The following is a 71,936-nucleotide window of genomic DNA, read 5'->3' on the forward strand; positions in this document are numbered from 1 at the left end:
ACCTATGTTTCTTACAAGCAAGGTACATGTGAATGTATTTTAAAATAGCATCTGAGGCTTCACGTGTGGCTGGGAGCCAACAGGGTCTGCACTACGTGCAGACGGCTGCCAGCACTTGCTAGGGCTCTGATAGCAGCTGCTCTGCTCTTGCTTCTGAGTGCTGCACGCATCATAGCAGTGAGCCCACTCCACTCCTCCTCAGCCTCTGCCTTCAGAGATGGCCCTTCCTAAGGGAACAGCAGAAGATGACTTCCTCTAATTTATCAAGAGCTCTTCCATCCCTTTGAAACAACTTCATACTCTCATTTACTTGCTTCTTGCACCCAGGAGAGGATATTGCTTGGAAAATCCAAACATTTTCAGATCATTAGATTATTTTTCTTCCTGCAACTGCAAAACACACCTCTTACAGATTTTACATACCCTCACATTCTTTTACAAAAGGTATGCTCACCACTATACTTATTTTTTCCTTTTATTGCCTATGGTCATTTTCAAATACCCTATGTTGCTGGCTTTGTGCACCTGCATCCAACTGAACCAAATACACTCTGATCAGATCGTCTACTAATCATCTGCTGCAGCAGTCTGATAAGTCCCAGGGAAATAACAGTTATCTCATTTTAATACTTATACTGAGTACACTTCGCCAAAATTGAACTCCTGCAAAACCACAGAACTTGTAAGAACCATGCTCATTCTTCCAAGGGCAAAGGATTGTCTTGGTTTGTTTAGCTTCTCACAACAAAAATGCCCTTTTTTGGGTGCAGTTTTTTTTTTTTTACGTTCTTCTGATATCTTTTCGTAGAACTGAATTTTCTAGAAGAGCAGTGCCCAACCTTGTCTGAGCAATGAAACATTAACTTCACAACTATCCATTACATACATAAAGACTGTAACAGAGCAGTTACTACTCTAGTGCTCCATAGTTGTCTATTCAAGGTTGCTCTCTCAAACCACATAAAATGACAACTGGAGCATATAATCCATAAGCTGTTGTATGGGTTTCAAAAGATCTATCTGGCAAATTATTCTCTTTCTAACCATTTGGCTTCTCCATTGGCCATCTCTGTTTTGCAGTGAAGCTTTGTCCCTGCCTGATTTTTCATGAAGATCATCAGGAGAAAGCATGAAATAAAAACATAGTTTGCCTCAAACCATTTGCAGTCTACTCCAGGATCTCTCAGACGTTCCATCCTTGTTTAACATAATATCTTTCAAGTTTCTGTTATATGGTTCCATGACTGAGTTTCACTGTTTGAGCTAACTGAAAAATACTTAACACATCTCATGCTTCTTACCCAGACACTGTCTGAAAATAAAGGTCTATTCTGATTGCCTTCCATTTTCTGGCATCCATTCCTTGCAGCAGAAAATTTCTGTTTAAATCTCTTCTAACTCTCTTAATTCCAGAAAGAAAGAAAGGAAGAAGAAAAGAAAGAAAGAAAGAAATATATATATATATATATATATGAAGAAGCTTTTAACTACAATTTTTTTTTTCCACGTGGGCTACTTTAAAATTTCATTTAACTCTAAACTCCAGTACTATTGTTGCCAGCAATCACTCAGAGTCTGCTTGCCTGACAGAGGTCTGCTCCTCAGTCTCTGATTAGAGGTGCGTATGCTGAGCTGCTGCACAAGAAAAGCAAGCTAATTGTTTCCGGTGGTTAGATCAGAGCTTCTTAACTTGCAAGAAAATTGGGGTCAAAAGGCATCAGGAAGAGTGACAGAGTACTTTGCCCATCCTCAAACTCTCACCACAAGTTTGAATCACTCAAGTCAAACACATTGAGCCCCAGTACTTCCAGCTTCATGCACGCATTGAAACTCAGCTTTTAATCTTTCTGCAAAGACTTACAAGTCAAAATGAGCAGTAAACTCCTCCTTCACCAATCTCCAAGTCTAGGATTTTAAAACCAGTTGTATAAGTATTTTTTTTTAATAAAAAAGGGAATAAATGGACCCTGTATATATATATATATTTTAAGAGTTGTCTGCAGCCAGGTACTCCCTCTTGCAAGGTTGCATGCTACATTACTCTCTGCAGTGCTAGTCTCAGGGATATGATCAGGCCACATGCCACCGTAATGCTGTAGTCCAGACCCTCAAGATCAGGGACCACTCTGCCTCCCTCCTCAAGCCTAGCTATGCAAAAAGACCAGCACATGAGTTCTTATCCTAACACACAGCTGAGGCAGGGGTGGGGACAGAAGAAACAGGATTACAAACTACATCATGAAGCTCACCTGCCTCAGCTTCAAAAAAAACCACATTGAATTCAAGCACTTGAAAACCATCCAGTCTCTTGAAAATCCACAGAATTCAGGACTCTGATAGTAAAGTATTTAATCTTTAAATGCCCTGAGATTTTCTTAGTATTTTCACAGCAGACTTGTTGGCCTGTGTATAGAAAGCATGGTGACAGCCCCCACATCCTTCTAGGTGCCAAAGTTCAGGAGGGTGGTGGAGGTCCTGTACAGCATCTGCAGCTAACTCCTCACGTGCAATCTGTTTTACTTTCAGGAGGTTTGAAGAACTTCTTGGAATAACAGAAGTTTGGCTGATGTCATATTTGCCTGCTTAACTCTCTTCTGTCCTCTGATATTAAAGGGAAAGAGTGTTTGGGGGGAGGAAAATGTGGAAGAGAGAGGAAGGAGATGAGTTAAGTGAAGTGAATGATGAAAGCAATATTTCATGGTATGGTGTATATAGGAGAGGTTTGGGTGAGTAGGCCAGCACGTACATTACAGCAACAAGTATTTTATCGCTAGCATGAGAACACGAGTCCAGTGAAGAATGAGTTGCCCAAAACACAAGAAAGGAAAGGGATCTGGACCTATGACATTTCTTGATAGAGCTCTGCTTTACATCATCAGCTTCGCATCAGGTTTGAATGTGAGAAAACCAGAGGATACTACCTGAAGAATACATGTTTTTATCTAATTGGATGACCTTTAGATGTGTTTTCTGCTGAAGCTGTAGCATGAGGATCCTGAGTGAAGATGATTCCCCACATATAAGGCTTTTCAAGATCCATAGATCTACACAGACTTTTCATTTTTCCATTACTGGCAGAATATTATTGCCTCATCTTTCTAAAGGCGGTGGAAGAAAGAGGAAGAGAGAAGAAATGAAAATCTCTCTCTTAAATGGGGTACCTGGAAGAACACATGCAGTCATTGTCCAAGGACACAACCTATCTGCCTTTACATCAGTTCGTTAAGCAGTTCAAATCTCCCCACTGTATCAACTGTTTAGTACTACAAGCAATTACTACACTGGACTTCTTATTATCTCTGAGCTCTATTTCTTTGAGCAACATAATTACTGACGGCTAAATTTTTTTTCCCATTTGCACATTCTCAAGTCAAGAGATAAATTTAACTTTTTAAAATCCCTTGTCATACTTGCTGACTCTGCTTTGTAATCTTTAATGGGATATGGCATATCAGGCTACAGAAGAAATTGCTTATACAGACAATCTCAAAATAAAAAAATCCCTAGCTTTCTGTAAGAAAGCTCCAGTTAGCAGTGCACAAAGAACAATGCAGTATATGCCTACAATAAGAAGCTCAAGAAAATGAGTAGTCAAGAAGAAAAAGGTAGTACAGATCTAAGCCATAGTCATTGTTGCTTAGGTGGCATCAACCTGTGCAGACCAGAATTGTATTATGGCTATTGGAAGAAGCTGCACTTCTGGATCACCTGAAGCAATCTCTCACACGGCAAATAAGGCTACATCCCCATATGGAGCTCCTTCTTATACTACTAAAGTGCCCTTAACTTGGATAAGTCACGTGCAGTTCTGCATGTTGCGCTTCAGTAGCACAAGCATCCCATGTTCACAACCAAGTTGTCCAGCAGAAGATGCCATTTGATAGTGCAGTGGTGTATGCAGTGAAACAGCACGTCCAAGGTGTAGAGCTCCCAATGGATGATCCAAGAAACTCCTTGTGTTGGAATCTTCTGCACATCAGCAATGATGGAAAACTTACATGTATTGGGGTAGCTGCCTTGTCAGAAACCTGCCATGGAAAATTGACCAAAAGAAACTAGAAAGGAGGGGAACCACAATAACAGACTTTCACTGTCACTTAAAGAAAGGAAGCAAAAATATTACCATATGCTACACAGTTCTTGAATTTCTACAGATGGTACTTACCTTCTGTTGTGTAGCTGAGGGAAAAATGGGTTTTACTCAGTTATTACATGGGTCCTACAGAATTTGCACACTTCCCTTGTAGTCCATGCCAGCATGCATACTCCTCTCAATTTACTATACTTCTTCTGTTTAGCTCCCTGCTGTACATTGTTTTACACTCACCACAGGGAGACAGCAGGATGTTGTGGGGGCACCTTCTGGAGATATACACAACCCTTCATTCTTTTCATGCAAACCATTTCCAAAGACTCTTACTTCAAGAGTTTTCCATGCATGGTGGAAACGTCTTTCTACCTTTCCATGGCTCTGAGTTTCCAAACGATCACATTTAAGACCATTTGGTGCCAGCAGCTAACTTCTAGCACTGCTCAGCAAACATGCTGAATTGATGCGGGATGAGTGGGTGGAATGTTTTCTACTGTTTTACTTTTTATGAGAAAATAGAACTAATCTAGTGATATTAACAGTTGTGCTGTCATGGGTATGGCCATAGTGATAAAGAATAAACGTTCAGTCTTGACAAGATCTTCATCAGCAACAGCAAGTCTGCTCATTAGATTTCATAGCATACACAGTTGAACTACATTCTGTGCATCTGTGGTACTGTCAACAGTTTAGCATTAGATATATATACATACATACATGCACTGTCTTTGACTTCAAGCTTTGATGGTTGTGGTTTGGTTTATAAACAAACAGAATCCTGAATCTTGACATTTTAGCTCTTTGCTAATGCATAATTGTCAATACTCTAACCGGGACCTAGTGTGCTAATGAAAGTTGCTCCACTGAGAACAACAATATCATCATCAGAGTTACTTCTTTGCAAGAGGCTATGTACAATCAATTTTACTGGTTGATTTTAGCTCGTTATTTTTCAGACTAAGATAGGCATTTGTTTTCATGCCAAATGCTTCTGTAAATCACCTGTATTATGATGTATTAAAGCATTTTAATTTGATAGCCAGTGGTAAAAGCAGCCAGATAACAAACGAGAAATTTCCATTCTTCTCCACAACGCACAAATTAGCAAGAAGATTGTGATACATCTCTCTCTTCTTCCCCCCCCCACCTTTTTTTTTTTTTTAAGTAATATTGGAATGACGAAGCCTACAAGAAAGATTTTGTGTTACTCCTGGTTGTTGTGCCTCCAGACATCTGTCAGCCCCCATATACAGCCAATACTCAGGGCTAGCTGTGGATGGAAGAAGAAACATGCCACTTTACAAATACTGTCAGCAAGAGCCTTAGAATTATATTCTAAAAGGACAAAAACATGAGAGGTATGAAATCTTCCTATTGTGTTATGTCACTGAAATATTTTCCTCACAAATGTTAAGACTACTATCTTAAGGGGCAGCAGAAAATATTCTCTTGCAGCAATGCATAAAGCATATTCTATCATCCCAGTGGCACATACAAATCTTAACTTGAACAGGCTCAGGGTAAAAAAAAAAAAAAAATAGCTCTCCATGACTTCGACTTTCTCCTGGGATGCAGCAGGCATACTCTTCATAATGACCTACTGTCATTAAGCCAGGTACCAACAAGTAGCATAGGTGCCAGTAAGGTTTATAGCAAAGTTACATTTCTTAAAGTTCCTGGGCAGGTTCATTGCTCTTCTTCTCTGATATAAAATAGAATCGAATCAGCTGTCATCTCTGTAGTCTGATCAAGACTAACTTACTTGTTTGTTTCACAAGATCATAAGATGATGAATCACAATAAGATATGAGGCCTATGTTTAGGGGCTGCAGATTAATTTCCAGTAATTTGGTCACTCCACTTCCTAGGACATCGATCAAAATACCCTAAACCAACGTCATGGATGTCCCTGCTGATTAGGATCTCCTTTGAACATACATGAGAACATCTTTTTTGGGCAAATCATACACTGCATTAGAACACTGTAAAGACAGTATTGGTTTAGCAGCAAAATAAAATTAAAAAAAAAAAATCACAGAATGGCTTGGATTGGAAGGAAGCCTAAAGCTCATCCAGTTCCAACTGCCATGCTGCAGGCAGGGCTGCCAGCCACCAGCTCAGGCTGCCCAGGGCCCCATCCAGCCTGGCCTTGAACATCTCCAGGGATGGGGCAAGCACAGCTTCTCTGAGCTGCCTGTTACTGTGCCTTACCACACCGCATAAAGGATTTCTTCTTAACATCTAACTCCAAACATTTAACCTAAATCTCCTCTCCTTTAGCTTAAAACCATTCCTCCTTGTCCTATCACCTTCAGACCACGTGGAAAAAAATAAAAAAAAATAAAAAAATCAGTCTACCTTCTGTTTACAAGCTCCCTTCAAGTACTGGAAGGCTACAAGGAGATCTCCCCAAAGCCTTCTCTTCTCCAGGTTGAAAAATGCAACATGATTCATGAAAGGACTTTTATCCTAGGATACTTAATTGTCAGTCCTATGGACAGCACCTGTTCAACTGTTTTCTCTTTTTTTTTTTTCTTTGCCAGCTGATATGGTAAGTGAACTTTTTCCACTGTTTTGTTGTTTAGCTAATTTTGGCATAAAACCACACACAGATTCTATCAAAAAGATTGCCTGAGAGCATCCTCATCCATCATAAATGGGTAAAGAGTTTTCCTTGTATTGACAGTGGCGTGCTGATACTGGATTATAAAGACTGATTTCAATATTTATAAAGTATTTAAAAAACACCAGTCAAAATTTAAAACTTATTTTTCAGAGATGTTCCCCCGGTCCCATTTCATAGCTGTTCTTACTGAGCTATTGAGAGTTAGCCAGGATTCCCTTAGCAGCCATATCTTCTAAGCTGTATTTACAGCTTGGTCGTGACACCGATGCTCATTATCATCATGGACATGAGCTTCGCACACTACTGTCCTGTCTCAGATGTAACAGAGTAACTCAGTTACAAGTAGAGAAGTCTCCATTCTCCATACAGTCCATCTAGCAGTAGAATTAGACATTCTAATCAATGAGAATTTCATTATCTTAAACAGAGATGCTTTATCGTATTTTTTTATTCAGTAATAAAAGAAAATCTCTGGGAGTGCTAAGTCATTCTCAACTCCATCAGAATTCATGGAAAATGTTATTTTTTTTTGCTGTAGTGCCTTGTTTCAGATTGAACCGAGAGCACTGACATGATAAACTGCTCCTATTGTGCTCATGTCACCAGCACTTAATTTTGTTGCACTGATTTATCTTGAGGAACTGTAACAATTACCTGAGCACAATGTTTCCCATGTTGGTACGGGCAGGTTTGAAAGTGGTGTGTTCTCTGCTGCACTGTTTCCTATTTTTCAGTTTATGCTTTCATCAATATCACTACTTGTAGGTAACTTTCTGGAAGCAAAGCTCTTCTTTAGCCCGTACAGCAGCCTGAACTCATTTTGAGCCTTTCTACCTTCACTGAGTTGTTCCTTAGCTGATGAGACTTGATTTATATGACTCTATTAGGCAAAGGGATCACCTTCAAGTAATTTATCTACCCAAACCAGAAGATGCAATGCCTTAAATTATTAAACATATGAACTTCTAATTCAATATCCTATTCTGATGGGTACTATACCCATTTACCTGCAAGTTCTCACAACATTCTATTGATGATATTGGCACTAGAACAAGTCAGGACTAAAGGAATAATATATTGGGTGATATTTTCCATTTTTGTCTTGTGCATTATATTTGGCTCTTCCCCCATGGGGTCGGTGTCTCAGGCTGGCAGTCTGTTTTGCAGCTTTGTTCCAGTCACACATTTCACACCAGATAAACACCTAAGTGATCTGAGCACGTGTCAGCAGAGAACTCAGTGCCACCTGCAGTCACTTAGTTTTAAGAAACGAATGCTTAACAGATACTGTGTGCATAGCAGGGAGGGAGTGACATCATTAGAACAGTACCATATGGTTTATCAGCAGGTCAGGCTTCATGCTCTGATCATCACATTCATAATTCCACAATGAAATTACAAAGTGGTCATACTAAATGAGGAGTTGATACTCCTCCAAATTTAAGATCTGAGAATGTATAGCCCATTCTGAATGCATAAAATAAGCATACAATTAAGATCACGTTCCTGATTAAAGTAGCTTAATAGTTAAAGTTTACAGAAAAGCAACCCCTTCACTCTATTTAAGTGGATCAGAATGACTGTCCTATATATCTTGTTACCAAATAATCTTCTATGGCTGATTCAGTACCAGAGTAAGAAGATTGTAACTTTCTGATTGTTGATGTTCTATTAATAGAAAAGAAATCTAGATTTAGCAACTTATACTTATGTGCAATTTGCTATAGTAATTGCAGTTTGCTATTCTTTGCAGTTTCCTTAAATTATTCTAAAGAACTACTTGATACTGGTCCTTTTTCCCCCAGTTGCGGCATGGCACAGCTGCAGCAGTCACTCTGGGAATCTCAACTCTTCCTTCCCTATAAATGCAAAGCTGTTCAATAAGATCACTAAGATTCTTAAAGATACTAACCTGCCACAGGACAAATGTCCTCAAGTGAGTATGTAACAGGTAAGAGATAGGAAGTTTTTTTTTTTTTTTTTTTTTTTTTTTTTTTTTAAGTAGGATGTCACTAACAACATCCCTCAGGAAATCTGTTCAGGGACATGCCCTGCTTAACATACTCTAGAAAAAGAATGTACCATTAAATGACAAACTTCACTGAGGATCCTAAAGGAATCAGATTAATAAGACAAAGATGACCATACATATTTGCTGAAATACTGAAGAGAATGATAAGGCACTGTAGGTCAAGTAACATCCATAGGGAAAAACAGCAACTTTACCCCCAAACCATTAGTTTTGCGATGGCAGTGAACACTTGGGAATAAGGCATTGTAACAGATCTGTGAAAGTATCAGCTCAGTGGTCAAAAAACATGTGGAATAGCATTCCAATTAGGAAAAGAAATAGACACCAATGTAGATCATTATGCAACCGTATACATTTATGGTGTGCACACATTCCAAGCATTGCATCATGTTCTGATGAAGGGTCTGGGGCACAGGCCTTATGGGGAGCAGCTGAGGAAGCTGGGATTGTTCCGTTTGGAGAAGAGGGGGCTCAGGGGAGACCTTATCACTTTCTACAATGACCTGAAAGGAGGTTGTGGCAAGGTGGGGGTCGGCCACTTCTCCCAGATAACAGCAACGGGACAATAGGGAATGGCCTCAAGATGAGCCAGGAGAGGTTCTGGCTGGATGTTATGGAAAACAACTTCTCGGAAAGAGTGGTGCTGCACTGGCACAGACTGCCCAGGGGGTGGTGGAGTCACCTTCCCTGGAGGTGTTCTAGAACCATGTGGATGTGGCACTGAGGACATGGTCAGTGGGCATGGTGGGGATGGGCTGATGGCTGGACTAGGTGATCTCAGAGGTCTTTTCCAATCTTAATGATTCTGTGATTCTATGTCTCCCTGACACCATTCCCCAGAACCACATTGCAGAACCAGGAAAGTTAAAGAGAAGCATCAGTCTACCCCAAAAATCACAGATAAAATGGTAAGAATGGATATGACTTGAATACAAGAGCAAAGAAACAAGTGAACTTTGTTTACTTTTAGCTGCCAGTCAAGTGAAGTGTAACTGAACTGTGGAGCCTCATGGCAGAGGATTTTATGAAGGCCAGAATTTCACCCAGAAGCAGAAAGTGTCTGAACTCATTCATGATAAAGTATCTATGCAGTATCATCATAGATAAAAGCATCATTCTAGCCAATGAAAACCCTGAGCAGGAATCAGGTAGGCCAGTCTATCTGGTTTGTCAGTTCAGATGTTCTGGTGGCACAATCCCACTTGGTACAGTACACTGAAACACTCAACCATCAAGCAATTCACATGCCAATCAATATGATTACAATATACTTCTTCACCTCCATCTGTGATATATTCCCTTTCTGAGACTTTCTTTTCGTTTGCTGCCTTGCAGGTGCTGCTTCCTGCCTTTCAGAGACAAGACAAACTACTTCACAAACTGGGGGCTTAAACAGGAAAGGAGATGATACTGCCTCAAACCCCGCTTCCGGCATTACCCTGACACTTCCCTCCACAAAATCATCAGGTGCAAGCACACCAAAAGCCACAAGTCATCTTGCTTGATCCTCAGTTACCAGTAGCATTCAAACATAAAAGTCAGAGCTTCTTCTACGAAGTCATGAAGCTTCTGTGAAGGCCATCTACCTCATTCCTACACTCAGTGCCTTTCAGCCCTTGGAAAACACCTGAGCAATGAAATTTTGAAGCTGACCTCTTCGACTCGTAATAGCAGGTCTCTCTCCTTCTCCAAGGAGAAGCAAGTTTACATACTCCATGCTATGCATATTCAGATTTCTTCATGCCCTTACTGCCAGTGGGCTGCCGAGCACTTGCAGAACGCGAGTCTTGTGTAGCTCAGGTAGGCACATCAGTCCTTCAGTTTGATGTGCATTATCAGCATAACTTTGTGCTGCTGACAATTCCTACTGTCACTCCAGGTGAGGGCAATATGAATATGTCCAGCTCCTTCCGAGTTCAGATTCTCCAGAGTTTCTTACAATTTAAGTCATCATATTCAATGGTGCATTTTAACAGCAAAAGCTAGAAATCTAATAATAAAACCAGTAACCACCATCCTGAAATAGGCATTTCAAGATCAGGCAGCGCATTTGAACATATCCACTTACACTGGTTTCAGACATGGCCAGAGGCTTTAACTTACTGATTACAAAACCCCAAACTCTCCAGTTACCCATAAAACAAGAATAATTTCATCAGGGACACAACAAACTTTTCCTTGATGCAGCCTCCTCTGCTAGTCCTTTCAATTCAAACTTAAACTTATTTCTAGACATTAGAGTCTTAGGTTACAAAACTGTCATTTGTGATTTTCTCTTTTAGGTAGATCCCTAGTTAGAGAGCTGCACTTAGACCGAGATGAAAACTGATTGTTTCGGTAGCTGAGCTGAAGAAGTGACTCTCACTTTCACCTTTGCCGCATTGTTGCATTGTTCACTACCAGGAAATGGAGGTGGCATTCAGAACAGCCACTCTGCTGGAAGACACTGCAGGGTAGGTTTCTGCATTCTGTCCACAGGTGTTCTACAGAATGTAGAAAACAATTTCAGAGCATCCTAGAGTAAATGAATACTCTAAAGTTGCTATCCCAATAGAGAGTAAAAAAGAAATACTAAACATTTTCAGAATAAAAGAGAATACACTACCATGGAAGTACAAACCTGAGAAGCCACTGTCTCAAACAAAAGTAGTTAAAATAGTGTTGTTGTTGTAAGAATACTATAATTTTAAAACACTTAATATAACAAAAATAACTGCATCTTATCTGCATTCTTGTGTGAGTCGGAACTGTGCTTGTTATACGCTGCTATCCCACACCACTGAGTGACACACAAGCAGCAGATCACTGCTCATAAGGACTGTCCGCTGGCAAAGAGGAGCCATAAAACTTTTCTAAAGAAGACATGAACACATTCCTCCACAGACAGGGAATTACGCCTGTTCCAGGCACACCGCTGCATTCCAAAGGAGGAACATATTGAACTATAATAAATGGCTGCAGGGTTATTTCAAACCAGCATAATGAATGAGCTCAGAGACTGAGAAATCCCCTCCCGGCCCTAGGAAGCAGAGGAGGAATAGGAAGCTGACATTCCCATTTGTGCAGTTAGTCCTCGGTGTGATCTTGTCATTGGGTTGAAGGCAGTGCTTGCAGGAGTGACATAGATGGAACTCGCAGGTGGAGGGGGAGTGAAGAGCACATGTGAATTTTGGAGCTGGTAGCTGCTCTGCCTGTATCACAGAATCCTTAAGATTAGAACAGACCTCTAAGATCATCTAAGTCCAACCATCCACCTACCACCAGCAATGCCCGCCGTAAATCTGTGCCTAGATATTTTGCTGTTTAGTGTGCAGTGGTTGAGTAAGTGCTTTCTGGTACACAAATCATACCTGGAACTGTGCCAGGAGCAGCACAGCGCTATGACAGGTTGGGCCACATCGCACTTAGGTTTACTGAGGATGTGTTTATCCACAGGTGAGCAGCTGTTCTGGGAAACAGAACCCAAATCCTCGGTAAAGCTGTAGGCAGCTCTGCTGACAGCATCTCTTTTTTTCTCTCTCATCTCTCCTTCCCTGCTAGGATACCCCCAGGCTTCCCTCCTTAGGGCTGGATGTTGCATCACTCTCCAGTGACAGTTCCTCAGCTCCACAGCTGTCCCCATTTGAGGAGCAGGTCTTCCCCTCTCAAGTAATATGCTGCCACTCTACATGTGTCCTGTCAGGTTGCTAAAATCAGTTTGGATCACAAAATTTTTGCAGGAGCCTGCAAAGCACAGAGCCAGGTTAGGCTTCACCTTTCCAGAAGAGGTACCCAAATGTTGCTCTTAGCTGTAGGCCAACATTTTCCCCCTTTCCCTATGCCTGGGCTCTAGCTTGAGTGGCACCATAGTTTTCACTGCTTTTACCACTCTGTTACTGCTTTTTGCAATATAAAATGATTGATTTTAAGAAAAATGCCAACACCTTAAATTTATTCTTCATGTCAAAACCTCAGCTTTAGTTTAGACAAGCTTCTAGTCTGCCATTTAAACATATTTTCCATTTATAGTCATAGAGCCATTAAGGTTGGAAAAGACCTCTAAGATCATCTATTCCAATCATCTACCAACCACAAATATTGCCTACTAACCATGTCCCTCAGTACCACATCCACACGGTTCTGGAACACCTCCAGGGACGCTGACTGCACCACCTCCCTGGGCAGCCTGTGCCAGTGTAGCACCACTCTTCTGGACAATAAATTCTTCTTAAAATCCAACCTGAACCTCCCCTGGTGCAACTTGAGGCCATTACCTCTCATCTTATTCTTAGAGAAGCAGAAACTGTTTACAAACTGAAATCAACAACTAAAAAAGAACAGAAACAGAGAATGAATTAAAGAAATATCTTTTCAGATTTGTAATATTTTAAATCCTCAATTTTATTTTAAAATATTCTTGTGAAGAAGTGTTCCTATATATTTACTCTTTGAGAACTAAATATGATTTTCCTCCACTCCCTTTTGACTTCTCATTTGGTGGGCTGAGGATTGGTGCAGCTTTCCTCCATGAGTTTTGATAAAGCTGGATGAGGAATTGTGTGGAGTTATTTTTCCTTCTTGGTATGTAGAACTGAGTGGTCCCAGAACAACACCATAGATAACTGAGTGGCACTTGCAGGTGAAAGTTTAGATTTTTAAAAGATCTTCTTAGTTTAAAATAAGCAGTGATGTTCAGTCCCATGCAGACCAGAATGCATGACATCTTCATACAATAGCACTGCCTGGAGTCTTGAGGTTTGGTACCCACTCCAGCATAACGTTGGATATGAATCCTTTCTTATTTTAAATTAAGCTTTTACACGGACCTTCGCCAGAGCATACAAGACCTCCCAGAAAAGCATCACGCAGCCTCATTATTTTCTTATTTTTGTTCCCACATCTCCTACCACCATGATTGCCTGTTTAGATTGGTCAAACTTCTAAAATTTGCTCAATTTAGGTAGGAATCAGGTCAACAAGAATTTGCATCAGATACCTGTTAGCATACCCATTAGCAAATACCTGCTGTAAATAATTTTTCTCTCATTTCAGAGCAACTATTTCTGGCTGAATATTTAGTGTTTAAAACATGCATAGTTTTAGACATTTGATTCTGGACAAAGATGTTTAACTATGTTTATGCTATTTTCTACAAGCTCTTTGGCAGTATTTAAATGAAGCCAGCACAGAAAGGACTCAGCACACTTTCCCATCTACCCAGCCTTCTGTGAAATACAGATACATTCAATGTGTCTTGAAAAGCTATTTTAATGAGGCTAATTTGCTCTTTACTCACTGCTAACAAGGACTCACCTTAAACTTTCCTTTTATGAAGATTTGGTAAAATGCTGATTTCTATCCTTCTCATGTGTATGTTAGATTCATCCATTCCCATGACATCAGCTTCTCTTCACAGCTTCTTTCCTGTTTCTGTTGTCCAAGCAGACTAATCATCCCTTCCTCACTCTTGCAACAAGGTCTTCACATTCATGTTCAGCTCAGGGATTCTCCTCTTCCATTTCATTCAAAGAGCTCAAAGACAAGGTCATAATCACTAATTCCTTCACTGAATGGCCATACACTATGGCTATTACACCAAAGACCATAGCCGTGGAGAAGGAAAATGAAATTTTGAGGTTCCAAGGCAAAGTATGGTCTGGAAGCTGCAATTTACTAGGAGGGAGGTGGCAGTCATGGTTAAGGCCATTCAGCATCTGATCAGATTCCAGGCAGTGTCATCCAAGCATGCCTCTAGTCACTCTCAGTTCTCAGGATGACTACATCAGCCTTTGTTTGCAAGTTTGTTCTCTCCTAATCTATATCATAGAATGTTTAGAGTTGGAAGGGACCTTTAAAGGTCATCTAGTCCAATTCCCCTGCAATGAACAGGGGCATCCGTAGCTAGATCAGGTTGCTCAGAGGTCCAGCTTAGCCATGAAAGTCTCCAGGGATGGGGCATCCACCACGTCTCTGAGCAACCTGTTCCAGTGCCTCACCACCCCCACTGGAAAGGACTTCTTCCTTATAACCAAGGAACCTTAGAACCTTCCTTAAATCCATGTAACACGAGCCATCAGATTTCATTTATGATGTTCAAGTAATTATAATCTAACACCAAGTTGTTCAGTTCCTTTCTTGAAAGTACACTTTTTGCATCTTAACATTTTCTTACCACTTAAACTGTTAGCATGACCCACTGTTCGAGAGTTTAATCCTTAAGAACTCGCCGCATAAATAAAATAAAGCGTTTACGCTGTCCTATCTGCCTAAGTATTGCTAAGCTATCTGCATTTTCGTCTGTTTTTGCATCTGTGGGCTGTCCCTGCATTTCCCAGTCTTTCATTTGCCCATAAACAGAAAAAAATAAATATGTCTTATGAAGAAAACATCAGGATAGTAATAGAGAATTACATAAAGGGATGGTATGAATACAGCCCATGAGCAGCTGTAGGAAATAGTGGGCAAGAAGCGGAAAATTTAAGATCAAGTCCCCAGGAAGAATAAGTTGACATATCTATATATTTTTTTTTACATCAAATTATATTGCAGAGGGAAAAAACACTACTGTAAACTAGGAAATATTCTATGCAATACAAAATCTGATTTATACCAATTCTAAACAAGTCCCTACTTTTCTAAGTGATGGACTTCTTAAAACATTATTTTACAATTTGCTTCTCATACCACAGACTAAACAGATTCCAAAGCAGTCTGTTTTACTGTCTGCAGCCTCTGCAATCTACCGTCCTTCTACAGCAATCAGAAATTCTCCTCTTGGCAGTATGCCATTATATGTTCTGCAGGTATGCAGTTCATATAATGTTCTGCAGCTGGCAGTTTCTTCCCTGGCTATCAGACTAATACAGAATAGACAATTTTTCCATTATCCTCAGAGCAGTCCTATCGCAAGGGCAAAGCACAGATGTAGAGCAGTTTCCAACCACTCCTAGGAACTCTCCAGCACCTAATTGAACCCCTGCAACACAGCCAACCCTATTTTGCTCCCCTGTCACAGAGATGATGAACTAGAACTAGCTAGCAACTAAAATATTTGATTTAACTTATTCCTACTAGCAAAGTCCAGATGCACACATAAATATGTTTTAACGATCCTGTGAATTACAGAAACAAATCTGCCCTGAAGTTCCCAGGATGTTCTCACTTTTAGAATATCTTCTGAGCAGACATTTATGATGTGGTCTGTGTAGAGTCTTAGCTGGAATGTAACACTTCTCCTTAGGTAGGTTCCTAAATACAAGCAACCCGAATTTCAGTAAAGCAGAATGCGTCCACGGCATGCCAGACCACCCAAAACCATCTCCTTCTTAGCACATGGCATTTGAAAAATTGAGTCAAGCGGGGACCAGCAGAGAAAATAGTTTGATCCCTCCAGCAAAGAGGCGCACCAGTATGATTCAGACAGGTTGGACAGAGATGAATGTTTGACTCATATCCTTAAAAATACTAGTGTACTGAAGAAAACAGAGGCTGCAGTTCACATGGCATCTTTCAATTTAAGCTAATATTTAACTGATCGGCAAGATGTAGAGGAACCCAGGGCTCATGTGCACCACCTAGCAGAGACAGCACAAGAGAAATTCTGAAGGCTTGACTTCTGTGGTTCACTTGTTTGTGGCAAGTCCTTACAAGTAAAAAGCCCTCCTGCACTTCAACCACAACTCCAGAATATTTCACTTAACGCAAGAGTCCTCCCTGCAGTTCTACTGAAAGTATATTTAATTCCTTATCATAACTGTGACATAATATTGCCTGAGAGCTAGATGAATTTAGACTTAGAAACAGCAAAGTTCCAGCTATGGTTCAAATATAATTTGTATAGCTGCTTAAGTAATTTAGGAACTGTTTGGAGTGTCTGTATGTAATATTACAGAAACATGGAACATCCCATTATCTCAAAACTTGGTAGTAATTTCAATCCCAAAGTGTCCTTTTCAGATAATCTTTAAAATCAAGAGGTGCCAGCCACACTTAATACCATGCATAACATTATTTTATATAATCTCTGGGTCTATTATACAACATTCCATACTCAATATACAACCTTCCCTGCTAACGGTTGCTTCATATACCAAGAAGGGAAGGGAGAACAACAAGAGGTTAACAGAATTATGTGCCAATGTGGAAAGAATAGGCTGATGGCTTTAAGGGCACTGAAGAACACACAAAGATAAGAGAAGTTTGACTGCAGAAGCTGAGAACTGGAAATAGAAGAGGATACGCCAATAATAGACTCGATGCAGATGATTTCAAGCGGCGGTTTAAGCACTGTCTGATAAGGGACTAATGGGAGAATAAGTGACTGGTGAGGGTTATTTGGATGGCAGCACACAGAAAGAGAGAGGATAGATGGGCCCTGATCATCATGCTTCAGTGAAATAGATGACTACTGTTAATCAGAATCTGTCGGGCACTGATGAATATATTACAGTCCGCTGTGGACACATGGCCTTCTTCCCTCTGTCCACCCAGAGGAGCAGCTGGAAAGTTTCCACTGTGACTGCTGCTCACAGGTTGTCTGCAGCTTTTTGCATCTACAAGATACAGCTCCATGGAAGGCTTGTCTGCTGAGAATCCAGCTTTGCATTCCCTAAGCACGAAGGTATCCGAAATCAATCCAAGTAACCCCCATCAAAAGGGTAGGACAAAAAGAACTGACAGTATATAAAACAAAGCTGATGAGCAAACAAGCACAAAGAAAATTAGCCCGATGCTGGCCCTTCATCCTCAGTTAAGGTAATGAGCCAGCAGTGGTTGTGCAAGAAGCACAGGCAGCCTTTTCTCCTACTGTGCAGTTTTCACTCTCATCTTAAACTCCTCGCAAATATTTTTGTTCAATGTTAATCTTTCTCCGTGACCCAATTTCCACCTCCCCCACAATTTAGGGTATTTTGGCAGATACCTGTAATTTTTTTGAATTAACGTAAATGTCAGAAAGGAAAGCTGCTCCTCCCATCGCTCTCAAAGAGCTGGAAATAAAACCCAATGTCTAAGGTTATAAAGCTCAATGTTTCACTTTGGAACACTGGTAAAACACGTTCACCCAGCAGCTCAACATTACAAATATTTCCAGAAGAATTACTGAATTCCCTGAAACCAATTCAAAAAACAGCACAAGCTATATCCCCAATGTCATTTTTTTCCAAATGCTTTTCCCATAGCAGCTTCAGCCTGCATGCTCATTAGCACCAGTCTCTTCATGCTTTATACTTTTTTCAGATAGATTTGTAGCTATAAAAGTCTTAGAGCTTTTAAAGGCAAGCTGAACTGTATCATGTTGACCCCAAACCCCAGGACTGGGAGAGGAAAGGAAACAGTTTAGTGGTCAGACGTGCAACTTTACACATAGTCTTAGGAATCTGATAGGGGAGAGTTGAACTCTCTCTCATTACCCCCATTTTCTTTTTTCAGTTTTTTCTCCCAGCTTTAGGAACTGTCTTTGTCCACTACTGCAAGCCACACATTGCTTTTCCCAGTTTGAAATGAGCCAACTTCTCTACTTATTTCCTTACAGGCAGCATAGTTTTCCCACTATGAGCACATTCTGGACTCCATAGCAGCTCTCTTCTGCTGCTTCAAAAACATTCCCGTGGCCTTTTTGATGTGAGAAATGAGAAAAGACAGCAATGGGGAAGAGAAAAAGCAAAAGGAAAACATTTCTCCATTGCGATGGGACAGAAGGGCACAGGCAAGAATTCCAGATCTGCAACTTATTGTGGGGTGCCTTCCCCTCCACTCCTCAGCGCAGCACAGCTCATGTGTAGACCTTGAGTTGAAACTCCCAGAGGAGCTGACCACTTGGAGATTCCCCAGGTCACTATAAAGAGGTGAATTATTACAGCAATGAGACAAATTCTTTATGTATGTCTTCTAAGAACAGAGGAGCTGGACTCAATGATCCTTGTGGGTCCTTTCCAACTCAGGATATTCTATGGTTTCATGAATTTTTTTTTTTTTTTTTTTTTGAAAAACATGTTCTGAAGTTCTCTTTCAGTAAGTTGAACTACAAAATTCTTAAAAACTCATCGAGTCTGCAATACTGAATGTGCATTTCTAGTCTCTAGATTAATTACGTTAATGATCTAGGCAAGCTAATCTCCTCTAACTCAGACAAATTAGTATTTTCATTTGGCTCATTAATCCCTACCTCTTCATTTTAAGAAGCCATGCTTCATAGGACCAATGAATGTGAAAAAAACAGCATGCCAGGAATATCTCAGGCTGGAAGAGCTGAGAACAGCAGAAGAATTGCCTGAAATTTATTTAGACATATACAGCAGCATTCTGTAGCCTCTGCACCTTCCACTTATTCCCTCCTCTTAAAAAAGCCCAGCATATCATAGAATCATTAAGGCTGAAAAAGACCTTTAAGATCATCTAGTCCCACCATTCACCTTCCACCAATATTACCCACTAAACCATGTCCCTAAGCACTGCATCTGCCCTTTCTTGAGCACCTCCAGGGACGGTGACTCCACCATCTCCCTGGGTAGGTGGTTCCAGTGCATCACCACTCCTTATGAGGAGAAATTTTTCCTAATATCCAACCTGAAATACCACAAAACAACATGATTTACCCTACTCCCACTGAGACTACAATTCCAAAATTAAGGAACTGCTATGCATGGAATGTTTTGCCATACATGCTACTGCCATCTAGACAAAGGAGGAAGGAATCAAAGCATCTGCAAATCTGGTATGATTCCACTTTGGACAGTGCAAAATTTACAGCCCAAATAAATTGCACGTGATAATTTTCAGTGCTTGTATATAATCACACACAAAGTCCCTAACAAAACAAGGAAAGATTCTGGTCATTGTACAAGGCTTTGGGATCCAACCTGGGGAACGTCTTCCTTCCCTCACAGTCCTTCCTAATTTGAAGTGATTTTTCTGATCTCTCCAGGTATTTGATCCCCAAGGCCCAAAATCCTCAGTGTAGGTGCCATTGCTCACAAATCAATTGATACCATCACAAATATGTTGCACTGATTCCTGTAGTACATTGATTCCTGTATGCATTGATTCCTGTAGTGCCTTGGAGCAGCAGACTGAAAAATGCCAATTTCAATTACTAAACAAACCAGGAGATTTATTTGTGATTATATGGCAAGAGGAAGATTACCACTAACTACATTGTGGGGAAAAAAGAAATCAAATGTCCTCACTTCAATAAAGATGCAGAAGTCTATATAGGTACTGGATAGATCCAGCTACATCTTTTTTTTTTTTTTTCCAAACTGAAGTACTTGCTTTTGTTTATGTATGTATTAATTAGCTCCACGGAGATATATAAATATGTACACACACAAACATGCCATTGTACCACAGCAAAATACCCCTCAATGCAATTCAGACCCATGAGAGAAGTATGACAGGGAGATTTTCAAGTGGATTCCCTTGGATTCTTCTGTGTTGCACAAATTTCATGAATTCCACCTGGATCCTGTCAAGGTCTTCCCTGGCTGCTGTGTCCAAACTTCTCACTGGTATTATTGAATTTAGTCTGACAAAACACTCGCAAGTGGAAACAATCTCTCATTGTAAATATAGAGGAGAGAGGAGCTGAAGAGAGAAGTGCAAGAAGGAGCCACAAAAATGATCAAAGGGATGGAACACCTGCCTACGAGGACAGACAGAGAGAGCTAGGGGTGTTCAGCCTGGAGAAGAGAAGGCTCCAAGGAGACCTGAGAGTGGCCTTTCGGTATCTAAGGGGAGTCTGTAAGAAAGAAGGGGAGACACTCTTTAGCAGGGTCTGTTGGTATATGACAAGGTAAAGTGATTTCAAACTAGAAGAGATTTAGACTGGATATAAGGAAAAAGGTAGTGAGGCACTGGAACAGGTTGTCCCAAGATGTGGTGGATGCCCTGCCCTTGAATCCATTCAAGGTCAGGCTGGACTCTGAGCAACCCAATCTAGCTGTAGGTGTCCCTGCCTCAGTTGTCAAGAACTTGATATTGCTGGTGGGATCTCATGTCATCCTAATATTTTTCTACTGCATGCATGTAACATATGATGACATGCGACACTGTTTTTCTAATACACAAAACCACATGACAATATGCAACATTTTGTTACACGCAACACTGTTTTATGACATGCAGTGATGTGTGCAACATGCAATGACACAATACTATTTTTGTGACAAATAAGAACATGCATGTAACACACAACAACACACAGCATTGTTTTTATGACCTTTTCTCTTCATCTTTCCAGGTCACTACTGCCAGTGAGTTAGCACTTAATGATGGTAAACTCCGTACAAACTTCTACCACAGAGCATCACAAAATTGTTTTATAGAATCACCAAGGTTGGAAAACGTCCAAGATCCTTTAGTCTAGTCATCCACCTACCAACTACTGGGGAAGAACAGGCAATAATTTGAATTGTATGAGGTTAATTGCTAGATAACAATATATGTCATCATTGCTATGGTTGTTATATGCCTTATCAATAGTATTACAGTAAGAATCACCCAGACTAAAGAAGAATGAGTTCTGATGGAACCAGAACTAACTTCAGAATACAGTAATCCAACACTGTATCATCCCTTTCACACTGAAGGACTGTTATATAACAAGATGGTGTCCAAAGCCATGGGCTAAATTAACTCCATGGACAATTTACTGGGATGGCCTCCCACTGGGAGGGGGAAGGGAAATGAGCAAAAGGCTTCCTGGTGTTCAGCTGCTTGCTGGGTTAAACCACAACAGCACAGTCGAAGAAACAAATACTATCAAATGCAGTCAGCTGAACTTACTCAGGGCTGGAATAAGGCAGAAAAAAACCTCATCATTCTAGTGGTTTATGCATTTAGCGCAGTACCACCAAGCCAGACCAGGAGTCCCAACACTGCACTCCCTGGCGCTACCAGGCTGAGGAAGCCCTTCCCATTGAGACCTCCAACCACAGGAAAAGGCAGTGCTTGCTAGAGTCCAGAAAGTGAAACATTTCTGCATTATGGGAACGTATGCCCACAGTAAAACCAATTTGAACCCCAGATAACAGAACTGCCTGTGCAGTAAGGCAGGAGGCAAGGGCAATGCTGTTATCCTTCATGTCCACTGTGACCCTCACGTTAGGATCTCCAGTCCCAGGGCAGGATGAGGAGTGGAACTGAATACTAATACTTTAAATGAAATGAAAAATAATTTAAAAATTCAACATTTTTCCTTGCCCTGCTGGCCTCCTCCCTTCCTCAGTAATGCAGCAAGATGTGCTCTGAAGGCCAGGTGCTTCCTGACAACCAGTGGCATGATTTACACTTCCATGGTGCATTTCAGACTAATGATGCAAAAGGACACTTCAAACTATCCTTTGCAGAGAAATTGTTATGCCTCATTTATGATAAAACACTGCATCACAGAAGTATCACACAGTAACTTCATGACAAGCAAAGATGAGTATCAGAGGTAGTTGCAAGGGACTTCTGGTGGGGTTTCTCACACAGGTTCTGGCTGGAACAAAAAACCCAGCATCTTCCCCATTCTTAGGAGGGATGGGGCAGAGGGCTCAATAGATACAGGTTTTTGTATCTCAGAAGACGATATGTCCTAGAGCCAAAATCATACCAAGAAACTGGAAAAACTGGAATTAGTAGTAAATCAAAAAGAAATGAGTGCCACTTATGGGGTCAGTCCTCACCGTGACCTACAATAGCCTATGTCTTCCCTCCAGCACTCTCTCATCAGGCTCATAATGACTTGGGATGAAATCCCAGCCAAGCTCAAGGCAACGTGTCTGGATGCAGAGGGCTAATCCTCTGCCGACACAAACTGACAAGATGCCACTGAAGTTGATGAAGCACCACCAATTTACAGCAGCTGAGGATATGTCACGTAAGGTAATCAGACTTTAAAAGAAATATGATGGCAAGAGTCCTAAACATTTTCAAAACACTGTGCTGTCAGAATAGATCTCAGAGTACAAAGCTCTACTTTGAGAAGTTGTCAGAGACCCAGATGGGTTGCTGATTTTATCCTGCCTGGAACATTGTGCACCCACCTTTCGCCCCTTCCCTATTTTTTTTTTTTTTTTTTTTTTGGTGTGTGTGTGTACCTAAAGACCCTGAAGGAAGTCTCTGATATTATGCCAGCCCCAAAGCTTGGCGTAGAATAGGACAAATACTTTGCTGAGCTTTTTCCTCTATAACTCCTGGTTGCTAGAAATCTCTCTTGAAACATTGCTTTATGATTATGTCTGTAAAGCGTGGAGTTTCAAAAGAGAAAAACAATTTATAAAAGGCAATTAATAAATATGCCAGCACTCCCCAAACTGTTCTCAACACTTCACTCAAAGCGTTGAGACAGAACAACAGCAAAAGTTCCTAAATAGCATGCAACAAAGCAAGACCCGTGGAAAGGTAAAATAACCTGCATTTCTTAGGATCTCTTATCCAAAGTACTTTTCAGACATAGGCATATCATACAGAGATCAGTCATCTAACTCTGAAATATAGCTGCTTTCACATCAGAAGTTATGTAACAGTGCATAATAAGTATAGCAGAGAGAGGAAAATGAAGAGTAACTGTTCTAGTTGAATTACCAAGCAAGTGCTAAGTCAGCAGAATACTAGTTTCTCTAGTTGAGATTTAGTGGAACATTCAGCATTGCATTCAAACTCATGTGGAAGATGTTACAGTATTGCTAATGATTTAGCCCTTGGGTTTATGGCTAAATGAAAATCCAGTACCTTTGGTAACAAAATACCTCTGCCACAGTGTGAGAGGGCTCAACTGCTACCTAGTGAGCCATCAGCATTCATTCTTGAATTGCCTGTACTTCCTCAAAAGCCTCCCAGCTGAGCATCAGTCAGTGACGCCTAGTAAAGCTGAATATTTCTTAAGAGCCACCGTGATCATAGACCAGGCATTAACCTCATTCTCTCACTTCTCTTAGGCCAGGAGCACTCAGTGCTGTTTCTGAGGTAGGTCAGTCAGGCCACAGGATGTTCTCACGCTTACACTAAGGACTGATGGACATTAAGCCCCTTATATGCCAGTGGGATTGCATGGAGAAAGGAGAGATTGTATTTCTGTCCACGAACCACACTAACCAGTTAAGACGCATAATCCCTCCCATCTTCTGGAGCGTCAAGATTCATGCAGAAGTAGCTGGCAGGCCTGCATTCAGGAGCTAGATCTAATCATCAATTATTTGTACAGATGCCTACTGCCACATCCTACACTCAAATTGCACATTAGAGGCAGGACCCTTGCTGCTAAGTGTACCTACATTGCCTGTAAGTGCCTAGTTCCCATCTGTTCGCATCATAACAAACTTCACACCTTTGAATGGACAGAAATTTCTGGTGATGGATTATAAAGGGAAGTCAGCTTTGCTCAAAAGCCTTAGTTCTGGTTGTTTGCTGTTTAAAGTCTTGAAGTACATGAAGTTGTGATTGGTTCATGCTTGGAAGATTTCCTCTGCAAATAAAGGCCAGGAACTGGCTGACTGCCCAGCTGAAGTGCCACAATACAAACACACATAGCTTGGGAAGCATACAGGAGGAGCTGGAAGCCACCATGCTACTAGAAAACCATTATGTAGTTGCAGTCACCAAAAGCTGGTGGGATGATTCCCATGACTGGAGTGTGGCTTTCAATGGGTACAAGCTGTTCAGAAGGAGCAGGCGAGGAAGGAAGGGAGGAGGCATTGCCCTCTACAACAAGAGAGACGGAGAGTGCAAAGAGCTTTCCCTGAATAATAGCCACGATCAAGTTGAAAGCCTACAGATGACAGTTAGAGACTGTGGCAACAAAGGGAGCCTTATGGCTGGTGTCTACTAGAGGCCACGTGATCAAGCAGAGCCTGTTGATGAAACCTTCCTCCATCTACAGGAGGCATCATGACTGTAGGCTCTCATCCTGCTTTGGGACTTCAACCACCCTGACATCTGCTGGAAAAGTAGCACAGCAAGCAGTAGACACAATCCAGGAGGCTCCTGGAATGTACTGAGGATAACTTCCTGAGCCAAGTAATAGACCCCCACCACAGAGATGCGATACTGGACCTGTTGCTCACCAACAAGTGAACTGATTCGTGACATCAGGATTGGAGCTGCCTGGGCTGTACTGATCATGCAGAGGTGGAGTTCATACTCCTGAGGAATGTCAGACAAAGAGTAAGATCAGGAAGCTAAATTTTAGGAAAGCCATCTCCCAGAACCTCCTGGTAAATTGTCCTCAAGGACAAGAGTGCAGAGCTGGCAGATCTTTAGGGAAGCTTTCACTGGGGTACAAGAGCTCTCCATCCCTAGGCAGAGGAAATCAGGAAAGGAAGGCAAGGGACTGGCATGGCTGAATCAGGACCAAACTGATGGTCAAACTGGAAAGCAAGATGAAAATGCACAGGCAGTGGAAGCAGGGACAGGTAACCTAGGAGGCATATAGGGATGCTACAAGGCTGTGTAGGAATGGGGCCAGGAAAGCCAAAGCCCAACTGGAACTGGACTTGGCAAGGGGTGCAAAGAGAAACATGAAAGGCTTTTACAGGTATGTGTAAACAAGAAAAGCAAAGTCCAAAAGGTGTACCTTCCCAGTGAGCAATATAGACAGGCTGGTAACAACTGACAAGGAGAAGGTTGAGGTACTCAACAACTTTTTTGCCTCTGTCTTCTGTGACAGCTGCTCGCCACACAGCCCTCAAACATTTGGTTTGGTAGGAGGGGACTGGAGAAGCAATGTCCCTCCCACTGTAAGCAAAGATCAGTTCATTGACCACCTGGGGAACCTGAACATCCATAAGCATATGGGTCCTGATAAGATGCATCCCAGAGTCCTGAGGGAATTGGGTGACATGGATTGCCAAGCCATTCTCAGTGATATTTGAAAGGAAAAATCACATCAATTTTTAAGAAGAGTAGAAAGAACAACACAGAGAACTACTGACCTGTCAGCCTCACCTCTGTGCAAGGCAAAAATAATGGAATAGATCCTCCTGGAAACTATGCTAAGGCACACGGCAGAGAGGGAGGTGACATGGGATAACCAGCATGGCTTCACCAAGGGGAGGTCCTGCCTGACCAACCAAATGGCCTTCTATGATGGCATAACTGTGTCAGTGGATAAGGAAAGAGCCACTGACGTCATCCATCTGGACTTCAGTGAGGCCTTTGACATGGTACTCTGCAACATCCTCCTCTACAAATTGAACAGGTACAGATTTGACATGTGGACTGTTTGATGGACAACAAACCAGCTGAGAGATCATACCCAGAGAACAATGGTCAATGGCTCAATGTCTGAATCTGATCAGAGGCAAGTAGTATCCCTAGGAGTCAGTACTGAGATCAATGCTCTTTAATATCTTCATCATTTACATCAACAGTGGGATTGAGTGCACCCTCAACAAGTGTGCAGATTACACCAAGATTTGTGTTGCTGTCAACACACCTGAGAGGTGGAATGCCATCCAGAGGCAGCTAGAGATGCTTGAGCAGTGGCCTAAGAGAACCTCATGAGGTTCAACAAAGCCAAGTGCAAGGTCTGGCACCTGGGTTGTGGCAACTCCCACTACCAGTACAAGCTGGGGGATGTAAGGATGGAGCACAGCCCTGCTGAAAAGGACGTGGGGGTACTGCTGGATGGCAGCTGGACATGAGCCAGCAGTGTGCCCTCACAGCCCAGCAAGCCAACTGCGTCCTGGGCTGCATCCAAAGCAGTGTGGTCAGCAGGGAGAGGGAGGTGATCCTGCCCTTCTGCTCTGTGCTAGTGAGACCTCACCTGAAGTACTGTGACCAGATGTGGAGTCCTCAGCACAGGAGGAGACATGGACTTGTAGGAGTGCATCCAGAGGAGGGCCACAAAAATAATCCAAAAGGACGGAACACCTCCCTGTGAAGTCAGGCTGAGGGAGCTGGGGCTGTTTAGCCTGGAGAAAGCTCTGGGGAGCCCTGAGAGCAGCCTTTCAGTATCTAAAGGGGAGCTGTAAGAAAGAAGGGGAGAGACTCTTAAGCAGAGTCTGTTGGTAAAGGACAAGGGGGAGATGGTGAAATGGTTTCAAACTAAAACAGGGGAGGCCTATACTAGATATAAGGAAGAATTTATTTATTACAATAAAGATAGTGAAGCACGGGAACATGTTGCCCAGAGAGGTGGTGGATGCCCCGTCCCTGGAGACATTCAAAGTCAGGCTGGAGGGTCTCTGAGCAGCATAGTCTAGTTACAAGTGTCCCTGTCCATTGCAGGGGAGTTGGATTAGACGCTCTTTAGAAGGTCCCTTCCAACTCAGTTTTATGATTCTGTGAACAGTCCTTCACAGCACTGGAACCAGAGCTTCTCTCACAGGTAACCCCATGCCTCTCTATACCTTCAGAAAGCTTAGAAGGTAGCAGGAGCAAAGACACCAATTTAAACCCTTCTCCACTCAACTTAGGTGCTCTGACTAGCTACTACCCACTGCTCCTTTTGGAAACAGCTTTCTTCAGGAAGAAGTACTGATATAGAAGAGGTCCAAGATAAGATGATGATCTCAGTTAGTCTCATACCAACTATCACTACAAAGCGTGGTAACAGACAGGATTCAGCACTCCCTGCTGTGTCCAGCTATGAAACATATGGCATTCTGGATCAGAAGGCAGCCTAGGCTCCAGAGGGAAGGTATTTGTGGCCTGGCGTGGTTCATAGGACTGCAAAGTGTGATCTGCCTTTTGTCCCTACTAGAAGATGGTCAAGCAGAACCATTTGTGTCCCGCTCCCAGAGAAAACTGCACAAAAATCTGTAATGGTGAGAAGAAAAAGGTGTACCATCATTCTTCCCCCTCATCATCCCCCCCCCCCCCCCCCCCCAAAAAAAAACCAAAAAAACCCACCAAACAACTCACACCCACAGCTGATGAGAGCTATCCTGGCTGTAGGTGCACCTCCTGCTGAACCAGTATCACTGTCTGCCTCTTTCATCTGTCCTTGCCTCCTCCAAGCCCACAGCAGTTAGAAGAAGGCTGCAAGTGGACTTGCCTTATCTTTGCAGTCTGCTTTCCTTCCTTACTCACAGAATATCAATAGTCTGTTTTCCATGGTCTAAAATACCTGGGGATATCATTTTAACCTAGCCAGTGCAGATCTAACTAGTCTGAATTCACCTTTGATGAATAAATAGGAACATGGGATGGCTTTGGAATCAAAGCTATTGCAATCAAAGACTAGACATCTCAACTTTGTCTTGAGAGAGCTGATCTGGAGATGAGAGCCCTTGCAATTTGAGAAAAAGATAGAATTAAGCAACTACTGCATTCCTCTTTCAACCTCCATTCCTCTTAATTTCTCATCTCCACGTGGTTTTTGTATTCCTAAAAGCCATCTCCTTCCAAGCTATTCAGTGCAACACACCAGCCTGAACGCAGGACATACCTCCCCAAACCAGGCAGATTAGTGGGACAGACCTTCACCAGTCAGTTCGCACCAGCTGATAAGAAGTAATTCAATACAGTCTATTCTACAGTGTCTGGCCTTGAGACACTAATCCAGAGGCTAATAAAACAGTAATCCTCTGCTGATCCTCAGGCTCCATTTCCCCCGCTCAGCCCCACATCACTGCTCCTGGCTAGATCAGCTCTCACCACCTTCAATCTCCCCCCTCCCCCACCTCACTCTCTCCTCACTGGTGCAAGATTGTACCTGCCTTTTAGACAGTCCTCATCGGTTCATACTGTGACTTGAGCCTTGCCTCCTGAGTTGTTGCTGCCCCTAAGCACAGGGTATTTCTCTGGATTTTTGTGTTGGTGTTGAGTTTGTCTCTAAACCAATCCTGGTGCCCCAGCAGTAGTTTCCTCCCTCCTGAGTTGCCCAGACCCACCACAGAAGGGCATATATACAGATGAGCTGATGAGAGACCCTGGTTACAACATGGCAGCCTTCATTTACTCTTCCAGGAAGTTGCTCATTTGGAATGGCAAGCCATAAGTCATGCTACTATCATCAGACCCTCAGGTTCACTTGATTTTCCTGTACACATTACTGAGAGCTACAGGTAAAGATGGAGCAAGGGAAGGGGACTTCTTTACTCCAATTTCTAAGACAAAGCAGCACTTGAAAAGAGCTGTTTCAAATCACATGAAGATTCATGGAAGACAGTGGAGCTGCAGTAGTCTCCCCAGCCATGGAATTACTATTTAAAGAGGATTAAAAAGCTGACTATGGTCTTCACTTTCAGTCTGTCCCTCCTGCCTTCCTTTCATCCTTCCCTAGTCTCCAGATACCAAGGAAAATGGTTGCATTCTGAAGGCATACAGGTTGGGGTGTTTCAGTTGCTTCTTCCCCACTAAGAGGGAATAGAAAGCCAAAAGCACAAAAGTCGTAAGCAACAGGATTGCCTCAAAGATACATGAGATCTCACAGCTATGTATAAAATAAATGGTAATAACAAAACCCCACCCAAAAGCCTCCATCACTCAGTGAAGCTTTTCATTGCCATCCATTAATGATCACAGGCACCCAGTCTCAGTGGGAGCCCAGCTGCTGGGCACAAAACTCCTGCACCAGACCTTACCCTCGACCCAAGGGGCAGACCAAAAACACACTCATCCTTCTTCATTCTATTCTATGAGAGAAAGGAAAATCTTAGGGTGAGAAAAAGAGCTGAGGAAGACACAGCAGTGGCTGCCCATCCTCACTGAGGATGCACCACAGCTCCCAGCCAACTCCTGTCCTTCTCCCATTCGAGGGTTCAGATGCGCCAGCAGGGTAAGGACATGACACATCCCTGATGGCCCAGAATTGGCTCCAGGAGGAATCTGGAGCCAATTCTGATCCGAATAAACTCTGGAGTGCAGACATCTGCTAAGAAGGGACATCACCACATCTTGTGGCTCTTGCTAAATAAAACACTAGAATGTTCCTTGCCCCTAGTTGTTGCCTATTTGCTATGCTGTGACCAATAATCAGCATACAACCTCTGAAGCTAGAAAGGATCCCAAAGCACGTGGACAATCCTGCATCCTTCCCACACACCACCATTTCCTTCTGTCTTACAACCAGAAGAATTCATCACTTCTCTCTTTTCCCTGCCAAGCACACAGGAACCTTGCTGCTCTGTCCACATTTCTTCTGGCTACCTGTTGGCTCTGGAGATGACAAATCTGTATCTGATGGACAGGTCACAAGGGGTCGGTCGATGAAACCACACTGCTGCATCAAGATCTGGAGATGTGAAAACAAGGCTGCAACCTCTTCTGACCCCATCACGCACTCCTCCTTGGGGAAACCAAACCTGTGACAGCCATCCTGCATCTAACTGCTCCCCTAGAGATAGCTTCTGTCCTTAAGCACCTGGCTAATTCATTTGAGATTACAGTCACAGCATATGCTTGCTGCAGCCGTGCCTCTCTGTGCTCTTTACAAAGCCCAGGCAGCATAAGGATGCAGCACACGGAGGCAGCAAAGGGGGACAGAGGGAAAGGATATTTGAGTGTTGACCGGGCTGTCCTCCTGACGAAGGACAATGACAAGCCAGGATTCATTGTCCGCAGCTGCTCCCATTTAACTGCTTATGACAACTATTTACAGAAGGAGAATCATGAAATTATCTTTTTTTTTTTTTTGTGCAGCATGCTTTCTTCCAGAGGAGAGGCCAGTGACAGCCACCCAGGGTGCCTCCAGCCCTCTCTTTATACCCAGCTGCCAGAGTCACTGAGTTTGTATGTACACACACACCTCTTCCATCTCAGTACTGACCTGAGAAAGGCTGAGAAAGCAGATTGGAGAAGGTGAGGCACTGAACAGGTTTCCCAGAGAGGTGGTGGATGTCCCATCCCTGGAGACATGCAAGGTGAGGCTGCAGGGGCTCTGAGCACCCTGATCGAGCTGTAGGTGTCTGTTCATTGCAGGGGAGTTGGACCAGACAGCCTTCAAGGGTCCCTTCCAACTCAAATGATTCTATGATTCCATGCTCCTAAGTCAAAGACTGATGAAGATCCTGCTGAATGCTGTATCAGTTTTGGTGACCTGTCACTGGCAGATGCCAACTGAAGCACTGTTAGACTGCTCCCAAACCTCAGCACAGTGCTTATGACTCAGTGGGCAGCTGATCGGGACTGATGTGCAGCATACTTAAGACCAAGAGGCTTCCACCTGTAGAGAGCTGCTATCTGACACTTGAACCACCACCAGGCAAACCAATGCATTAACCAAAATTCCCAAAGGCTGCAGAATAAGTCTGCCTTGACTTCATGCTCACTCCTAGCTTTGGCTGGGAAAGGGACCACAGCTTGGCCATCCTCATCTCATTGACAGTGAGATGCGGCACAGCTGAAACAGGACTTAGGCAGATGGGATTCTCAGGAGAAAGAAACATTTCTTTTCCCACCTTGCTGCTTTCTTCACCTTGGGAAGGACAGCTAAAAATATGAGATTTCACTTTGCTTCTCCCCTTGTACAGGTCTTTATTCTTCCCTGCTTGCTTAGGTTGTGCACACAGAAGCATGCCCCAGTCTCCAGTCTATATTTGCCAATGCTTTGAAACAGTCCTCAAGGGAGAAGTCAAACAGCCTGTGCTGCTGAGCACTGTTGTTTGGAGAAAACAGGCAAGTTGGCTTTGTTGAGCGGTCTCACTGGGCTGCAGCAACCTGCAAGTTTGTTCTGTTCTCAGGGGAAGGTTGGTACTCAAAGATGTTTATTTCCCTTTGTACCCAAGCCATTCTATGAGTTTACATTTGAGGTTTGGGAGGAATACGGACTCCTGTTGGAGGAGCAGGTGAAGCAGTTGCTCTGCTATTTTAGTATTTCACCAACTTCTGGGCTGGAAGAGCCTTCCAGCTATCTTCTCTCCCATCAGAGGACATCAACAACTCTCCAAAAGGCTCAGAAGGATACAGCTTCTTTAAGCTCCCACCCTTAAAGCTAACAAGCAAATCCCTTTGTTCTCTAGTCAGCCCCAGACATCATGCATCAGTTTTTTCCACCATCTCCTCCAGCTTTGGAGTCACCGTGCGAGCATCGTGTGCAGCCACTGATGGATGCTGATGGCCGTGGGTGGGAGGGTGTGTGAGCATGATGATGACCCCTTCTCAGAGGCTCAGCAGCTTAGAAGAATTTTCCTTGAGGGAAGAGAGTGGTACAAGCACAGGATTGTCCCTGTCAGCCAGTTCATTTCCCTTACCTCCATCCAAGTGAGTAGGAGAGAGCTGTCTGCTTGCATTGAAGTGGCTGCACTGTTGTTGAGCCGCAAGCCGGCAAGGCGTTCACTTTGGGAAAAGCATTAAGTGCAGCAGGGCAGCTGAGACCCTTTTAAAACACACTTGTCTTTTGGTAATCACAGTAATAAGATCTCTGGTGGAAAAATCGTACCTAATAAAGAGTTCAGTAAGTCCAAGGAGATAGTCAAAGCTAGACAGGGACTAATTGGTGAAAACCTGAGACTTACTCACTGCCCATCAATATGTTAACCTGTGATATTCCTGATAGAAGAACGTAACTCCAAGCTCCAAAGTTACCAAAGCATTGCTGCTGGGAGGACTGGGAGAAACTGGTGTGTGTGTGTGTGGGGGGGGGGGTAACAGCCACGCTTCCTTCAGAAGGAAAGGGAGAAAGGAACAGATCAGCTATTTCTACATGGGCAATTGCAAGGAACTGCCTGAAGTCCTGCAGTCATTAAGGCTGGTCACCCTGGGTTTCCGTAAAAAGTGCTTCCACCAGGAGATCCAAGCAAATTGAGAGGATGGTTTTGATGGATGAGTGCACAGACAAGTGTGAGCGGCAACACAAGAGGAAGGCCGGATGGCAGGAAAGCACTTCCACATGACACAGGACAAACTACAAGACAGCTTTGGCTGTAGAGTGCAAGGCAGGAGAGACGCGAGGACTTTTGAGCAGTCGCTTAGATAGAACCATATGCACATTCCTTGCCAACAGAGATGCACTGTTTTCCTGCACTATTAAAAAACATTGAAACAATCCCCGCACTTCAGCTGCTCAGGTCAAGAGATGACACTGCTGCCTGGAGGAGTTTTAGAGGAATGCTACCTCCCTTTCTTCAGGGAACACCACCACACAAACCACAGCAAACAGGAAGGATTCACAGCATAACTTGGGGGGGCATGGAACCATTGGTGCTCAGCACCTCTAGCACAAAGTCTAGGATTCATAAAATAACAAATGGAGGTCATCAAATGCATGAAAATGGCCACAAGATTTAACTCTGGGCCTATAGCTCAGGAATACCCATCTCTAAACCCACCTAAAGCACAGAGAAACTGAGATGCAATACTGGGCAAAGAGGCTGCCAGCTCACCCCCCCTACCCCTCTCCCGAGTGCTACACAGGAAGATGAGCAAATTTACCTTTCACTCCTTCCTCCACTAACTGTCTTATCGCCATAGCAACTGTAATCCTAGGTCATGCTGCTAGGAAAATAAATAAATAAAAACGTTGCACAAATGAAGATACACACTATCACCAAACACAGCCTCGGTGGCAGAATCTAATTTCCATTAGAGACATAACAGCGGTTTTGCATAATTATACATATATTAATGCCCAACATGCCCATCTTCAGTTAAAATTCATGAATTCAGTTCTAAATAAAAAGCAATGCTCACTGCAGATTTTTTTTTAATTAAAAAAAAAAGGAGAAAACATTTCCAAAAGCTCAAGTCGTGCTCGCGTGGCAGTTTCTTAATCCTGAGATTAACGAAGAGAGCAAAAAGTAATGATTGAGCCAGCTTTCAAGTAGGAACATCACATAAAACACACCAGGAGAGTTTGCTGCTATCACAAAATGAGAGCAGGAAGGAAATAGTATAGAAGTCAGTAGATGCTGGAGCATACCTGGGACTGAGACTCAAAGGAGGATGTCTCATGGCTTCTCCTGTTTATGCTTTTGGTGAAAGCAGTGCCACAGCATCACACAGAGGAGCAACACACCCTTGCAAGTGGCCAAGCACCAGTCTGGCTTTCATCAGCATTCACAAGAGAAGGTTTGTTTATTTCCTCTGATGGAAACATACCGGCACCAATCAAGGAAATCCTGAAAAACAAAGAAACTCTCTTTTCTCTCCTTTTTTGTCTGCTTCTACCTCCAGCTTCTTTCAGTCCTCATTAATTGTGAATGACCTTGGCCTGGTAGCCAATTCCTCCTCGTTATTGCCAAGTTTTCAAGTGGGTCTTTCTTGAGTGATGGGGCAGCCTTGTTTCTGGATAAATCCCACCTTTCTTAGCACTTGCCACCAGAAGTGACAAGGACTTGGTTATCTAAAGGTATTGGGACTTCACAAAAAATGCTCACGTTTCAGCCATGCATGCAGCTCTAAAGGTGCTCCCAAACACCTGATGTGGCATGTGTTAGACCTGATATTAGAATCACACAATCATAGAGTATCCTGACTTGCAAAGGACCCACAAGGATCATTGAGTCCCACCCCTAGCTCCACACAGGACCACCCAAAATCCAAACCCTCTGTCTTAGAGCTCTGTCCAAATGCCACTTGAACTCCAGCAGGCCCAATGCTATGCCCACTGCCCTGGGAAGCCTGTTCCATGCCCACCACCCTCTGGTGCAGAACCTGTCCCTGACCCCCACCTGCCCCTCCCCTGACGCAGCTCCGTGCAGTTCCCTCGGGCCTTGTCGCTGTCACAGAGAGGAGAGCTCAGCACTGCCCCTCTCCTCCCTGTGAGGAGCTGCAGCTGCCATGAGGCTCTCTTCTCTGGGCTGAGCCAACCAGGGGACCTCAGCCACTCCTCATATATCTTGCCCTCCAGGCCCTTTTCCACCTTTCTAGCCCTTCTTTGGACAATCTCTAATAGTTTTTGTCTTTTTTATGTTGTGGTGCCAAAAATATGTCAAAAATACATGTGTATGTACCTTGTAGGCCATACTTGGCAAAGCCAGCTCTTCCATAACTGCACTATACCCGATCTGTGTATGCAAAACAACTCTGACCTGCCCAGACCACACATGGTTGGGAGGTGCGTGGTCTTCTTTCTCAAGACTCTAAAGCAACATGTATCAGTCTCACCAGCAGAGGATGTAGCAGAAGTGATGCTGAAAACGGGTGGTGGGACTGAGGAAAATGGCTCAGCCAAACAGCTCCCGGTGTGCAAGGAGACCTGCACAGACACCACATCAGAAGAAAGGGGCTTGTGACTGATCTCCCTCCCTGCCCCTGTGCCACCTACGGAGCCACATTCACGAGCTCAGGAGAGACAAGGGCAGAAGGAGAGTGGCATGTTGGAAGGACTTGGGATAAACTCAATGGGCAGCTGAAGAAATGTCCCGGGGAGCTTGTCTCTGTTCCACCGATGCAGTCCCCCCTTTCTCACACACCAGCTCCCGCACCTTTGATAGTGGTTCTGTATCTCAGGGATGTTTTGTCACCTTGTGGTGGCTCCCACGGTGCCTGCCCTCACAGGAGGGTGACAGTAGCAGGAAGCTACAGCTCTGCTGGGGACCAGCCAGGATGGTCTTCATCCTACAGACGTAAGTACCAAAGTGCCCCAAGAAGAGCGGAGCAGCAAGGACTAACGTGACATTGCCCCTCCTTCCCTTGGGGGAAGAAACCACAACAGCGGGACATTTCAGCCTGCGGTTGAAGCAGAGGGCCCTCCCACCCCTCACTCTCATGCATTCATCTCTCTCTCTCCTGCACACACTGATTAAAACCACACTCATTGCTAGCGTCTCGGATCAAGCACCTGGTCTTTTAATTGCTGCAATGAAGGGGACGGATGGAGGCGATTCTGAGGCCAGCAAAGCAGAAAATTAGCATTTAGTGTGAAAATGATACCACTGCATCATCACCAGTGCAAAGCAAACAATGCAACTGGACAGGCTGCCTCCTTCCCACCTTACCTGCACATTCAGAGCCGATGGGTGCTGCACCCATGGGGCTGCTGTCAGGGACTTGATGAGCCATCAGGACTGGTGATGAATCAGATTTATATACTCACTTCTGAGATAATTCTCCTTCAAATGTCAAAAGTGCCACTTTAGCTGCCGCATTGATTCCTGCAGGGTTTACAGAGCAGAAAAATGCAGCAGCAGCCAGCAGGAGGCTGGAGGGAAGAAACCCGTACCTGCAGGGCATCCCTCGGGGCAAATCAGCCCAGTCTCAAGCCAGGAGCCAGATCTTCACCTCCTCCAGACCCTTAACTATCTTTCCCCATCGTTAGTGCAAATTCCCCTCGGGCCTTTCCACCTTTTTGTTACGCAGGCTGTATTTTTGCCTGGTTGGACACAAATAAACATTATGGGCACTATATCCATCCAAGTACAAAAGGGAGGGCTGCTTCCCAGCCAACATGGGATGGAACCAGCAGCCCCAGCCCTGGGTGGAGGCAAAGGCTCTGTAACAGGCAGCAAGCAATACAGCGTTGTTGGTTACTTTTTTTTTAGTTTTAATTTTCTAATTTATTTCCTATGTCTGGGATTAATATAACAGCAGAAACTAATCAGTGGCCAACTGTGATTAACAGTCTTTCACATGTTATTAACTTTGTGCTCAATGGGAGGTCATTTTTAAAGATTTGCAAGAAAGATAAGTGTACCTTTAGGTGTGCACGTGTGGGGAATATATAAGTAGAGAAAACACATACACACACAAAAACAGAACTTTTATCCAGGCCACCCCTTGACATTACTCTTGACTCTTTCTTAGAAATACCTATTATTATCCAGCATATGCGTAGCAGATTGTATCTCTAAACAAACCCCTCACAAGGCTCAGAGGTAGGAGAAGTGTGTAAATGGGAGCGTAAATTAACTGTGACTTCTTAATTGAGAGGAGAAATGGGGTCATCTGCTTTCATTGCTATCATCCCAGCAAGGATTAGAAGCAGCTAAAGGTGACAGTGATTGTTTTAGAGGAAAGCCCACCTGGCACTTCATATCTCAAGCTGTGGTAGTTCAAGGGCAAGGCTTATCGTGAGGACTGGCAGGTAATAAAGATACTTGCCTGTGCACATATCACGTACCTTAGGTTCTTGTGTGATGCTTCCCCTTGTGTGTGGGCTGAAGTGTGCTGGCCTCCAGGAAAATTGGAACAGACTGCTCAGAGAAGCTGTGGGTGCCCCATCCCTGGAGGTTCAAGGCCAGGTTGAATGGGGACCTGGGCAGCCTGAGCTGGTGGGTGGCAGCCCCACCCACAGGACAGGGTTGGAAATGGGTGGGCTTTAAGGTCCTCTCCAACTGATTCCATTCTATGATTCTATTAAAATGTTCTCGGAAATGCATTGATGTGGGGCACGTATCCTGTCATCTGTGTGATCCCACCAGCTGCGCAAGCTAAAGGGAAGAACCCTGATTGCTGAGACAGCTCCTTGAGCAGGAGAGACGCTGCAGTGTGATGGCTGGGCTGCTGGGTTTGATGGGAGTGAGAACTCGTCGCCTGTAAACTGAGCACATCTGCTCTGGAAGTGGCCGGGAGGCATAAATATTGTATATCACATTGCCAGCTCTTGTTCAAAGTGTGTCAGGATCCTAGTAGAAATAAACATGGGGCTTGGAAATATGCAGAAGGGAAAAGTGCTAGAAGAAATATATATATCAAAATGAGAGGGAAGAAATGAATAATAATTCAAAGATACTGAGATACTGAGCTCCTACTGGAAACCAGTGCCTAGCAAGGAACAAAAATAACATGGAAAAACTGAGAACTAAGGCTCATCTCATAAAATAAAGTATTCATGAAGACCAGAGAAAGGAATATTTGGAAAGTTAGATCACATGCAAACAAACTGATCTGGATGGCGTACATCCAGGGGCCTGTCTTTGCAAAGCACCGAGCACCTCCTACAAGGTGTGCTGCACGTTTTGTACTGCAGCCTACCAGAAAATCTGCAGGGTTTAATCTTCCTCCTCTCTATGAAGTTCTGGTAATTAGAACAAGTAAAGTGAAGCTGCTTTACCACCACATCTCCATAATAAAATTTTGAGTTTTCAGTTGGCAATTGGAAGCACATTGTCCAAAATAACACTCTGCTTCAAACCATTGCAGCTATACCTTTTGCTCTCATTGTGGGTGCAAAGGACATCTCCTGTGATGCCTCACAGACATCTCACTGGAAGAGGACACAGAATCATTAAGGTTGGAAAAGACCTCTAAGATTATTTAATCCAACCATCAACCTATCCCTGTGACCACTCTATACCATGTCACTCAGTGTGACATCTGCCCTTTTCTTGAACACACCCAGGGACAGTGACTCCACCACTTCCTTGGGCAGCCTGTTCCAGTACTCCACCAAATGCACAGCGCTACTGACTTTCCATGATAAATAACTGTGCACACTGATCAGTGCTTCTCATGTTTTTAAGCTAATGGTAGCTGGGGTGAGGAAGACAGATGAAGATGGAGGAGCCAGGAGAAGTAACTCCAGCAGTACACCTTGTTCATGTGGCAGCTCTGGGAAAGGGTCCCTGGGCTTAGAAAAAATACTGAATAGTGGTGCATTTTCCATAGGCAGGTTGGAGCAGGTGAGGAGTTTGGTTGAAAGAAGAGGTGGGAACCACTCTGGATGGGTGCTGCTTTACAGATGCAATGAACTACACTGAGCTGAACTGAAGGATGTGGCAAGAAGGTCAGGAGTGGTGTTCCCCAGGGGTAGGTACTAGAGCCCATCCTGTTTAATATCTTTGCTGATGATCTGGACAAGGGGGCTGAGTGCACCCTCAGTAAGTTTGCAGATGACACCATGTTGCGGGGAAGTGTTTGTCTTCCTGAGGGTAGGAAGGCCCTACAGAGGGACCTAGACAGGCTGAATCAATGGGCTGAGGCCAGTTGTATGAGTGTCAACAAGACCAAGTGCAAGGTCCTGCACTTCAATCACAACAACTCCATAGAGAGCTAAAGGCTTGGGGCAGAGCAGCTGGAAAGCTGTACAGAGGAAAAGGATCTGGAGGTGTTTGTTGACAGCTGGCTGAACATGAGGCAGCAGTGTGCCCAGCTGGCCAAAAAGTGGGCATGGTGGTGATGGGCTGATGGTTGGACTAGATGATCTTAGAGGTCTTTTCCAACCTTAATGATTCTATGGTTCTAGGAGAAAATATACACAGAAGGCTTAGCAAAAATTGATGAAAGGAGGTGGAGAAACTGGATGGCAAAGGTAAGATGAAAACAGTTAAATGCATCCAGCTTGGCAGTGCAGGAACTGAAGAAGGACACAGCAGCAGCATGTGAGCATAAGGAGGAGCTTGGCATCACATAATGATGGATGAGGATCCATCAGGGTGAGGAGGTGCTTTTGGTGGCAGGTGGAGGGGAGAGAAGGGCATGAAGGAGGCATGGCAGTAGGACAAAAAGGAGTGATCTTGGGCTGGTGACAGCAAGGAGCATCCAAACAGAAGTTGCTGCAAAGTGGTCCCCACTGGGAAGTGGGAGTATGGGAGGCTGGGCACATCCTAGGTTGCCATCAGGTGTTGTCTGGAAGGTGGGCGGGTGATGATGGAGGTTTTTGCCAGTGCTGACAGCTGGGCAGACCTGGGAAATGCAGGAGAGAAAGCCTGCAGCCCACCCCACCACAGGAAGCCCCAGCAGATACATGAGGCTCTTGCTGGGTGTTAGCATCCTGTGTCCTCCTTGGGAAGGATGGATGTTTCCTCCTTCTTCTTCAAGCAGTTGGTAAATAATTAAAAGAGAGAGACAAAATATTCTCTAAAGATAACCTAGTCTTCTGTTTCCATGGCAACCTCCTTCCAAAGCCAGAAGCCTTCTGCTCAAGTCATACAGCTCAGGGTGAATGTCCTTGCAGGGAGGCAGAGGCTGTGGCATGACCCCAGCAGGAGGTGAAGGGGAGAACTCACACGGTGCAGAAGGACTGCCACAATCCCCAAACCATAGTGAAGCAAAGATTTCCCCTTGCAACTCACTGCCAGAGGGTACTGAGAATAAATGGACATAACATCCTGAGGGCTGTAAGTCACCCCATGAGGCCACCAACACTGCTTTTCCCACTATGACATGGAGACATGGAGCTGTCACCCTGGAACAGTAGCAGGATCCACAGGACAGTGAGGAACAGTGGTGCAGACACTCAAGGACCTCTGCGAAGCAAATGAAGGGGATTCTGCAGAGAAGGCAAGTGGTTTGAGTTCCTCAGAGGAGGAATTGAGGCCTTCTGACTGACCATCCATCTGTCCCTCCTGCTGCTTGCTCACGCTGAGGTGGTGAAAGCAACCACATGAACAAAGACCTGCAGAGACCCTCTGAGATATGTCCCAGCATCACCTGCATTTCAGTGGGGCTTTATTCCCTTTAATGAGAGAGGAGTGCTGATGGGGTGACCTCTTCCCAGGGTGTGACCCCTCTTCCCTCCCATCTATCTCAAATGCAGGCCATATGTCTATCATGGCAACATAGCAGGGTAGCTTCTAGCACTTTGGAGGCCTACCTCCAAGTCCCCTTATCATAGAATCATAGTCTCATTAGGGTTGGAGAGACCACTAAGATCAACTAGTCCAACTGGACTTATGGCCACCTTGCAGGAAACAATCTACTTGTTGGGCTGTGAAGGGTTTGGGTTGATTTTATTTTTTCAGTTTTTTGGTTAATTTGTTTTGGAAATCTCATGCAGACTGAGTTTGATGTTCAGCTGTTTTAAAGACTGACTGCCCTCCTTCCCTAAGAACAGGGAATGATGGGGGGTTGGGAGCTCAATGATGTTTTAGGTCCTGTCCAATCTAAGCCGTTCTATGATTCTGTGTGCCTCATCTCTCCTCTCTGCTCGTGGGGGAGTGGGCAGGGGCAACTCACCCAAAGAACAACGAGTGCAAAAAAGGCATTTAAAGACCCTTATTATTGCTTTAATAAATCTAGACCAGCAATCGTTCTGCAAGGAGGAGGACCTGGGCTCTCCTGTCCTCTGCCCACAGGTCTGACCTCCCTGCAGTCAGTGTGCACACTAAGAAGACAACAAACGCTCCTTTCAGCTAATAAGTCAAGTCCATGTAGCAATTATCTTTTTCCTTTCTGTTGTTTCTCCCATTTGATGTGATTACTGTTTACGATTCCAGTTTGTAAGATGCAGCAGCAGCTTAAAAATCAGACAGGTAATGATAAAACCAGAAAGTCTGTGGTGTGCCACCCACTCTCTGAAATGCCTCAAATGTCAGCAAGGAAAGCTTTGTGGAAGCAGCCCTCTTTATCTGGCAGAAAAAAAGGGGATGGGAGATTTTTATGCCCCCCTCCTAGGTGGCTTCTGATGCCCTTTCCTACCCACCCGCAAACCTGGGCAGGGTACAAAACCAGGGGAGATGCAGGCTGGCCCCAGCAAAGGAGGAAGTGCGTGAGGTTACATTGCTGGAAGGGGAGCAGGGGATGTGGCCCTGGAGATCCTTCTGCAGCCACGTGGGAGAGAATCACATCTGCTGGACTGAATCCTGGGTCCTGAGGCAGGGCTCAGTTCAAGGAGTCAGTCTGCCTTCACAGCCACCCCGCAGCACACAGATGGTGCCCTGTGATGTAGGGCAAGGAGAGCTGCAGCTCCCTCCAACTTCATCTCCCCTTCTTACCATTCAGTGAGCCAGCCAGGACACAACACACATGAGCACCCTCGCATCTCCCATACCACACACACACACAGCTGGTGTTCTCTGCTCCTCAGATCTGCCATTGTTTGCTGAGCAGGGGTCTGGTCCCAGCAACACCAATGCAAAATGCCAGAGGATGGAGGTGATGCTAGAGAAGAAGCAGAGCCAACACTGAGCCAAGGATGCTCTTGTAGGGTCTTTCAGCTGGGACTTGGGGCAGGGCTGGTATCCAGCCAGAGGGCCCACTGCATTTTATGTTGAAGCCCCCTTTGCTTTTATTTGTCCTTTTTAGAATTCTAGTTTTTGTCTTCTTTATATATATATATATATATATATAGCTATAGATACAAAAATAACAGGTTTCTCTAGAGATGGTTTTTGCACCTTTGGGCTTCTAAAAGAAAATATCACAATTACTGCAAATGAACGAGAAAAGTGCAATTTCCCCTCTCTTTTTTACCTCCCCCTCCCTCTCCTGCTCCAGATTTCCCTGTAACCCTTGCGTTTTTTTTTCCTTTGGAACAAAATGAAAAGCAGAAAACCAACAAAACAGCAACACAAGTACACTGTGGAGCTCACTTCCCCTCCACCCATGAGCATGCCTGCTGTGCTCTCGCACTCCCTTCAAAGCCAGGCTTTTCACCTCTGTTTGTTTCCTGTACTCCACAGCTGTTTGCTTTTCACCTGCTGTAAATCAGCAGCGAATCCCACTCGAGCCAGAGCTCCACTGCTCTACACCGAGAGAAGCGCACAATCACCATTTGCCCAATTTACGCTAGACCTGAAGACCTGACCCATGGTTTTTAATGTTTGAAATGGAAGCATGAACAAGAAGAAAGTTCCCAGAAAAAGACGAGGCAAGCCCCGGGTGCTCTTCCCTAGCTGCTTACCCCACTTCCCTCCATCCCACCCCACCTCACCCACCCTCCTTAGTTCTGCATAGCACCTCCTTCAGCCCCCATTCACTTGGTCCTCCTTAGCACTTTCTGAAATTCATAATCTCTCGGTAAAAAAAATAAATAAATTGATCTCTCTCTCTATATGTATATGTATATAACTAAATGGCTGCCAGGCAGCGGTTGCCTGGCCGGAGGGTCCCGTCCCTCCCAGCCCCATGGCCTTTTCTTGTCGTTGTAGTCTCTGCAGTGATGGTCCAGGTCTTGCCCTAGGGCAGGACTATTCCGTATTGCTTGCATTCTCCCATGCCTCTGAGGTACGGTACCAGAGTATTTATTCTATATATATATATATATATATTTATGTATATATATATATTTATAAATTTTTGTTTGCCTGGTTCTTTTTCACCAAAGTCCTTTGGAATCGCTGCTGGGGAGCAGCTACCAAAATGTGCTCCCCGTGCCAGTTGCCAAACGCTCCGCACACCCCATGCCCCAGGGACCCTCATCTGTTCCTCTTGCTGACCCCATCACCCAGCTCCAGCTTGGATGGGGAGCCGCATTCCCCTGTCCCCAGTCTGCTGGGGCTGTCGGGCTCCGCTCCTTGCATGGGCGGAGGGGTGTCCTTGCAGAAGTCCGTCACCCAGGAGGGCATGGAGAGGAAGCCCTTGGGGTCAACAGTGTAGAAGGGCTTGGTGTGGTGGGCAGCGGGGCGGCGGGGTGAAGGGCTGGCGTGGAGGCTGCTGGTGCTGCTGCACTTCTTCCCCAGTGTCAGCCCTGGTGGCGGGGGTGAGAAAAGGGAGGTCAGCGAGAGGCTGCTGAGGGTCTCCGAGGGCTCACTGTTGTTACCTCCCCCCCGCAGACTGCTTCCTGCCCCCTCCTCATCCGAGGGGTCCATGGAGTCATGGTGGGTGCAGCCGGGACTGGTGCTCCCACCACTGCTGTGGCTGCGCTGGTGCCGACGGATGCTACGCAGGGTGAAGAGCCCCCGGCCCCGTAGGCTGCGGCGGCGGGAGGTGGGGGACAGGGGGGCCGCCAGGGGTCTTTGGTCGCCGGCGGCTGGCATGGGGCACAGGGCCACCGGGAGGTCCAGGGCGCACTGGGGAGAATCACTGAGGTTGAGGCTGTCCTCCAGTGTGGTCTGCAGGCTGCCCGCCGAGCTGCTGCTCCTGCTGTCCAGCGACGTGTCGCTCTCAGGAGCCTGGGGTGAAAACACACCATGTTCAGATGGGAAGAGTAGCAAGATTTTTTTTTTTTTTTTTTTTTTGAAGTGATTTGGGATTTTAAAATAAACTCCAGTTCCTCTTTCACTCTCTCCTGTTAGGAATGGCAGCTGTAATCCACCTGAAACCTGCTCCAAAGCAGCATGCCAAGGATGTTCCCTTCTGGGTGAGGAAAGTTTCTACATTTTGAGCTCTGATTTCATAGAATCACAGAATCATGGAATATTCTGAGTTGGAAAGGACTGACAAGGATCACCAAGTACAACTCCTGGCTCCATACAGGACCACCCAAAAATCAGAATCTATGGCTAAGAGCATTTTCCAGATGCCTCTTGACTCTTGCAAACTCGGTGCCATGACCACTTGTTACAAATCCACCACCCATTCCATGTCCATCACCCTCTCATTCTGCTCCAGGATGAACCTTCCCCTCTCATGTGAAATGCTCCACCAGAGGGAAGGGATGCTGGGTCTGTGAGCTTTGCTGTCAGTCCAGAAGGCAGTGGGACCAAGGTCCCCTGTAGGTCCCCCCTCTTGGTGTTCCTGTGAACCTGCCACATAGGCTGCAGGCACATCAAAGCCATCAGCTGGCCAGAAAGCAGGCGGGTTTCTGTAGAGACCTCAAGAAGCTTCCTCTCATTAAAAAATCAGCAATATTTTGGGAGAGAAAAGAGATTCTTAGAATCATAGAATCATAGAATTCGCCAGGTTGGAAAAGACCTACAAGATCATCATCCAGTCCAAACATGCACCTACCACCAATAACCCCACTAAACCATGTCTCTCAACGCTATATCTAAATGTTTCTTGAACACCTCCAGGGACGGTGACTCAACCACCTCCCTGGGCAGCCCATTCCAGCGCCTGACCACTCATTCAGAAAAGTAGTGTTTCCTAATGTCCAGCCTAAATCTCCCCTGGCACAACTTGAAGCCATTCCCCCTCATCCTGTCACTAGTTACAAGAGAGAAGAGGCTGACCCCCAGCTCACTACAACCTCCCTTCAGGTAGTTATAGAGAGCGATAAGGTCTCCCCTGAGCCTCCTCTTTTCCAGACTGAACAATCCCAGCTCCCTCAGCTGCTCCTCATAAGGCCTGTCCTCCAGACCCCTCACCAGCTTCGTCACCCTCCTCTGAACACGCTCCAGGGCCTCAATGTCTTTCTTGCAGTGAGGGGCCCAAAACTGGACACAGTACTTGAGGTGCGGCCTCACCAAGGCTGAGTACAGAGGGACAATGACTTCCCTACTCTTACTGGCAACACTATTTCTGATACAAGCCAGGATGCCATTGGCCTTCTTGGCCACCTGGGCACACTGCTGGCTCATGCTCAGCTGAGCATCAACCAATACCCCCAGGTCTGTTTCCTCCACACAACCTTCCAGCCACTCTGTCCCAAGCCTGTAGCGTTGCCTGGGGTTGTGGCGGCCAAAGTGCAGGACCCGGCACTTGGTCTTGTTGAACCTCATCCCATTCGTCCACCAGAACAAGTGGCAATGGCTGTATTTAGGGGAGAAAACTCCAATCTCCTTTCAGTAGGAAGGGAAAATAACCTTAATGATCTCGTCACAGTACTAACTTAACCTGCATTTCTTTTATTCTTAGGAGAGTGGTCTGCATCATGAGGTTTGCAAAGACCCACCTCTCAAGCCTATGCAAGTCCCTCTGGATGGCATTCCTTCCCTCCAGAGTACTGACTGCACCGCTCAGCTTGGTGTCATCTGATTTCCTGAACCATAGCTATTCAATATAGTCTGTCTCACATAATGAGAAGTTTACCAGTTTCTCCTTTACAATGGCTCAGCACTTTTTCTTCAGTGCCACACAATCTCTTCTTGTCTAAACTTATACGAGAAGTTTCAACACCACAACAACTCAATGGCCTCAGCTCAAGGCTAAATTTATCCCTGGTGAATTCACACACATTTATATTGTGCCAACAGTGTCTATCACATAGAACTGGATAACAAAGGATTTTATTTTATAGTTTGTCTGGAAAAGAGTGCCCAAGGGAACAGGAGTTGTTCATGCAGTGATTTCCAAGAACAATAAGAGGGATCACTGATGGACTCCAATCTCTGTCTCCTCTGCAATTCAGAGACACTTGATCTTCCTGCAGTGCTTTTATTCTTCTCTTCAGTGAGAAACAGATGCCTTTTCAGAGAGAGACAGTGTCTTTCTGAGGTGCAAGAGCTAAGTGGCCAGAGAAAAACAGAGCTCAGAGATGTGGAGTGTGGATGTGGCATAAGTGGCTGTGTAGGAGGAAGGTGGGGAGAGGCTCCTGCAGCCAAGCAGGTGTGTGATCCAGAGCCATGGCACCAGGAGAATCCGAGGTGGCTGTGCGGCTGCCATCTCCTTGGCTCACACTGTGGCTGCTGTGCATGCAGGTGTCTGCAGTGCACTCAGGGCATGGGGCCCAGGGGTGAGCTAAAACGTGAAGTAATTCTGTATTTATGTGGTGCTAGCTGCAGCTGTCAGACTGCTTTTTGATCCAAAGCAGAAGAACATGTAATTTCAGTGGGTAGAGCTATACAACCCTTCTTTGCTGTACAAACCTCTCTCCCCCCAGCCCTTCTGCACATTGTGGTTCCCTGTGCTCCTCCAAGTCAGATCAGGGTCACCCAGCTCCTAACCACAGCTGGCCTCTCCCCTTCCTCTGCCTTCCTCCCTATTCAGGCCTCTCTTCTTGGATGTGTTGTGGAAATCAAGGTTTCCAAGCAGAAGCAAGCAGAGTTCCTCACCTGGTGAAGAAGTGAACAGTTCACGCTCGGAGATCTCAGTGATGCCCATGAGCCTTGCAGAGAGATCTTAGGAAGGTTACGTGCACATGAGACCTTCTCAGGCCCTGTCTGGGTGGCAGAGATGGCTGGGTGGAAAAATTCTGCTGGTACAGGTAACAGAGGGCAAGATGTACCTGGAGAAAAGGGGCTGGGAGGGACTGAGAAAACATCAAAATAAATGGGGAAGAGAACACAAACAGAAAAAAAAGTTCAGGAATCCTCCAGTTTGATTTGGTGCCTTTGCTACTGTTACACCAAGGGTCCTGCAAGTCCAGTGTATAGAGGATATCTGATAACACGCACTCCTGCCCAAGAAGTCTCAGTTTAGAGTTCACACAATGAATCTCACTGTCTGCACAACAGCAAACGTCAGCACCAGACCCTAAAGATCTCACACAGCTCAGAGCCATAAAGCAAGAGCCCAGCTTGCCTCTCTTGCTGCTGCTCTTGCAGAGAAAAGCTGAGCCATAAGGCTTTGCTTCAGCCAGGTATCACTGCCAGAGGGCTTTCATCTCAGATCCTGCAAAGCAAGGGATGAAGGGAGATAAATAAGCTGGTGGCTTAGGAAACCTGCGCTCAGGAGTAGAACAGTGGGACTTCCATAAAGGGCAGATGTTTTATATGTTCCCCTTGGCTTTATCTAAGGAGCTTGGTCTTGTGGGATAGCAGTAATTTACCCTGTAGAGCAAACACTGTTTACCCAGGTGGCATGTCACTGAAGCCTGTGTCCCTTTGTCTCTTTGACACTGCTCTGACCACATGTAGGTGCACTACTGCAAATGGGAAGCAGCTCTTTCATGATGCTTCACATAGGCAAGTCTGAAGGGGAGTATAAGATTTAGCAGCTGAAGAAGGAAATGATCTTCACTTCACTCCTGAGGTCTGGTGAACTGAAAGTGAATTCTTAGTGTAACCCTGCCTCACATTACCTCCATTCCTGGCAGGAGAAAGGCAGATAAGCTGAACCAATCCACACAAACCTAAGGAATGATGAGAGCTGTCCTCACCTTTGGCACCTTCATGCTTTAGCCAAGACTGGACTGAGTTGAAAGGAGTTTTCTCTATTTCACACAGGTAACTGTCTGGGTTTGTGGAGCCGTCTGTGCTGGATATTGGAAGCAAGCATTCCCCCAGATCTCCTACCTCAGTGGAGTCGGGGCTATCCTGGCCATCCTGGAAAAAAAAAAATAAGTGAAGACAAAGCCTGGTGAAATTTAAGGCAAACCACAGAGCAGACTTGTCAGAGAAGGACTGTCTCTGAAGGTGCCTATGAATTAGTGAAAACATGCTCAGATTTTCCACTCAAATCCCTTAAATTTAGGTTCATTCACAGGCAGTTACTAATAGTAACTGAGAGAACTTTCAAAAACATACATCAAAAACATACATCATACATTTTTGCTCTTCTATGGAGAAGCTCTTGAAAAGGGACCAACATTTATATTCCTCAGCAGGGACATACAGATGAACCAAACATTTCAGAAAAGCAGAGACAGAAATACAGTGCAACATGCCCATGACCACCCGAGGCTAACCTTGGTCTCCTTAGGACTCAGCTGAGAAGTGCTGCGATTATCTGACTCATCTCCTAGAAGGATGGAAGAGGACTTGTCTGAATTGAGGGATAATGCTTCCATTTCAGCCAGCTGGACCTGCAGGAAGGGAAAAGAACTGTCACTGGACATGTCTAGAGCCCACATTTCAAACAATCACACTGTTTATGATGGATAAGTAAAAGCCTGTAGGCCCGAGATGACTTTTACGTTATATTCCTTGGATACATCAGGTACTGCCTAACCCAGATCTGGGCTGGACAGGAGAATCCACTTTCTAAGGAAGCTTGAACATAGAATCTGCAAGCAGGCCAGCACCAGTCCATGCTCCCCTAATGCCAGTACTGTGGAAAGGAGTCCCGAATCTGTCCCAGGGCTCCCTCACGTTGGTGAAAAGGCAGTCTGCTCTATTGAGGGATGAGGAATAGACCCGCCTCTGAAGGTGCCAAGGACAGCCCTGCTTCAACACGAAGATATTTTCATTCCAGGGATAGTCATGCCTTTTGCAGTCCATGCCAATATCATGCTGTTCGTATTCTCTTACCGTCATCACTGAAATCCCACCTCCCTCCAGCTTCCTTGCATCTTCTCTGTCGTCTCTAACTTACTCAATACTTCAGCTAACACCACCCTCCCTCCCATTCTCCATCCTTAAACTCACCCCTCCAGCCCACCCCGTACTACTGCCCTCTTGATTACTGAAACCTAGTCTGACTACTGCATCTTTCTTATCCATGAAACTCAGCTTTGCTCCAGTCCTGTGCCTGAGCTTGCTCTGTAATTTGGCCCATCTCATACCACACACACCCCTCTCCCATCTTTCCTCCAAGCTTTCAATTTCCTTCTGCCAGACCTCATCTTGTCCTACAGTTCTCCTTTTTCCAGTAGCCTAAGCAGCTGCTCTATTCTTCTTGTGCTCAACTTATTTGGCTAGATGATTTTAGTGGTCTTTTCCAACCTTAATGATTCTCTGACTTTCTGTAGCTGGTCTCTAGAGTCCCATCAGTTCCCACCACCAGCACCTGACTCAACAGCTATATTCTAGGTTGTCTCAGTCAGGAGAGCTTTCTTCCTTGGCAGTAATTTTGTCCTTCCCTGTGTTTTTGTTTGCAAGAAGTGCGTACTGCTTCTATGCTGGAAGAGCAGGTGGAATTTTTGTAGACATGACTCCTTTGAACTGGGAGTTTAATGGCTTGTGCTAATGCCAGAGACTGGAAGAGTCTCCATCCTTGGATAAGGCACATGGAATAAACAGAAGGGAAAAACAGAGCTGGATTTAAGTAAAGGACATTTGGGATATTATTCTGACGCATGAACATGGTGTCACTCAACCATGTAGAGAGCTCAAAGTAACCAACTGCTGCTTGAGGTGCATACATACACCAGAGAACTCACAAGGATTTTATGCCAAACACACTACACAGCCACCAGTCAGCAACTAACTGTGTACAGAAACACCATCTTCATCCAGTCCCATTTAATGTGCATACTCATCCATTTCTTGCATAAGTGCTTGTTTCACCAGAACAGCTGCTGCTTGTAGAAATGCAAGTGTGAAATGTGACAACATCTGTGACTACCTTCTCCATCTATAAAAAAAAGGGTTTCAACAAAAGCCAGATTTGGCTGTTCTTCACTGAACCGCCTGCTCACAATTACTGGCCAGCTTGGGATCTACACAAAAAGCACAATCAACAAAGTCATGAGTAGATCAACTGTTTGTGTGAGAACGCTGTTCACCACTGCTCACTGGCTAAATATGCCATCAGCCACCGATATGCACGCCTAACTGTCAACCAGCCCAAAAGAGAAAGGATAGAAATGACAGGAGAAGAGGTTAGTCATGTTCTGTTTTGTTCTTGTAGCTTCCATTCCTGGAGAATACTGAAAAATATTCTAACTAAAGATGAAGAGACAAAAAAAAGTGAAACAAATGGCAGTGCAGGGCTAATGGGACGTCCAGTAGAAGCACAGTCTATAACAAGTGCCTGGGACACCAACTGCAGGCATGGAACTATGCACACATATCCCTTAGAAAATAACTAATTGCAGGTATAAGGTATCTTTTAAGCAGAGCCGTGATTAGGAAAATCCTTACTTGTCCAAATAATTGGTTTGAAAATAAGACGCCAGCAGTTTAACTCAGAAAGACACTGAGCTCTTCTACTCCACACAATACAAAGCTTAGCACATATTAAAAACTTGAGTGTATGTTTAAGTGTTGTATTCATCCATTCTGCTCAGTATCTTCTCGGATTAAACTACAAATGAAATGGGGAAAAAACCTTTTTTTCCTGATAATGTGATCGCTTTCACAAGGGCGAAGTTAAGGGTGATTTGGTGTGCAGCCAACGTCCTGTTTGGTTAAAACACACACATACCGAAAAAGACAACATAAAAACTGCTCTGTCTGTATAAATTGCTGTTGGTTGTTTCTGAGACAGTACAGTTTCGTGTGTACAATGTATATTCTGGGAGTGTATGACTGGTACTAATGCACAATTCTGTTTAGATTGATGCACCCGAGTACTCTCTGTTTAATTAATGACTATATGTATTGCTGGTGTTAGTGCTGGGCTCAAGTCTAGCTGCGACAGTGCACAGTGATTTCCTGTTGGAATTTCCTCATTGGTTTTCACACTATGAAATACAAAGAGAAGGTCATGATCAACCCGTGACTTAAAATCCTGACCTTTAACTTTGATTCATATAATAAGAAATAAAATAACTACACTTTGCTACTGAAGTTATTCCTATGTATACAGATAATTTCTTTTCAATTCCACATTTTAGATATACTGAAATATCAATTTAGAATATTAACTTATAGCTCTACAACAGCCATTAGAAAATGTGACCTAAGAATAATTATTTGGTGATGATTATTCTGTTTAACTCTTTGCTGTGGATTGCATCTGGAGATTTTGCCATCCAGTTTCCCTGCTGGGATGGTAAGAAAGTTACTGTTATCTTAACTCCCAAGCAGGATACTGAAGACTATCTGGAAGGCTTTCAAATGCAGCAAACTAGCTGCAAATGACCTGATTTGAGGGCAATCATTCTGGAATGCCTTTAGAAGACCTGATTTTTCTGCGAAGGCTGAGCATCAACTGCTGAATATAAGGACTTACAGAAAGCATTGGAAAGTGCAATGACTTGAAAACAGTTGTTCGACAGTATTAATGCAGTATCCATGAGTGAAGTGTTACAGTACTGAGAAACTACAGCAATTTTCTCATTTTGATATTTTCAAACGGAAGCTATAGGGATAAGTAGATAGCTGAAAGGCTGAAAAAATGCAAAGCATCAGAATTAGGGGTCTGAAGCCAAATGAAATATTGTCATCTTCAAATGTGGTTGTCTACAAGTAAGAGCTCTCTTCTCAACATTCCTGGTTTCCTCACAAGCAATAGCAACATTTCAAGTTAGTTATGGAGAAGGAGACGGTGTAGACTGCCATTGATGAAGTGATGTACTGACAGATGAGAAAAGCTACTGACATAAGACTAATCATGACCATAGTACTTAAATATAACAACTTGATTTCAGAAAAAAAACCAATTATGATTATATTTCTCACCTAACATCTCTCAGGGCACTTTGCTCCAAAGTTTTATAACATGAAAAGACAAATTGCTTATGAGGTGGTTTTCCAAAGTGTCCATGGTCCTGCTCTTAGCAGCAACTCATTTGTCGGCTAACAGGTTCTACATCAGAAAAGAGGATCTAAAACTTTCTCAGTGGGCCAATTTTTGTTTAGTTTTTTATCAAACTAATTAACCAGTTTTCATCACAAACCAATCCTGGCTCACAGACAGCAATTCTATTCAACAAAGCATGTAAGCATGTGCTTAGCTCACTCTCCTCAACAGGAAGTAAGCAAACACATGCTTCAAATGAAGACAAAACATGCTTAAATCTTCCACTGAATTGTCTTCAAGTGCTTTTATTGGGGTGTGAACCTTCCAGTTCTTTGTATGCCATGAGCTTCAACCTTTGCTCTTCTTGCAGAACTGAATACAACATTGTTTTCATCTACATCTCAGTCAGTCCCTCCTGACCTACACCTACACATGGCACATCTCAGCTTTCTACCACCTCAAACATCCCCCCATGGCTAAGGAGGGCAGGCTTATACCGGAGGCAGTCTCAGCAACGCATGATTGATGACAAACACAGGCCAAGCCCTCTGCCTACACAATCTACAGCCAGGAGCACATACTGGATGTCCTACGGGCATGTGAGTGTGGATGTGCAGGTCTTGGGGGAAGAGTCCCCTCACGCATCCTCGTACGCGGGTTACCTCTTGCTTGTCATGGTTACACTTCTCGCACATGGCCGGCGAGGAGTAATGATGGAAGACGGAGCCCGATAGGTTATCGATGATCATTAACTCCCCGTCGAAGGAGTCCTTAATAATTAAAGAGACACTGTCCAGCCATAAGTTCTCCTAGGGGACAAGAAGGGGGGGAGGATGGGAGAAATCATTTTAAGAATGCCGAGCTTTTGCTTCAAAGTTCCTTGTGAATTTGGGGCTGGATTCTCCACCCTGACTCATCTGGAGAAGTACCTTGTTCTGCAGGTACTTGCACAGAGTCAGAGGGGGAGCATTTGCTCCTTAGTGTGTGTAAAGGTGCCAAAATTCAATGCAAAAAAGAAGGATGGACTGTCTTCACTCACTGTCAGTGCAGCCCCTCACTGCTCATGCCTCCCTTCCAGCTCTGCTAGTGTGCTCCACTAGGTCTGCTGTTTCCCTTTCTCTCTTCTCCTGAGCTGCCCTCTCAAATTTGCTCCTAACACAGCTTCAGCTAATCTGCTCCATCCCTCCTCTGCTGATCCTCAGGATCCTACACTATGATGCCAATGAGCTTCCAGGCAGTGCTACAGGACCTGCTGCTATTACATCCTTGCCTCCTCACAATGCTACCAACACAAAAGTCTACTGCTGAAAGCAAACCTCTCACCCTGAAGTGGAAGAGTCTGCCTGCTACTGCTAAGCCTTCAATCATCTAGACCCCCTGGCTTCTCCCCACAACCACTTGCTGCAGTCTGGTTGGTAAGCTCAAAGGTGTACCCACCTGTGCTGGAGAGTAGCATCTCGTGCACAGACGTCCTTCAGGCTCTGTTCTCCCACCACCACCTCCTGTTCCTGCTCCTTTTCCCTGCCTTGATTTTGGGGAGCCTGACTTGCGGGAGCACAGCCCATGTGCAAATTCCAGCTCAATCTCAGCATCCATCTCTGCATCCTCCTGGGCTTCTTTGTTGCTGTCATCCAGATGTTTCATGAGAACAGCTACCACCACATTGATGAGGACAAACTGGGCTGTGAGCACAAAGCTGACAAAGTACAGTGGGGAGATGAACTGCAGGTTGCTGAGGCAGCTCCGGTCATCGTGGCTGCAGTCGCGTAAGGTATCCTTGAGAGGAAGTTGGGTTTGAGAGGGAATGGTGGAAGGAAGGAAGGACTAAAGTAAGAATGCAAGCTTGGCTGATCTTTCTGTCAAAAAACACCAACGCCACTGGAAAGAACAGGGCAATGGTTCTATCACTCCACAGCCTCTAGAGTCATGAAGTCCTCAAAGAATCAAGGACGTTATCTGATCATGGGATACAACTTGTGCTCTCTGCCTCAGAGCAAATAAGCCCAAAGGTCTACAGAATTAACTCCTTCAGACCATTGCATTTTGCTGCCACTGTAACCTCAGGTATGTGAACTGATGCTGTGCAGTTCTGCCTTCTCATGTCAGGCTCAAAAGTACTGTATATTTGCAAAGAACTTTCCTTCTCCTTTCTTCCTATCCTTTGAAGGAAGGAAATATTAATTTTAGATTGCCCTGATAACTCTGTATATGGATTCCATGCCAAATTCATTACTTTCAGCTTCAATAATGGGCCTTATAACAGTAGGTATTCTCTCTTAGCCAGGACAGCCTTTTTATTCCTTCCAAGGACAATTTGCACTTCTCAGAGCCAGATGGCTGTAGGACCAGATGAGCCCAGGGTTTGAGTTATCATGTCAAGGAGGGAGACTGTGGCCCAAGCTAGGACCTGATCTAGCAACTCAGTTCCTGTGCTCCTCTTCCTTTTCCAACCAAAGCACTGCTGATCTGAGCAGAGGTCAGAATTTCTCACGTGCCACTAAGGCCCAATTACCTTCATGATTCCGTTCCAGTTGTCACCCGTGGACACCTGGAAGAGTGTGAGGAAGGCCATCCCAAAGTTCTCAAAGGTAGCATGACGGCTCATGCCCTCGCAGGGGTTCTCATCGTTGCATACTGTAAGAACAGGAATCACAGCTATTAATGGGGAATGCACCAACTGCTCTGAGATCAACAGCAGGAACTGGGAAGAGGGACTTGAGGCTCCTCACAACCTGAAGGCCTAAGTTAATGGCCTCAGCACCATGCTGAACAATGGGCTGTTGCCCAACAACACTTGACTGCTGTCCAGCAATGCAATAAATCACTAATGGCGGTGTAACTCAGTTGCTCTGAGCAACCCTCCCAACGTGTCACTGTGTTGCCTTTCTCTGTGATCAATATTCCAGGGCAAGAGACATGAGTAAGCTCTCCCTGACTTCTTTTTGTAACCTTAAAACAGTACCAAGGAAGGCAGTGATGAAAAACGGAAGGTTTAAGAATGAAAGAAATACTAGAAACTGCTATTATTCTTTTAAACTGTTAGAACAATCAAATTTTAGAGAGAAATTCTGCTTATATCAAGTTCACAAAAAGGAGAATAAAGGACAATGAATAATTCAGTCCCTTCGTTGAATAGGTACTGAGTTTAAGAAAACTCCCAGCAGATCTGTAGCTCACTCCAGAGCACAGGCTGCTTGAGACTTACCCAGTTTTCCAAAGAGCTCCACTCCTAGAGCAGCATAGATGAAAAAGAGGAGCATGAAAAGCAGTCCAAGGTTCCCCACCTGAAAGCAAACAGCATGGTCAGTCTATCCCAAGGCCTGCCTCATCTGAGCAGGCAAGCATGAATTGCACCCACACCAGTTTCCGTCTTCAAAACCCAGAAGAAAAGAGCAACAAATTCCCAGGGTACAAATGCAATCAAACAATTGCTCAGCACCTGGGAAATCACTGGTGATGACACCATCCATGGAACAACAGCCACCAGCAGATTCTAAGGATGCTGTTCCTAGCTGCCTAAAAACTCTAGCCAGTATTGACTAAAGCGTACAATTGCTGGGTCAGGTGAATGCACGCAAATTGCAGCTGGAGCATAAAGAAATGAACCTGTTTTGGCTGAGTGAGAGCCAAACTATGGATTACAGCACACAGACATCTGCTGCAGTGCTACACGCCCCACCAAGCTGCCTAAATTCCCCAAAGTTATGCTTGGAGCAGGGCTCCAGAGAGATGGGGACACAGATACAACCCTCCACATGTGCAGAGCTTCAGGAGGGAGATGGGAAAGAAGATGGATAAAGAGCCTCTTTTAAATTGTGTGGAGAGGAGAAAAGGAGAAAAGACTACAAAAGAGTGAAGAGAGGAAGCAGAGCTTCTGCATCCTGTGGAAAATGGGCCAAAGCCTTATTTCTGGGCTTTCAGCATTTTATGTTTTAGAAACTCTACAATGGGAGGATTGCTGCCCTATAGCACATAAAAGCAGCACCAGCAATGTGTGCACTGCCTCCATGTCCTCACTCTCCAAAATCACTGCTCTGCCTCTGAATCTCCTGCATCCCAGCATGTGGGGTGTATGGATTATATGTGGGGAGCAGAAGGGGTTTCAAAAGTGGCCGGCTGAAAATGCTAGTAACAATTAGCACACCACTGGTGGGGCAAAGGGAGGTGGGGAATTAAGGACCTGGTATTCAGTGTTTTTCAAAACCTGAGTAGTACCTGATACGAATGCCTGTGAGTGCATGTGGTTGCTGGGCCTTTATTAGGATCATCTACTTCAGGAATCTAATTTAGTCATTGCAACTGCTGTGACATCCAAATTCAGGAGAGAAATGAATGATTCAGCACGCCCACTCCTCCGGGCTGCCAGATTCTGGCTCCCTACACATGCAGTGGAAGGAATTATTTCTGATGACTAAATTGGACACCATAGTAAATGCTCCGAACACACACCTCTGTGTCTGTGTCTATAGGGCATTAAAAGAAAGGAAGCTAATAAGATGTAGCTAAGGACTAAATTTCCAAAGAGCTTCACAATTAAAGCTCTATTCAGTATTAAGAATTGTTGCAGTATAACAGAGAAAGGAAGAGAATTGGAACAGGACAACTGGAGATGCCGTATATGCCATTAGCAAGCCAAAATCCCCAGTGTGAGTCTGTGCTTCAGGAACATAAAGAGAAAGGCTGAGATGAGGGAAAAGCACGAGTGAAAGGACAGCTTATTTTAAACCGCTTCTCTTGGCAAAGCCAATAAATCTTGGAGAATAATATTACAGATAATTCAATTGTCCCCTGAAGACTCAGTGTGTAAAATATGGAGACAAACTGCAATTTTTAACAGTGAAAGTGGGGGATTTTAGCCCTGCTTTGAGTGCAGATTTTGACACAGGTTTAACTACGGAGTGATTTTTGATCTATCAGTTATACAACTTTATTGAGTGAAATCAAGCCATTATAGAAGGAAGCAACAGCCAGTCAATAGGAACTGGACTGGTCAAAGGTTTTGATGCTGGATAGCACTATTTGCTATTACCTTCCTGGCCTAGAGGCTAGACCTTCAGATATATGCTTGTGAAGGATGTTGTGGCAGATATTAATGGCCTCCAAAAGACAGATCATCTTGGTTAACAAAGGGTCTGGAGGTGACTGTGAGGAAGAAAACGAAGAATCTGTCAAGCATGGAAGAATATGCTTGTGGTTTGTGGCTAAGTCCAGAGAGCAGGGCTTGAATTGAGGTCCCAGCTGTGCTCTTTCCCATCCTGAGCAAAACCCTTCACTGTCTGATGACTCCGCTTCTCTGCGTGACGTGGATATGAACATTTCCATGGGATATGAACAGCTCCATGTGAGTTGGAGCAGGTGACCTTTAAGGGTCCCTTCCAACTCCAGTGATTCTGTGACTCTATGATTTCCCCCATTCCTGTTTATTTAGTGTATTTTAGGGGTAGAAGTTGAGTCCCACCATTTAACTGCAAATATACCACAGAGTCCTCTTACTGAGGGCTGAACACACTTCAGCCAGCTCGTACTATCTGTGTGCGTTTATCTGGGCTGCAGAGCAAACACACCACAGCTGCAGATGTTAGATATTGAGAAAAATTTTCTTCCCTGAAAGAGTGGTGATGGACTGGAACGGGCTGCCCAGGGAGGTGGTGGAGTCACTGTCCCTGGAGGTGTTCAAGAAAAGGGGAGATGTCGCATGAGTGACGTGGCCTAGCGTGGTCACAGGCATGAGTTGACAGTTGGACTAGATGATCGTAGTGGTCCCTTCCAACCCAAACCATTCTATGATTCTATGATTCTTTCCAGCCTTAGTGGTTCTATGCTTCTTTGTTGGATCTGGAGACTCGCTCCATTCCAGATCCTTGCCTGAGCCAATCAGTAGTTGTGGCTCCTAGAATGGAGAAAAGCAATGTGCAGAGGGGCTGCACTGAGCCAGTCTGGTGCAGCAGAGCCAGAACTAATAAACTTCAGGAGCCCAAAGCTGCCTCCAACAAGAACACTCCCATTTTTATGTTGTTCAATGTATCTCAGTCCCAAACTACCCTGGATGACAAAGGATATGGTTATGTAACTTGTATGTGAGGTATATCATCAACATTATACAAAAATACAAATTATTGTAAAATAAAAAGATTGGGAAATCAGACAGTGCTCAGGATTCAGGAAAGATCGCAGAATTTCCCCCTGGCTTTTGTGCTATGGGTTTCCTCTAATTCAGATTGACATCACTGTCTGCCACTAACATCAGAAGTAAGCTCCTCGTGTAACTACTCATGCTGTTTTTAGATTGATTCTCAGCTCTGCGCCACTCATGGAGACTGGCACATTAGCTGATAAAGCAACTGACAAACACCCGTACATTTCGATATCATGCAAGATAGCTGCCTGCTCAGGGCCTGCCAGGGAAATATCTGATGTGCGATCAGAAGGGAAACTTGGTGCCATTATGCCTTAACAATTCCCTCTCAAGGATCCCCAAGGAAGGGGACCAGTCTCCCAGGCCACTTCTCCATCACAAAGGATCCTCTCACTAGGCTTGATGCCTATGTAAAGCACCGTGTCAGCATTTCATTCGGGAACAGCTGCCGCTCACAGCTCATGGAATCCTTCTGTCTAGCTGTCTTGTAGTAGACACTTCACTGCCGGCTGCGTGAGCCACAACAGAGCGCGTCACTGCTTCTCATACATGAGAGGCTCAGAATCGTGAAGGGATCCAGGAGGAGAAAGGAAGAAATGAAAGCAGGAAGGGGGAGGCACTGGCTAAGAAAAGGAGTGACAGGAATGCACATGAGAGAGAGGAGGGAATAGGGAGAACATGCAGGGAAGGGTGAGAAGGACAGAGACCTGCTTTACTCCTGAAATGGCTGCCAGTCACTCTCCCTTTCTTACAGAGAAGAGAGACAGGCTGGGGACTAGCCACAAATGACAGACGCTAGCTAGACATGGTTGGAAGAATCCTGCCCTTACCCAGGATGAAGATTTATTTCATTCACCCCCTGGAGAACAGGGATGCGAGGTGAGCTGTGTCCCCATGACTTAACATTAAACCTTGGGCATTGCTTTCAGGCAGGCACCTGCGCACCACAGTAAACTTAGAATCATGGAATCACCGAGGTTGGAAAAGACCTCTAAGATCATCTAGTCCAACTGTCCACCTACCACCAGTATTGCCCACTAAAGGGCATCGCCTTCAAGACACCAAGAGAATCGAACCTTTGGGGAAAAAAAAGGGCAGAAAGAGAGTCTTGGGGGAAGCTTGTGTGTTTTACCTGTGGTAAGGCTTGGACGACTGTATCCAGCAGCGCTCGCATTCCTGTGGCCATCTTCAGCAGCTTCAGGACTGTCACAAGAAACACAAGAGAAGTGTCACTCCAACTCAGCTCAGAAGGTTCATCCTTCTGCATACCCTACTAATGGCAGTAAAACAAGACAGAAGCCTTGATTTCCTTTGCCCTTGAAAAATTGAAACGTACTACTTGTCCCCATATTCCCACTTCTTTCCACTTTACAACCCCAGTTCCTTCTCTTCCAGTCCATCTCCTTTTTCCTAAGTACTCTGTTTCTGCCACCTTTGCCTATCAGGCTTCTGCTTTACCCAGATACATTCTGGCCAAGATTCCTCTTTCTCCAAGCAATGTGAATCACAATTCCTCCTTTCCATTCTCTGCCTCCCTTCCAGGGCTGGGGACAGCAGGAGTGTGTGCCTCTATAGCCACTGCTCAATGAGTCACTGCACTGGGTCCCACCCCATGGCCACCTCCATCCCTGCCTCCTGCCCATGCCTCTCTCACCCCGGGCGATGCGCAGCACTCTCATGATCCTGATGATAGTGGGGTTAATTGGGAGAGCTGCATTGATTTCAATCTCTTCCAGTGTGATGCCCATGACAGACAGCAGCACAATGGCCAGATCTAGCTGGTTCCACCTTAAGAAGAAAAATCAAAGAGAGGTTTTCCACTCCCCTGACAAATAAAGTGAATTGTTTTCACTTTAACCTAAACATTTCCTCACATATAAATCCAAGGCCCCACTCTGAGTCAGCCTGTATGGGCTTTTGCAGACAAACAGAGATTCACTTTGCACACAGCCTGAGCAGCCAGAGGCAAACCAGCCTGATCTGAAAGCATGGAGCTGTGTTACTATGGTGCTATGCTTTGACTAATGGGCTCAGCTTTTTATGGCCTCACTACCTCGTATCAGCTTCATTATATACGTTCTGCTTCAGCATGTTCCCAGTTTGCCTCAAGGGCAGAAAAAAACTGACTGTTTCTGAGCCCACCTACTTTGCTTTCTAGCCTAACTAGCAGATGCCAACAAAGAGGCAGTTCTTAGACAAATCTTATTATTGCCCAGGCATTGCAGCTCTGCTGTGCAGAACTAGGAGATAGTTGGGACTGCTATTATATTCCAGATAGGGATTAATCCTCGAGGTCTCCTCCCAGTGCCCAGCTGTCCCACAGACATGTTTTACACAACCCTTTGCTCACCTGTCCTTGAAGAATCGACGCAGACCAAAGGCCACCAGCTTGAGAACTGCCTCCAACACAAACACAGTGGTGAACAGGTAGTTACAGTATTTAAGAGCGGTCTCCAGAGACTGCCAGCAGAAAGAAAGGGTGGAAGAATTGAGGCAAGAGTAATAGCAAGTTCATAACTTGTGGGGTCTCTCCTGAGTGCCAGGAATTCATTATGAGATGGGGAAGATGCCCCATGCCCCCTGTCTACTTGAACATGGAGGCCACCTACTGAAAGCAACCATCAGCTGGCCCCTCTACCCCATATTGTTCTGGGAATCAGTTATTGCTCCTCTCTCCTGTACTTCTCAGCATAACAGGAAGAAGAAGGCTACTGCAACGAGATTCCACTGAGGTTCCATCAGCCTTCTTTTCAGCCAATAGCCCACGTCATCTGGATGCCACCACATTAATGGCATTGGCATAGCTATGGACAAGGAGTGTGGCAGGAAGGTTGTTGCTTCAGTCATGGATAAATGCCATCTCAGATGGGGGGAAACTCCTGTGTGCCTTGGCTTGGGACAGACATGTGTCATCTCTCAGCTGTGGGCTTCTGGTTCTTCACTGTGCTGCCCCTTCACCACCACCAGGGACCAGTGTGACCAATGGGCAGCATTGGTGGCATCTCACACTGGACTGGCTCAAAGCACTTTGGCAGGATTTGTTAGCAGAACCTGACTGTGTCACAGGGGAAGGAACTGAGGAGTAAGAAAGTAGAGTGACTTGTTCTGACATGAACAAAGGTCTGACACAAGGGTGACAAAAGATAAGGGCTTAGGGTTCCTGCAGAGTAAAACTGGGCACCACCAGGAGCAAGATAAAAAGGTGGGCAAGAAACAGAGGAATTGGGCAGCATATCTGAATGATAACGGACAGATTCAGTTCCTGATCTACCTTCGACAGCATCTGCTCAGGTACTAGAAGTGTCATCTAAACTACGAGTCTCCTCAAAAGAAAACTGAAATGCCATTGGGCAAATATCATAATGAATGCTTTGTCTACATACAGAGGCAAAAAGTTGCTTTGAGTTATGCAGCATACTTTTTTTTTTTATCAGAAGCATCTAGAGCTTTGCCAACAACACTGAAAGGTACCTGGTCTTCTCCAGCCTAAGTAAAAAACTCCTTTGGCTCACAAAGCCCTTTGCTGGGAATCACCCCCTGAAGCTGACAGAGGCTCTTTTCAGTGCTTTCCCCCTTCAGCTTCTCTTACAGAAAAGAGGTGGCTGGGTGACACACAACCAGCCAATCCAGTCCTCACATCTCAGATCATATGGCAGGAAAACTAGAATGACATTTTGAAATCTGATGCAAAGCCTGAAGCTCCCAGGGCACTGCTGTTTCCACCGCACCTCTTGTTAGGGTCCAGGGAAACCTAACAATTAGACTAGGCAGACAAATGTGGGTGACCCACTTATCCCATTAATAATATAAAGCACAGAGACCTAATTACACAAAGCTTTCTAGGGGCTCCACTCTTGCTTATATAACTAATCTCTCTTCATTTCAGGCAATTACAGATACCTAAGTAGGGGCTGCCTTTCTGAGCACATACCAAACTCCTCGCATAACTCTGCCTACTACATTAACTCCTGCAACACTTCAACAGTATTTTTAGAGATACAAGTGTCCTACCTCTTCTGGTAGACAGTGAGCATTAGAGAGCTGTGGCAAAAGAGCATAATTACTCTCCATGATCTCACTCACCACAGGTTGGTTGTAGTGCTCCAAGGACATGGTGACCACGTTGAGGCAGATGATGAAAGTGATGAAGATGTCCAGATAGTGGCTGGTGCAGACCGAATGGATAAGGAGGCGTATGGGGCAGTAGGTAGCATAGTACGGCAAACGCTGCGCCTCTTCAGTGGAAAGAGGGAGATGGGAAGAGTTAGGAGGAAATTGGAAGAAAGAGAGAGATGGGTAAGAAACACTGAGGAGGAAGCAGGCATAAAAGTGATGATAAGTGTTAAAGACAAGGGAATGAAGGCAGGAGAGAGAAAGGACAGAAAAGTATAGGTAAAAGATAGAGGGCATAGGAGAAAAATGAAACACAAAAAAGAGGAAAGTAGAAGTGGGGAGAAAAATAAATAGAATAAAGAAAATGAATGCTTAAAATCTGTCAGTCTATGTTTGTGGGAATGGTGCTAAATCAGCATTTCATGCCTCAACAAATTAAGATCATAAATGATAAAAGGGAGCAGATGGTTCCAGGAGAGGCCCCAGGGTGTCACAAGAGAGAGGTAAAACTGGAGCAGAGGAAGGGAAAGCATGCCCATGGGCTGTGAATGGAAGAAAGCCATCAGTCTGGGGTAGTAGGGAAGATACCTAGGGGCAAGTATGCTTTTGCAAATTTTGTTTAAAAGTAATACAGGAGAGGACAGATACACCAGGAAGAAGGCTTACTTCACCCTAGAGGGCCTGGGACCCCAAGAAGTGACACTGCAACACTAATAGAAAGAGCCAGAAACAAAACACAAGGGTCTTCCTCTTTTTTTTCCTCTCTCTTTTCTTGAAATTTTGGTTTAAACACAAAGGATAGCTTGTATGGGTCTTCTCCCTAACACTAGTTGAGGTTGCAGGAAGCCCAGGATGTCTACTGAACTGTGTATGTCCTGTGCTGACAGTGCATACCAGCATGTACACACGTATATTTTTGGTACACCTTATTTCCCCGGGGGCTGGATGCTAAAACCCGACGGCTTCCCCGGCACCATAGCTTCCCAACAGACCTCGTCAGCCACCCCCCTTCCCCAGACCACTGGTGTGGTGCATAGCGGAGCGGTAGCAACGCAGGGAGGAAGGCTCAGAGCACGGCCACAAGCAATGCGTTTTAGAGACCGGCCCGTCGAGAAAGAAAAAGAAGAGGAGAAGGTTTTTCTCAGAAAACCTTGGCCTACGAACCAACCAAACACTTAGGCTGTGCCTTACTCCTTCGCTTCTTCTCCAGGCGCCGCAGGCGCTTCTCCTCTCGCCGGCGGGCCTCCTCAGCCTCCTGGTGCTGTCGGCACTTGTGGAAGTTCTCCACTACCACCCCCACAAACATGTTGAGCACAAAAAAGCTGACAATGAGGAGGAAGGAGATGAAGTAGAGGAGCATCCAGGGGTTGTTGTTGGTCACTGGCTAGAAGAGAAGAGAAAGGCTATGATCAGATGGGTGCTGGTATGGAAATGATGGGGATGGGAACCATCATGATGACTGCCTGCTGGGGAGGTGGGGTGGGATTATGAAAATGAGAGGAGTGGGATGGGAAGAGCTAGAACAATGGACAGTAGTGCATCTTGTGCAGAGTTTCAGAGGTAAACAGAGCATCAAACCCAAGGTTCAGGCCTGTAGCTGTGCAGCCCATGGCAGGTGTCTATACCAGCACTATCAAGGTCATAGCCTTAGCAGTGGAGGAGTAGTGTTATAGCAGGCAGCAGCCCAACAATCTCTTTTTACGGGGTATTAAAATAATCATCTGTGGGCCAGAAGGGAGCCAGCATGTCCAGAAACGCATATGGCATTGTTGCTCTGTTGTTATAAAGACCTGCCATGTGATCCAGACTGGTTAGATGGTAAGAATTACTACAGACACTCACTATGTGGTCATAGAATCACTAAGGTTGGAAAGATCATCTAGTCTAACCATCAGCCCATGCCTGTGGCCACTCTAATCCATGTCACTCAGTGCCACATCCACATGGTTCTGGAACACCTCCATGGGACGGTGACTCCCCCACCTCCCTGGTCAGCCTTTTCCAGTGCAGCACCACTCTTTCGGAGAAGAAATTTTTCCTAATATCCAAGTTGAACCTCCCCTAGTGCAGCTTGAGGCCATTATGGTCACAGCTGTGCTTCACTGCATGGACTTGGCACAGCCTGGACACCTTGCAAGGGGATGAGCAAAGGACTGAGAAGGGCCCTGGAAGGGGAACCTGGCTAGAGGGAGCTGTCCAAAGCAGGATGTTAGAGTATGCTCACACCTTACTAGCCCCAGGAAAGTAAAAGAGATCTTTTTGCAAGGATGTATTCATACCTGCTGATCAACAGCTACAGCATCTAGTCCATTATACATAATATTGACCCAGCCATCCTTGGAAGCCAGAACAAAGAGAGACATCAGGGCCTGCAATACAAAAAGCAAAGCAGATGTGGAGCAGGTGCATCTGGCAGACTGGGAAAAATAAGTGGGTTTTTATGCTCTAACACACACAGCGTTGAAATTCTATTTCTGCCTGTGTCTCTGCACACATCAAAACCTGCTCCTTTCAGCGTGGGGGGGTAGGGGGGTGGGACAGGAAGCCAGATCCACCAGAGGGGAGAGGTCATGAAGAACATCTGCTTCACAGCTTGAGGAAAAATAGAAAATCAAGCTTTCTGCTGCCACCCTTTTCTTTCCCTACTACCTGTACACATCATCCTGTTACTAAACCACTAGCAACAGTCTCTACATGGATACACATACCAAATAACTGCTCTTCCTAGCCTTAGGATCAGGCTTTTCAGGCACTGGGAGAGGTACATATAGGAGGAAAGCTGAGTTCCCATCAGGGATGTGGGCTGCAGGCACACTCACCTGTCCCAGGTTGTCAAAGTTGTACTTGTGGTGCACCCACTTGTAGTTGGCAGCCACGCAGTCAGACCGGTTGGTGATGTTCCTGATGTCGACCCCTAGGCAGTGGTAGAACTTGCCCTTGAAGAGCTGTGGAAGGGGAGCAACTCCATCAGCCCCTTTCCCTCCAGGGCCCACCATGCTCCCTGGCACGTGCGGAAGCTCCCAAGGAAGTAGGTGGGCTGCAGGGTTCCCTCCAGGATAGGTATGGGGGAACACCAGTGCATTATACAGCACTGGTTCATGCATTGGTAAGGAGACAGGGCCAATCCTTTGAACTCACATCTGGCTTTTCATCCTCCTATATTGCTCCAGGCCAGAAGTGATTGTAAGTCCTCACTATCTGACAGCTGTTAGGGCAGTATTTTGGGGCCCAATTAAAGCCATTAGCCCAATAATCTTCTATTCAGCCACTAAGAGCAATCACCCCTCCCTGTCTCCCAGTTACCAAGAAAGCTGATGGGAAAAAAAATCATCTGTGGGTAAAGAACCAGAAAATACATCCCCTGCTTCTCAGATACTATTTTTTTCCGCAAAGCTGCACTGCTCTCTCTCTCTGCCCAGGGCTCCCTTCCCCATATGGAAGGTACTGGATTGTGCATTTGTACAGATGCATAAGAACAGACTAAGTATAGCGCATTCCCTGAGATGGAAGTAACGCCCACGCCCTCGCTCCTCTCACCGAAAATAAAGAGAATTAAATAAAAAAATAAGAGGAGGATGTGGGTGGACTTAGGGTTGATAGCAAGGAAGAGGAACAGAGCTGGCTGGAGGCAGGGTTCATGCAAGCAGGATTGGAGCTGCTTGCCCTTGCTGTGTGGCATGGATGTGCCCAGTGAGCTAGCCCTGGGCTCTCCCTGTAACACTGACCCAAACCCTGACCCGATCGTGCCATGCACACACAAGCATTAACTCCTGTCTTGCACATTCAGCAATGTTTGCACTCGTTGAAGAGCTGGATGCACTTGCCAAAGGCCGTGGGAACTATTCAGAGGGAGACAGCTCAGGGGGTTGAGCAGCTGCAGAAGTCTCCCAGCTTGCCTGCTCCTCCTACTTTGCTCAGTTCCCTGTGCCTGTTGTAGCTGGGGGTACAGGTGCCCCTGGTAGGTGTGGGGTTGCCAGGGCAATAGGAACCCTACCTGCACACCCAGGATGCCAAAGATGATGAAGAAAGCGCAGCAGATGAGGACAATGTTTCCTATGGGCTTGAGGGAAGAAATGAGTGTCTCCACCACCAGCTTGAGGCCAGGGGCTCGGCTGATGACTCTGGAAGGGAAGGAAAGGGAGGGCTGACAGAGAGACAGGGCTGGGGTGTTTGGCCACAGATAAACATTTTCAGCAGCAGAGGGCCCCTGCTCTCCCTGTGCAGTGGGCTGTCATGGGGAAACACTCCTACCAGGGCCCCAATTTCTCTTTTATCCCATGGGTTGGATATCTGAAGAAATATCTCCATGGACGGAGCCATATGACTAAGGGAGACCTCCCTCTGGTTTGTGGCTTGTCAAAGACCACCTTTTGACCATTACAGTGGGGTTTGACTCCAGGACCCTTCCTGGGGGGACCAGTAAGAAGGAGGAGCAGGATAGGATGTGGTGGGACTCTGACCGGAGTGGCCGTAAGGTGCGCAGCAGCCGGAGGACCCGCAGCACCCCTAGGATTTTGGCACCACCAGCAGAAGCCACTGAGACCACAATGTCGATGAGAGACACAAAGACCAAGAAGCCATCCAGGACGTTCCAGCTGCTGCGGAGATAAGCCTGATCCCCAAAATACAGGCCTAGAGAGACCACCTGCAAGAGAAGGAAGAGGATGGGGTCTAAACGACTCCTCCATGTTGCTTGTAAGAGGACAGCCACAGAGAGGGGAAGGATGGAGAACGGTTATCATCTCCATGTGATGCTTTCTAATGGAGCAGAGAGGACTCATTCTGAATCCCATACTTGGTCTCATCACCTTTTCCTTTTGAACTGAAGGTTATGAAGGAAAGTGTCTTTGTCCAAAGTGGTGGCACGTAACACTACAAGAATGCTACTCTGCAGTAGCATTTCACCATGATTGCCATAGTGTCTTCTCACCTCTTCTCTGCATTCCTGAGCAACAGAACACTGTAGGGGATGTTCCATATCACATACCTCCCAGTCCAGAGATCATTTTCATTTTGAGAGACAGAGCCAGGCACTAAAACCCATACTCTGGCTCCTAAAACATTCTAAAAATCATGGCAGTAGTTTAGGAAGAAATTTTAGAGGGTTTTGCCTCAGGCATCCAGTTTTGAGATTTGCTTTCCTCAGCATTTAGACTCTTTCCTCAACACAAGAGGATTAACCAGATTTCTCTATTGTTGCAATGACACCTATTGAATAATTATCTCAGCTAATGGCAATTCATTAAAATCATTGTAATTTCTCCCTCTCTTGCTCCAGGAGGATGGGAATGGACTTTTGACACTATTACAAAATCCATAGCTGGAGACTAGCTATTTCTCCCAGACACCAAGACCTCTTTGTTTTTAAAGCCCAGTATAAGCATCCCCTCCATGCACAACCAGAGGGTTCTTGACTTCCCTTTACCAAGGTGGGGGAAGGACTGGGACACTGAAAAAATGGAGAGATTTTGGAAGGGTGCCAAGCAAACATGAACCATGGTATTCCTGACACCAGGGAAAGGCTCTGAGCCATTCATTTCCATTAACTTACCTTCAGTGTCATCTCAGCTACAAAAATTGCTGTGAAAATGTAGTTGGACACAGTAAGAAAGATTCTCTCCTAGGGAAAAAAAAAAAAAAAGAGAGAGAGAGAGAAAGAGAGAGAGAGAGATAGAATGGCCTTAAATGCATCTTGCCTTCTTGTTACTCCATCAGGCCCCTGTGGTGAACTTGATATCTTTTTCTTTCCTGTGAAGAGTCTGAAGATTGGAGGAATAAGAGAGGCACTCCTGGCAAAGGTCAGCACTGACAGCTTTTGGCTCACAAGCCTCAGCTCTGCCCCATGCCACATCTGGGACAGGATCCCATACCGCTCTTCAAAAGCACAGTGGATGGGATTTGCAATGCATTCTACAAATCTGGTTCCGTGGTGCTCGCTGCCCCACTCTGCCAGTGCTGCTCAGTCCTGATCTACTGCGCTGCCCTGGGACTCCTTCCCAAAGGGCTGCTGAGCACTGACTGACTGCTGAAGGGTGTGTAAGTGCCACAGAGTTGAGGGGTCAGCTAAGGAAGAGATGCAAAAAAAGTCACTAGTCAACTCAGTCTCATTTTTGAAATGCCAGTCTGAGCCACCTCCAAGAGAGCTCAAAAGCAGCATACATGATGACACACTGCACGTGGAAGGTGCTTCCTTTATTTCCCAGTCCCTGACCCTTTGGAAAACTATCTCTTAACCATGGGGTCCCAGAGGACTCCCTCGCCCCCCAAAAAGGGAGCAAACTAGAATTACCCTATTATAAAGAAGATTGACACATTATAAGGCCCTGCAGGGGAAGCACATATGGTGTGAACTGCTAATACATGGGCAAATGAATAGATGAATTGGAGTTGCGTTTAATGCTGAGTTTTGTCCAAAGGCCATTATGGCACCAGGAATGCCTATACACCTCTGTCAGACACCGTGTTAAAAGGTAGATGGGAAGGAATAGTGCTCACCGTGCTTCTGTGTTCAATCTGCGGTCTCTCCAGTGCAATGGTGATGCAATTCAGGAAGATGAAGGCCAACACTACGTAGTCAAAGAGCTTGTGAGCAATGATGGTTTGGCAGAGGAGGCGAAACCTGCAAGAGAGTTCCAGTAGGCACCTGTACCTCGGACAGAGGGAGGTTAGAAGCTAGGAGCACAGAAAATTAAGTGGTCTGTTTGAAAATGAGCTCTAATGCACCAAACCCTTCCATATTCACACTAGGGCAATGAAGCCACGTCTTGAAAGTTGAGGAGAGGCAGGTGACTTGGCTATGATAGAGAACACAACTCTGCCTGCTCTGAAAGACACAGTGCCCATTAGCATTGGTGTCACATGGAGCAAATCTCCTCCATGAGCAACACCTCAAGAGGTGATGGCACATTTTCTCCCAGTGGGAAGACCCTCTAGTGGGAAGAATATATATCTAAATACTTGTGGGGTTTTTTTTGTTTTTGTTGTTTAGTATGAGTGTTTGTTGTTGCTGTTGTTTTTTTCTTTTCCAGCAAGAAGATTTCTAACGTTGCCCTAAAGGGCAATATGCTGATAAGTGGCAGTGGGACTGAAAATGGAATGGAGAGGCTGTTTTGGTACCAGGGGAGAAAATATCAGTGTTATGGAGTCATTAATAATATATTACTTCTCCTTTTTCGGGTAAATGTCAGTATTCCCTGCCTCACTTTGCTATAAATATTTATGATTACACAAAAGAAAAATGGGATGCTCCAAAGGGAAGGAAAAGCACAATAGGCATTTAGGATTCTCATCCTCCCTCTCATCTGCAGAATCAAGGAAGAGAAATGTTGTTTGACTGTAGAAGGAGAGGCGATGGAGAAGAAACACATTCCCAGATACCGAGTTTAAAGTTACAATCTAATGCCCAGCTCAGGGAATGTAAATGGCACAGCAACAAAATCTGTCCCACCTTCTCAACCCTTTCACGGCAAAAACTGCACAAACCTGTTTTGTGGAGAGAAGAGATATATGGACCAGTCTTCCCGTAACTCACACCAGTCTGGCTTATAGACTTCCATCATCTTCCGGATGCGAAAACATAGGCTCTGGAGGGATGCAGCGGAGGCAAGTGTCACTGGCTGACTTCTCATTGCCTAACAGAGGCACTCTCATTTTCTCATGTGATCCCCAAGTACCGCTATCTAGTGTTCCTCCCCAGGTGCACTACCTGCCTTTCTTTAGCACCTGGGTGAGGAAATGGACTCAAAGAACAAGAAGCCACTGAAGAGGAGGTAGGCATTTCTTTGCCAGGTCCTGCTTACCTCTCACCTTCAGATTTCCTCCTCACATCATTAAAAATAAAACTGCTAGTCTCCTATCTAGAGGTAGATGTAGTCCATAATAGAGACATTGGCTCTATTACACAGGAATGATGACTCCTCAATAGCTCAGTGGAAGAGCTGGGGTTTCCCGCAGCACTGCACTGTAACCCCAGGTTCCCCACACCAAGTACTCACATAGTCTATTTCTTCATCATCCTCTCCCCGTTCCTTGCGGTTGTTCATCTTTGGGAAGATCTCTTTTGCAATACTGGGCATTTTCCCATTGCAGTCTTGATGCTCACTGCTCCCTGATGTTGTCCCTGGCCTACAGGTCCCTCTGTGGCCAGACGGGATGGAGGCCAACTCTAGCAGGTCACAGGAGCCTTTGTTGTCCAGAGAGAGAGTCCGGCGGTGGTGAAACGCTCTCTCTGCTCCATCCAGCTCCCTGTCTCCTGCCCTGTGCCTCTCCCCGGACAGGAGGGACTCGTGCTCGGCAGAGGGAGGTTTGTGCTTCAAGCTGTGTCCTCGGGCCAGGCTGTTCCAGCTGGAGCGACGGCTCCCCCAGGCCCCGCTGCGGCCCCAGGCACCATAGTGTGAACTGCGAGAGCTGGACTGTAAGAGAGTGGGATGGGACTCAGCCACCCAGGACTGGGGAGGGAAAGCGCTGTCTTGTTGCAGACATCAGATATCCCCCCAGGGATCCTAAGCCATGTGCACCCTTTTTTACTCCTCAAAGAACATGCATAGTGGGAATGTAGCTGTAATTGCTATATATCTAACAACAAATTGATAATGAGCCAGCAGAGGTGTTGGCTGTGATCACTTTATAGCACCATCTGTGTGCAAGGCACTTACAAGGAAGGTAAATAATAAAGCCAAAGGCCAGGTGCCTGATGTTGTTACTTATATCAGCACATAGCAAGAATAAAGATTTCCAAAAATCTGATTGGCAGCATTTTACACAGCCCTGGGGTAAAGAATAACACAAGGTACAAGGAGATGGATAATGTGACACGACACCTTTGAGCACAGCCTTCATAAAAAGAAGAAATGAGAGAAACAGGCTTGTTGGTTACAGTCTAGTTCAACAACATCAGCAAGTTATCATGTAGTATGTGGCTGTCATGGTATCAAAAGCTTCCAGAAAATGCATCTATTATGGGACTCTGAAATTCTGGCAGCACCTAGACCTTTCTATGCACTCAACTCACTCAGGGCATGACTTTGTGTACTGGGCAAGAGGACAGGACATAGAATCACAGAATCATAGAATTATAGAATACTTAGAGTTGGAAGGGACACTTAAAGGGCATCTAGACCAACTACCTTGCAATGAACAGAGACATCCACAGCTAGATCAGGTTGCCCAGAGCCTGGTCCAGCCTAGCCTTGAAAGTCTCCAGGGGCAGGACATCCACCACATCTCTGGGCAACCTGTTCCAGTGCCTCACCACCCTCACTATAAAAGACTTCTTCCTTATATCTGATCTAAATCTCTTGTCCTAGTTTGAAACCATTTTACCTTGTCCTGTCACAACAGACCCTGTAAAAGAGTCTGTCCCTTTCCTTCCTGTAGCTCTCCTTCAGATACATCCATATCTAGCTCAGGTTGCCCAGAGCCTGGTCTCCCTAAGAGAAATCCCCATGGTGTTCCCCCCTCTCACCAAAAGAATATAAAAGCTGTAACCTACACTCAATGGAATACTGATCAATAACCTAGAAATATAGGTCAATAAGGTCAATAGATCACTCAGAGGGTGGTGATGCACTGGCACAGGCTGCCTGGAGATGTTGTGGTTGCCTCATCCCTGGAGGTGTTCAAGGCCAGATTGGATGGGCTCCTGGGCAATCTGATCTAGTGGTTGGCAACCCTGCCCATGGCAAGGGGTTTGAACTAGATGATCTTTGAGGCCTTTTCCAACCCAAGCCGTTCTATGACTGACTGATTGATCTAATCTGGAAATACAAATGAATTATGTGAACTGGCTTCCCATGGGCAGGCAACGCGCTTGTGTTACAAGCCTTTATCAGCAATGCAATTCTCCGTAGTAATCCAACAGATGATGACAGAAAGGCCCATGCACTTCAAAAGAAGGGTATGACAGATGTTTCTACTCACTCACTCACCAAGGATCGCTGGTCATAGGTCATTCTCCCCAGGGACATCACGCTGCTCTTCCGGGAGCCAACAGCAACACGGATCTGGTCAGGCTGCAGGGAGTGGCGTGAGGAGTTGGAGACCCCCCCAGCAGCCACTGGGGCATTGGAAGAGGGCAAGGATGGGTCCAAGTGGCCATTTGGTGTCACAGAAATTGCACAAAGCTTTGGGTCTGGGTGGAAAGATGGAAAAAGAGGGATAAAGGAGAAAAGAAGGAGGTTGGTTCCTCACCACCCAGTGACGGTTTCAACATCCAAGCTGTTAAGCATGTTAGCAGCTAACAGCATGTTAGCTGTTTAGCATCAGTCAGCATTGATTCCTTTTGATTTAGGGTGCTATGGCAAAAGTAGTGCTATCTAGCAAGACATTGAAGCTTTCTCTTCAGTCTCCAAAACTGGCGGTGGCTCTCCTTGAGGCTGGATGGTTGAGC

At 45.2% G+C, this 71,936-nt stretch overlaps 1 protein-coding gene and 1 long non-coding RNA gene across 2 annotated transcripts in view; both read right to left on the bottom strand.

Moving 5' to 3' along the window:
* Positions 1,519–34,341, bottom strand: LOC110392496. The gene is made up of 3 exons (XR_002434430.1): positions 34,263–34,341; positions 33,512–33,710; positions 1,519–4,028 (listed from the first exon to the last, which is right to left on the bottom strand). It is a non-coding gene; the product is annotated as an uncharacterized LOC110392496 (long non-coding RNA).
* The window catches only part of CACNA1I (calcium voltage-gated channel subunit alpha1 I), a 72,942-nt gene continuing 43,614 nt past the window's right edge, over positions 42,609–71,936 (bottom strand). The window contains exons 13-34 of the mRNA XM_021394936.1: positions 71,476–71,678; positions 69,544–69,960; positions 69,032–69,132; positions 68,045–68,168; positions 67,101–67,169; positions 66,010–66,194; positions 65,544–65,670; positions 64,369–64,494; positions 63,829–63,918; positions 62,741–62,933; positions 61,520–61,671; positions 59,787–59,896; positions 59,091–59,224; positions 58,569–58,639; positions 54,506–54,584; positions 53,813–53,934; positions 52,738–53,076; positions 51,963–52,109; positions 47,642–47,758; positions 47,114–47,279; positions 46,068–46,264; positions 42,609–43,304 (exon numbers count right to left, since the gene is read on the bottom strand). Of these exons, the coding sequence (XP_021250611.1) occupies positions 42,609–43,304; positions 46,068–46,264; positions 47,114–47,279; positions 47,642–47,758; positions 51,963–52,109; positions 52,738–53,076; positions 53,813–53,934; positions 54,506–54,584; positions 58,569–58,639; positions 59,091–59,224; positions 59,787–59,896; positions 61,520–61,671; positions 62,741–62,933; positions 63,829–63,918; positions 64,369–64,494; positions 65,544–65,670; positions 66,010–66,194; positions 67,101–67,169; positions 68,045–68,168; positions 69,032–69,132; positions 69,544–69,960; positions 71,476–71,678 (3,965 nt within the window). The remainder of the gene's footprint in view (positions 43,305–46,067; positions 46,265–47,113; positions 47,280–47,641; positions 47,759–51,962; positions 52,110–52,737; positions 53,077–53,812; positions 53,935–54,505; positions 54,585–58,568; positions 58,640–59,090; positions 59,225–59,786; positions 59,897–61,519; positions 61,672–62,740; positions 62,934–63,828; positions 63,919–64,368; positions 64,495–65,543; positions 65,671–66,009; positions 66,195–67,100; positions 67,170–68,044; positions 68,169–69,031; positions 69,133–69,543; positions 69,961–71,475; positions 71,679–71,936) is intronic.

Source organism: Numida meleagris, chromosome 1 (assembly GCF_002078875.1).
Source record: "Numida meleagris isolate 19003 breed g44 Domestic line chromosome 1, NumMel1.0, whole genome shotgun sequence".
In the NCBI taxonomy this organism is placed as follows: Eukaryota; Metazoa; Chordata; class Aves; order Galliformes; family Numididae; genus Numida; species Numida meleagris.